This window comes from Trichosurus vulpecula, chromosome 5 (assembly GCF_011100635.1).
Source record: "Trichosurus vulpecula isolate mTriVul1 chromosome 5, mTriVul1.pri, whole genome shotgun sequence".
NCBI classification, from domain to species: domain Eukaryota; kingdom Metazoa; phylum Chordata; class Mammalia; order Diprotodontia; family Phalangeridae; genus Trichosurus; species Trichosurus vulpecula.
In genome coordinates, this window is record NC_050577.1 from 2682160 (window position 1) to 2754248 (window position 72089).

Sequence of the window (72089 nt, forward strand, 5' to 3'; positions counted from 1 at the left end):
TCACCTACAAGTACATGCCCCGAATCTCTAAAAGCATCATTCTTCGTTGTTTAGCTTTGCAGTGAAAAAAGAAAGTCGAAGGCTTTAATGATTATTAGATGATTTTGGATGCCTTCCCACTAACATATTCATGATACTTATGGTTCAATTGACTCCATGTTTGATTTTGCTTATTTCCCTTGTTTTGTTGAATATTCAGAGACTGCCTTCCCTTCTTGTTTATGATCCTTGTCCATGTCCTCCCAAAAGTCTATCACAGGGGTCCACCCCACATGAAGGTGCATCTCTATGTTTTCCCTTGGATATTGTCCTGAGTAATACCTCAGGACATTGCTAAACAGATAAACTCTGTGTAAATAGAAGATGGGAGATTTGACTGGATGTGAGTTTATGTGAAAAAGTCTTGGAGTTTTTTATGGACCTCAAATTTAATATGAGTCAGTGGTATGACTTGGCCGCCAGCCAAGCTCATGTGATCATAGGTACCACATTTTAAGAAGGACATTGACAGACTGGAGCACCTTTGGAGGAGGGAGATGAGGGTACTGAGAGGTTTTGGGAGTGGGACCATTGTGCTGAGTGTTTGAGTGGGAGACCAAATTGCAAGCTTCACCACAATATTTATAAATTTTGTGACTCATGTCTTTTCTTTATTAGCTTGGGACATACTCATCTATATAGTTGCTTGCAAAACTTAAAGTGTTACATTAATGTTAATTATTATTCCTTGAAAAGATGGACCTTTGTTTCAGGGGAAAATTTAGGCAATATCCCCAAGGTTCCCAAGGTCACACACCCCTGGCTATTCATTTGTTGCCTCTCCAAGGCTTTAAGTGGTGACAGATAAGCACCGTGTGTCATCCATCCAACTGGGCTCCCCATAGACTAAGAGAAAGCCCTTGAGGGCAGGGTCTATTTCCTTTTGTCCTTTGTATTTCCAGCACCTAGAACAGTGCCTGAGCCTAGCAGACACTGAATCAATGCTGATGGATCACTATTAATGATCAGAAGATCATTGCTCAGAATAATTTCTGTGGCTTTAACTTTCAAGGACTCTCACATGATTTTGACCCTTTGGCAGCCACTTGTACAATGACATTTTGATCTCTTGATTCAGGTGCTTTACCAGCAACAAACAACAAGTCCCATAGTCCTTTGCATTCTTCACCTCTTTTGGACAAATATTTGACTATCCAATGTGGTCTCACAAAACAATGTTTGTGAATCGCTGCCTGTTCCTTTCTCTTGCCCTCATCCAGGATATTCTTGTTGTGGGTCTAAGTTACTCTAAAGGTGACAGTATAGAGAGCACACTGGCCAACAAAGCACTTGTCCTTGGTCCTGACCTACTTCACACCACAGGTAGCCACATTCTAGCGCCCAGAAAAGCTCAGGTCTCTGGAGCTTCATTATCTCACTCATAGTTTTCTTCCTATTTGTTTTTCCTTTTCTTCTTCCTATTGTCTTTCAACTAGTTTAGAAAAGATAGTATAAACATTATAGAATAAAGCTTTTTTTCCTTTTTAAGTAACTCTTGCAACCTGGTTGTGATGGAGGGCACACTCCTGTACAGTATTCACATGTCTGTACTTCTATGATTATGCATATTTCAGATTAGATTAGTTTAAAACTGAATATATTACTGCAAAAGACTCATCCTACATTTTCAATCACCACATTGCTGAAGGGAGAGGAGTAGTTGATTCTATGAAAAATCCAAATGATGTCTCAGCATTAAATAAACTACCAGAATGCTGGAGACTGAGTCTATTAGAGCTGTTTGTCTTGTTCTTTAGCATGATGAGCCTGTAAGTGACTCTTGGAGGGATCTTTGGGGCAAAGATTCTTTTATACAATAGCATCTGGTTCCTCAGCAAGAGAAAAAAACTCATTCTATTAACTGGGAACTTTCAGGAAACTCTTGAATTTTGTGAGCTTTGGAAAGTTAATAGCTTCATAAGAAAGGAGCTTAGAGATCTCTTTTCTAATAATCTCATTTCACAAGTGGGGAAATGGAGGCCCAGAGAGCTCAAGGGATTTACCCAAGGCCATAAGAGCTATCAGTGGCAGCTTTGAGACTGGCTGTTCATGGTAGAAACCATCCTGTCTTCTTTGTTTTATGTATTAGGTGGTTGTTGTTACGTTATTTTTGTTTGTTTGTTTTAGCAATGCCATAGTCTTGATGGTGCAAGGTAAGTCTAGGTGGTATCTGGACAAAGGACCTTAAACTTCCAGGGGAAAGCCCTAGATGAAGCTCACTTCAAAAGCTCCATGTGCAGACTTTTGGCTTACACGGTGATGTTGCTGTCATGGCAACAATGACAGTAGCAATGACCTTTGTCATTTATGCAATACCTTAAGGCTTTCTGAGTTCTGGTAGCACATATTCGTTTGAGCAGAAATGAAGCTTGAATATGGTTGCAGGCTGCTCCCTTAGTTGGAGTGGTGGAGGCGAGATGCTAGATATGAGATTAGGGACCTATTCAGTGTCAGCGCAGGCAGCAGACTGGGCATACATTAAGTCCAATGTGGCCCTGGACAAGGCTTGGGAGTAATGACCACATAGGACACAGCATAAGGGTGAAGCATTGCTGGGCTAAAGATAAGTCATGAGAAGTCAAAGTCCATGACATCTGAGGGGACCCCTTCTGGGAAGGCTGAAGGGTCCTCTGGCTGAAGGGAGGGGGCTCATGGTAAGTTGGCACTGATGGCCCCAATAGTTTTATTTTGAGAACTTTTGCTGCATAAATTTATGCCTTTGTATATGGCAAGCATGCACAGTACAACTGAGTGTAATTGGAACTTCAACTAAAGGGAGTTCCCAGCTAACCAGAATTTTTTTCCTATTCATTTTTGAGGAGGAAAAGGCAAATAACCAACCCATAACTAGGATTCAGTTTAAATACAGCAATAACAAAATTCCAGGCCAGTCTTTCAAGCACATTGTGAGCCTCAGCACAAACTAATGCTCAGAAAAAATGAGCAAGAGCCATCAGACAAAGCCTTTTCTCCAAGAAACATGGCAGGCTAAGAGAGGAAATTGATTAGAGATAGAAGACAGACCACCAGATTTGGATTCAGGAAGACCTACGTTCAAATTGGCCTCTGTTATTTATCAGCTCTGTGAACAAACCAATTCACTCTGCTGAGGTTCAGCTTTCTTATCTGTTAAATGGACACAATAATACCTGCACTATCCATCTCACAGGGCATTGCAATGCTCCAACAGAACAAGACATTCCAAACTCTTTGCCAACATTGAAGCACAATCATAGCAAAAGCATCATTATTATCCAGGACACTCCATGTACCACTTACTGTGTCAGGCAAGCAGAATAGAGAGAGTGCTGACTGGGAAGGTAAGAAATCCTGGGTTCCAGTCACATCTCTTTCACATTCTGACTGTGTGACCCTGGACAAGTCACCAAATTGTCAGGGCTCCAGTCCATTTGTTCTCTCTAGATACAGAGAAGTGGATGCCCTGCTTTAGTAGAGGGAACTCCCTTGCAAGTCTGGTCCCTTTGGCCATTTCAACAATGAATGGGAAGGACACAGGACCAGATTTTGACTTACCTGGAACCCCTAGAACTGAAAAGCCAAGCAAGATGTACCTTTGACACATGCTCAGGAAAACAATGGCTTGGATTTGCCCCAATGGCAGCAGTCCTGGGTAGGAGTCTTGTGCATCCTTCTGTTGGCCAGTCATTTTAAAACATGAAGGATATAAAAAACAAAACAACAAATGACATTGGCTTCTGCCATGCCCCTGCCCCCAGTGGAGGGTCCTTATTCTGAGAACACAAAAATAATTTTGGTTAGAACCTCTGTGGATGAAACAAGGAAGCAGCACACTCAGGGGTAAATGTCAGGTACACACATGGGGACACACATGCACACACAAATGAACATGTGAAGCACACACACACATAGACAAGTCAAAAAATTGAATGTATTGCCTCAGGAGACTTTTGAAGCCAATATCGAGGCTGGATAATTTTATGATCAGCAATAAAATTTTCATGTGCCTGTTCTAAGAGGGATGAATCAAATCTCAGTCTTTGAGGCACAAAGTCATCTCCACAGGGGTCATCCCAGGAGCTCATTGTCTCATGAACAACAGACTCAAATGAGGAGGCCTCTGCTTCCTTGATGTGTCTCCTTTCTTGGAAGCTCCAACACTGACTCCCAAAACAATCTTGAGCCTCCACGGGTGTTCTCACTTTGAGCTGCAGAGCAGGGCTGTCAATGGAGCCTTTAGCCCAGTGTCATAGACAGTTCAGGGGCTTTGTGATATCACAAAGTTCAATGTGATTTCCCCTGATCTGGCATTAACTAACAGGTGTGATAATGTGCATCTTTGCCTCTCTGGAGGTCCTTGGGCAGGTGGGTTTCCATCATTTCACCAAAGTTCCCTTTTATTTTTTATTTCTTTTATTCTGAACTTAATAAATGAAACAAGCATTTCTGTAGCACAGTAGCATAGAAAATAAAACATTACACACGAAAGTGCAAATCTATTATGTACTTTGTCCTCTCTCAAGTTTGTACCAACAGTTTAATGCCTAAGTGTTTTTAACCATTGTGGCTGGAGGCTTGAAGCTGGGGTTCATTACTCAGTAAACTAGTCCAGGGTAGCTTGCTTAATAACATGGTAGTTGAGGCCTTGTGGAATTAGTTACCAGCTTCATGAATTATCTTGGATTTGTCTTCATAGCTCTAGAGCTGATGGCATCCGGAAATGGATCTGGGAAAGGGTAAAACTATGATGAGGCATGGGTGGTGGACTCAGGCCCCAGAAGATGGATTCCATTTATTGAGATAAATTAAAATATCATTCAAGTCATTTCCCAGAGTTATTCAGATGAGAGCTGGGAAATCAAAGTGGAATTTTCTGAGAATGTTTTTGGTGAGTTCCTGGGATATTTTTCTGCTCCTGGAAGAAAGTGACACTATTTGCCAAGGTATCCATTAAGGGAAGCACAGGCCTTTCTAAGTCTTTTGCCATTGGATGTATTATTCTATTTCTGTCCTCAACAAAATAACACAGCGAGACTAGTAGAACATGGGTAGAGACGCCATAGAGAATTGATAGGAGGACATGAACAAGACTAAGAATGGATCCTAAGGTGCCTCCTCAGAAGGGGCACTCACATTGATGAGATGACATATTTACCTATATCTTTCAACAGTCTGGCTGGCAGCTGCTGTGGGTGTGAAAGACCAACACAAGCCCAACAGCAAGAATGCTGCCAAAGCCCACGTTCTTTTGATCTGCTTTACTAAGGAAAGCAACGTTAAGGGGTTGACAAGTTTACTTTAATCCGGCATACAAATGCCATTCACTTAGTTCAGGGGAAAAAGACAGCAACCTGAACTTTGGAGCAAGATACAAACAAATTATAAACATTGACAGACAGACCAAATACTATTCATAGTTACCAACATCTAGGTTCAGCCTGGGAGCTCATAACAAGGGCTGGCCCAGAGTCATGTGCGCCACCATGGCTGAGGTTAAGAGCTCCGAAAAATGGAAAGCCAACCCCTGGTTTTATATCTTTTTTAGGATCAAGGGTGAGTTACAATGTGACTCACCCACGTGACATAAAATTGTCACAAAGAGGTGACTTAAACCCACGTGGTCTAAAAGCCTCTGATGTCCCAAACATGTCACTCAAACTCATGTGTAAACTAGGCCCTCCCCTGAGGCAAAGAGGTCACCAAGGGCTCCCAAATCTAACCAAGGAAATAAAGGCCAAACTCTTCATGTGCACTTGGTTGAACTGAGCGCTAAGAGCCCGTTTTGTTTGCCAATACACTATACAAGTATTAAATGGAGATCTATAAGAATAGATGAGTAAAGAGGGTACCATGTGGACATTTGAGCTGTTGAGACAGGGCAGGGTAAGTGTAGAATGCCAGTAAAATCAACTTGAGATGAAATACTACTCATCAAATAAAAAAAAATTTGAGAAGAGACAGACAATTCTAGGAGGACCAGAGAGAAAACTTTCTGAGAAACTAAAGTCCTGAACTAGTCAAAGATCCCTATAGTTCACTGTGTTCCAGGATTTGAACTCAGATTTTCCTAACTCCAGGTCCCATGCCCTATCCATCTCACCACCCAGACGCTTAAAGATCAGAAGAATAGAAAGACCAAACAGCTGCCTAAAGAGAGAAGCTTATGGTGGAGTCTGTATTTGAAAGAAGCAGAGAGGGGAAGAATGAGAAGATAGCAGCTGTGTTAGACTGAAATGGTTGAGAAAGGTGCCTGAAGTCAGGAGCATTCTTTAGCTACTATTATCATCAGCTCTATAATTGCTGGAAGTTCACTGAGGGAAAGTAAGACCTTTATGCCACATCAAGAGCTATTTGGACTATTCTCTCTCGCACAACCTATAGTACTAAATAAAAGGAAACCCAAGGTTTTGACTGCATTATCCATGGCTCCTCTCTCTGGCTTGAAAGGGAGAAGATCTAAGGATCTGTGCAGTCTTCCAGCCAAGGACGTAATTCGAATTAGCTTAACATTGTTTTAGCACCCAGGTAAGGATGGCTGTGTGCTAAAAGACCTTAACAGTACTTCGGTGGTCTAGGAGTAGCAGAGGAGGAGCTTTAATCAGCAGGAGAGCTACGAGGACCAGACAGAGATTAGATGGCAAATAACTGATTTAACTCATCGTGTGACTTGTGCCACAGAGACCAAGGACCTCAAGACCTTCAGTCTAGAGTTGTGAGTTGGTCCAGATATGGGTTTTCCTATTTGTTTGACTCCTTGCTATATAGCTCTAAGTGTGTGTTCCCCATGAAAGTTGCTCTCATTGATAGGAGGTGTGACTCAAATTTACTGGGGGGTTATTTTGATATTTTGATTATTTCTGTTTTTGCCTTCTATTAGGTAAACATTACGCTATTGCTTCTCGTTTAGTAAATACTGCATGTTTAAAAATTAGTGTTGTCATCATGTCAGGTTTTGTGTAAATGAGAAACACCCCAGTGGGGGCTTAGAATCTATAGCAGGGGCTAGTGAGAGTGTATATCTCCTACTCTAGCCCAGGATTAGGTTTAGGAACCTGACGTATGAATAATAGTTTCATGGCTGCCCTTGTAGGAAATCACACTGAATTGCCAAAGTGGGTACAAGTAAGGTAATGAGCTTTCCCCAGCCCAGGAGGGAAGAAAGTCTGGAGAAAGCTCACATCATCGCTATGCTTGATGTACAGAAATGTTTTTCGTACAACAACTTAGTGTACAAAGCTCTGCTTGGCTTAGTGGGCAGTTTCAAGATGGACACTACTGGTCTGTCTGTACTTGGGTAGCTTACAATCTCTTTGGGGAAACCAAGAAAGACACACATTAAAAGTTAAGAGCAGGACAACGCCTGCAAAGAGAAGTTAGATGGTCACTCGTTTTGTGATGTAGAGTTTCTTTATTTAGAGAGAGGTTGGACTAGGTTGTCTCTGAGACTGATTCTAGGGTTTGGTGAAAAGGATTGAAAATAAAATGAAGTTAATGCTAAATGTAAGATACTGCTGAGCTGGAGGGTCACAAGCACAAGATAGGGCAGAAAGAGTTAGAACAACAGAGTGAAGAAGATTCACATGTTTAGGGCACAGAAAAGTAAAATTGTGTCAAATATGATATAGTTTCTGAAAACGAAAATATCTTCCTAGGCTGTGTTGAAGTGTCTAGTTCCCAGGAATAAAGAAGTAATGTGTCTAATTATAATTTTGTATCATTCCATCTTTACTAATACCTTCTAACCCCTAACACTGTTCTTCATCTTCACCATGACCTCCATTCCCTCCACCTCTCAGTTGTTTCCCAAACCATGATTTCAGCCCTGGCTATACTTTGTCACCTTCCCTATCTTGACTCCTTGGTGAACCAACTCAACTCTACGCTTTCCTCTGGCCCTCCCTCACTTAAATACAATGCGCTTGCACGTCATGGCATCACCTCCATGATGTCATGCTCCTCTTAAAGAATGAAGGACAAACAACAACTCTCTTCTTGCTCACATGCCTTTACCATCTTGTCGTAATACTGATTACACCCTACCAAGTTCACTCTCACTCATGTCTTACGTGCAGTCTGTTGCCAAGTCCTATCAATTCTACTTCTGTAGTATCTCTTGTATGAGGTTCCTTCTCTCGATGCACACAAACACCACCCTGGTACAGGACCTTATCACCTCACATCTGGCCTCCTGTAATAGTCTTTGAGTTTGCCTTCCTGCCTCATGTCTCCTCTTAACTCCATTCTATCCTCCTTTCTTCTGCCAAAGTTTTCTTCCTACATCATTGGGGTGATCATGTTCCCCCTCCCCTCACTTTCACTCAATAAACTCCCTATTATATCCAAGATTAAATATAAAATCCTTCATTTGGCTTTAAACCCTTCAGGGAAGACAGGCACCTCTGGCATGAGGCCTTGCCAAGCCTTTTCCAGGGTTGCTCATCCACCTTTGGTGTCTACCTCTCATCCAACTATAACCTGTAGCTTGTGTGGAGGCCACACCCCAGTAAAATTATCTCAGCAGATGGGCTAAACCAGATTGAGGGTAACTGATAGGCCTTGGGCTCATCAATGAGGTAGTGAGATGTCTGCCCCAAACTATATATAAAGACTTCCTTTGGTGGAATGGCCAGATGAGAACAGTTTGTTCCAATGACCATGAAGTTGGCTGAAGCAGGTGCCTTGGAACACTTGGAGCTTGGTTCAACATTGAAGACACCAAGACCATCTGCTGCATCACAGGCCATTGCCAGTTGTCTTGACTTTTGTCCTGTCACTGGACTTCGATGACCGTGGAAGAGAGGGAGGCTAACGACTTTGTGCAGCTCTGCCTCACATCAATCCAATTCATGCACGAGTCAAGACATCACCAAGGTGTATTTGGTCCTTTTCAAAAATGAAGGATAAGCCATAACCTTTCCAGTTTCTTTACACTTTACTCTCTACCATATATCCTATAATGTGGCAATATTGACTTCCTGGCTGTTTTTCCAGCATGTGACTTGAGGCACAGACAGTTCTCTAGAGAGGCACTCCATCTCTTGACTCTTTCCCCTTTGTCTGGAGCATTTCCCCTTTTCATGGCCCCCTCCTGAAATTTGTAATTCCCTTCAGGTCTCGGCTGAGGTTCTTCTTTCTCTAGGACCACTTTCCCAGGACCCCTCACCACTTGTGTCTTTCCTGGAGATTATTTCCCACTAAACTTGGATATATCTTGTATATGCACAGTTGCTTGTAGGTTCTCCCATTTCAATATGAACAGCTTGAGGGAAGGCACTGTTTTTTGCCTGTCTATCCTCATCTCTTAGTAGGGATCTTAGCCTCTCACCCTGCCATCTAGTGAACAGTTAATCAATGCCTGTTGCCTTACCAAGGCCTAATGTAGGATTAATCTCATTCTCTGCCCCTTTTGCTCCTTCACATGCTGCTGAAAGGACATGGCTGACATAATAAAACCATGCTTACTGGACCCATTACAAATTTATTACCTTTTTTCAACTGAGCCTTTGATACAGCAAGGCAAATATTCTATTGCTCCCCAACAACTCACAATCTCAATGCTCACACTAACCATTCTAAACCTTCCGATTTTTCCTTAGTCCTCTCATGGTATCTTCTACCTTCACCCACTCATCCAAGGACTTCACTGAGAAAACAGGGGCCATTCCTGGTGTTGTCTCTTCTTTCATCAAAGGTGATCATTCTTGACTTCTCTGAAGCACAGGACACTGGTGCTCACCTTCTCCTGGATGCACTCTCCTCTTTGTGAGTCTAAGAGACTAGTCTGCTCTGGTTCTCTTATATGTTCTCGAGTCCTCTCTCCATCTTTTTTGCTAATTCTCCATCCACGTTATACTCCATGACAAGGGATATTCCTTAAGTCTGTGTTCTGGACTTTCTTGTCTTTTTATTCTATGTTATCTCACTTGGCAAGCTCACCAGTGGCCATGGGTTCAATTATCATCTCTATGCAGAGGACTGTTAGATCTGTCTATCTATCTATCTCACTTCTCTCTGTACTTTTATTTATGTAGATCACCTCCATCATGCATACATACAAACATACATGTATGCATATATATGTGTATGTCCAACTCTAAAGCTTCTCCTGCATCACATCCACACTTGCCTCTTGGACATTTGGAATTGAATGTCCTGTAGACATCTCAAAATCAATATGTCCCAAACACAACTCATTATCTTTGGTCCCAAACCATCCTTGCCCCGCAATATCTTTATTCTCATCAAGGGCACTACCCTCTTCCCAGTTATCTGGCCTCAACACCTTGGTGCCAGCCTCAACTCAACCTTTTCATTTCCCCCCTCCTCAGTTATCCAGTCCATTGCAAAATCTCATCCTTCTTGCCTTACTTTGTCTCTCATGTGCATGTCCTCTCCACTCCCACAGTTAGAAGACTAGTTTAGACTGTCACCATTATGACCCTTGACTGTTGCGATCCTTTCTTGGCCTGTCTCTGTGTTTCAAGTTCCTCCACATAGCTGTCCAGATAACTTCCCAAAGAGGTATGTTTTATCATGTCACTCCACCACTGCTTCATCAGCACTAGTGACTCCCTGTTACTGCCAGGATCAAATATTTGGGATTTAGAGCTCTTCATACCTGGCCTTTTCTGCCTTTATCATCTTCTTGCTCCACTGCTTCCTCATACTCAAAAATCTAGCTCCACTGGCCTACCTGCCTTCCACAGTCAGGCCATATCTAGAGTACTGTGGGAAGTTCTGGGTACCACATTTTAGGAAGGGCCTTGGTTGGCTGGAGAGCATCCAGAGGAGGGCAATCATAACAATGAGTGGTCTCAAGATCAGAGCAGATGAAGGCTGCCCTGAAGGTGTTCAGTGTGGATAGGAGAACCTCTAGGAAGAAAGGAATAGGTGTCTGTAGGTACTTGAGGGGCTGTCTGAAGAAGAATTCCACTTGTTTTGTTTGAATCCAGAAGGCAGAAGAGAATAAGGCTCAGTGAATGGCCATTGCAAGGAGGCAGAGCTGAGCTGGTGTAAGGGGAGGAATAAAGCAATAACAAACTTTTCCTCAATGAGAGTTGTCTAAAGTGGAATGCACAGGCTCCAGAGCTAGAGTTCCCTGCCATTAGAGGTCTTGTAGGGGAGGCTCAGTGACCACCTGACTGGACAGTAGTGGGAATACCTTTTGGAGCATTGGTTAGAGTCAGTGAGCAACTGTGAAATTCTGGAATTCCAATGGGAGGATCTTAAAAGCCCATCTCTCCCCTACCCCAAAGTGTGCAGAGGCAGCAAATAATTACCTCTCTAGAGAAGTGGTGGTTCTCCCCCCGCCCCCCATCCTTGGAGCTCTTCTCAGAGGCTCAGTGACCACTTGTGGGGTGTATTACAGTGGAAATTCTTTTTGTGTTTGGATTGGGTGAGGTTCTATGAGTCTGTGAAATAAACAAAAATACCCAGAAATACACAGGTCCCAGGCAAATACCAACACTATTCCTGAATATAATTGAGCAATGATGAGGTAAACACATTTGTCGTTCCCATCAGCTTTGCCCAATATCTGGGTGACCTTGAGTTGAGAGGTCAGCAATGGCAGGCCTCAAGAAAGTCCACGCCAGGCAGAGCTGGATGGCATTCCTTTAGACAGGCAGAGACTGCATGGTGGAGTGACAAGAACAGTGGTCTCTAAGTCCAAAGATCTTGATTCATATCCTAGCTCAGGCACTGGCCAATTGTGAGAGCTTGGGAAAGTCAATTGTCTTATTTGGGCCTTAGTTTCCTCATCAATAGGTGAAGGACAATAATACCCAAAAGCACTTGCCTCATCAGGCTTGTCCAGAAGTTCCAAGGCGTTAATGAGTCCCAAGTGCTTTGTCAAGCATGACAAGCTCTCAGCATCAGCAGCAATACTGAAGGCAGAGAGAGGGCATGGGGGAGTGCAAGGAGGGCTAGATTTAGAGTCAGTGGATTCTGGTTCAAATCCCAACTCTGCTACTTACTAGCCATGGGACCCCTGGCCTCCTCCTCCTCCTTTCTGGGCCTTGATTCCCCCTCACTCACATACCATCATTGGGCGAGATGATGCCAAAGCTCTTTCTATCTCTAGTCCCTGGGAAACTCCCACCATTCTTATAGAAATCCCAAAGGGGAATATGAGTAGCTAGGATTGATTTGAAGGTTTCTGGCCTAGCTGTTTCTTGTCTCTTTGGTCTAACATGCTTTTATTGATTTATTTTTAATGGCCAGCACCTGTCAGTGAGATGTGCTGGTCCATCTGGGCAGCTGTCTGATGGGGGTGGGGAGGTGGCTTTGATAATGCAGGGTCAACGTTCCCAGAAGCCTCTGGCTGGGGGGAAATGGCTCTTCTCTGCTTTCCCTCGTTGAGGTCATTTGCTCCATCCCTAATCTTTTCCTTTTTGTCTCTTTCTCATCTCAGTCCCAGGAAGGGGGTTTGTTGGCAGGACCTTTGTTATGTACTTCTCTTTCTTTGAGCTTTGAGTTTCTCCATGTGCCCCACTAACTATTCAGTCAGTAGAGGAATCAGATGATGGGGCTCCCCAAAAGGAAAGTTTCGAAAGGCTCCCTGCCCCTCTGTGATATGCAACTGGCTTCACATGGACACCTCTGAGCAGAGAGAAAGGAGTGTTTCTGTATATTCCCCACACAGACCAGGATTCTAGATGAAATTGAATGAGGAATGAGCTAAGTAATGGAGCTTCAGCAAGTAGGTTTATGTGATGAAAAAAAGTGAAGATGTAGTTGACTTAGCACATTTGTACAAGAATCATAGTGGAGAAGCACTTTGCCAATGGCCATTCTGCTTGTGGAGGGTGCCATTGGCCTCTTGCCAGGCTTTTGACCATCACAGGCTCTGCTTCATCTTTAGCCACTTCCTGTCACACAACCTCCATAGTCAATCAGTGGCTAAGCCTTGTCAATTCAATCCCCTTCACTTCTATGGCTCTAACTCCAGCTGAGGCCTTCCCTCCACCCCTTCCCTGGGTTACCAGCAGCAGCCTCATTCTAACTGGGCTTCTGGCTCGCTGCCTGTCCTCCGTCTTTTCTGTCCTCCACATACTTGTAAGTGACCAGGTCATGGTGCCACTTCTATGACAAAAACCAGCTTCTCAGTCTGGCACAGAAAAGCCCCAGTGATCCAGCTCTCACCAGATACCCTTTCCAGACTTATTCCACACTACTCATCATTTGCACACTCTACATTTCAGGCAGATTGGACTACTTGCTGTTTCTTTGATATGTGGTACTCCATTTACCACCTTTGTGCTTTTGCTTAGGTTATTCCCTATCGCTAGAAAGCACTCTCTCTTTACCCCTGCCTCTTAGAGTACAGAGCTTCCTTCCAACCTTAGTGCATGCGCCATCTTTTGAAGGAAGCCTTTCCTGATTCTGTTAGTGGTTGGCCATTTTGTTCTCTCCTGAAATGATCACATATAGACTTCTATATATACCCATGTAATGTTATCCCCCTAGATAGAATGCATGTGCCTTGAGGGCAGGTGCTGGTTTTTGTTTTGTTCCAGTGCCCAGGATACTTCTTTGCAGCTACTCAAATATGTCAATGGATCTAAGATCTCAGCAGTTTGGAAACTGCCTTCAGAGATGCAGATTGCAGCCCCTTTAGGCCCACCCAATCCCATATCCTCTCATAGCTTTGGAGATGCTTGTTGGATGGTATCAGGTTCATGGGCAAGGCCGTGATTTCAGCTCTTGCCTTGGATCAAAGTGTGGTTTTGAGGTTAGTTTCAGGCTGCCCGGTGATCAAAGGTGAACTTCACCTTTAGCTGAGCCCTGATCCAGCCTTGTCAGGAGGTATTCGAGCAGTCCCTGAGCCATACGTGGCTCATAAAGCCCTCACCCCAATCTCCTGCTCTAAGGCAGGTAGATGTGGAAGTGTTGGGCACCTTGTAGGAGCAGGACTGCAGCAGGATTGAGTGGAGGGCAAACAGTGCCTCTGTTTCCCAGTCTCCAGCTCAGAAATCTTTTTGAGCTTTTCCTTATAAATATTAAAATATGAGATCATGTAATATTGTGTAGTTAAGCAGGGATCTCAAAGTTCAGAGTTTGAAAATTCATCAATCCCCATTAATAATTGAGAAAATGTTAATGTGTTCTGGAGAGTTTCTTTGGGTATTTCTAACATTCTTTTGCATGTTGCTTTATTTCCACTGTGGAGTAAAAAGTGCCTTGAAATTTCTCCTTAAAATTCTTCTGCCCTTTTCCCCAAGATTGCAGGTCCACACTCATGATTAATATGAGAAAGGGATCTCTCTGAACCCGTCTCATATGTAAAGCAGGCTTGAGTTCAGATTTTGATTAAAATGGAGCTGCATGGCCTTCCAGCTCAGCTCTAATTTTATTTAAAATTCTTTTCTGCCCCTGTGCTGAAAATAGCAAGCTGATATTAATAAACCAGGGCTTAGAGCAAGACATTGCCAGAGAGAGAAGCTCTTGATGGTAGCTATTTACCTAACTAGAGTTTGATTGCGAACTTAACGGGACTCTGGATGACTGGAATGGAGCAAGCATCTTCAAACTCCTCTCGGTTTTTAACCCAATTGAATTTGTCCCCTGCAAGTTTAATCTCCCATGGCATAGAGCTGGCATGAGGCTCCCAAAGCTTCAAGTTCTTCAAGTGAGAGCTCTTTAATGACATCACAGGCACTGAACTCGGAGAGTTGGGTTAAATGTCTTTCTCCAAATGCAAAACAGGGGCCAAGAGTTAATAAGTTCTTTCATGGAGTTCTATTTCTGTCCTGTTTTAACTCTTTCTAATGTCACTAACAACTCAGCCAGCAAAGAGGTTTTGAATTAGCTTCTTAGACTTCTTCAGAAGAACTTCAGTGTTGAGAGATGAAAGCAGCCCCCACCCCCTTATGAGTGTCCCCATTCTAATGAGCCAAACTACCTCATAGTGTTTGATATGACACATTTGGTGCCTGGAATGACCCACTAAGGCAGGCCTTTGCATGCGCCTACCTCAGCCCCCATATCACACTACCCAGGCCTGTGGAATGTGCGGACCTGGCCCTGGATGGTATGGTGGAGGACAAAAGTCCATTTGTCTGCTACTAAAATGCATCCCAATCCTGACTACCAGGGGGATAACGTAGGAGGAGAGAAAATAACATTTGAATTGACTTTATTTTGGGCAGAGGAGGAAGTATTTCAAACCCCTTTATAGTTCCCCTAAAAACTTCATTACACATTTGGCAGATAGGCTCCTATAGCTCTACTGGCTGGTCGTAAAATGCAGGAAGAATAAATTTGGCCCCTAGTCATTGCACCTGCTTTACGGCCTGTCAGGTGGTGGCCCATTTGGCTCCTCTTAGAGACTTTGCTCCATGGTTCAGTGATTTGATGGCTGCCCCAAGGACTTGGGTCAGTGACACTGTCATGGACATAACGCAGACTAAAGGTTTCTCTGGAGCTCTTATGGGAACCCATTGGTCACGGAGTTGGAGAACAGAATACGTTACAGATTGCCAGTCTGGTAGGGAACAAGGGTGAGCTTTGTAGTCACTGAACCCAATGCTTTGGACAAGTTTTCATCGCCTTAGTTGGGGTTTCAAATTCTGAAAATCATATTACTAGTGAAAAGGTATTAAGTTAGGTGAATTATTGCCTTAATTATATATCCATTTTCTGGCTGCCAGGAGCATCTCCAGGGGTCATCCACTGGGTGATTCCTGTTTGCCCTAGGATGATGGTGTAGGGAATCCAGGAAAGAGATTATTTAAAACATCAGCCTTAGAAAGAAGCTTGCAAAATGGCAAAGACCACAAGACGCCAAATAGTAATGAGCTTATTTTCAATAATAGGAAAACAATTTGTACATAATGCAGATTAATTGTCTGTAAAATTATATCAACTCTTCTAAATAAGTTCTGTGTTATGAGGATACTATACCGTGACAACACCAATAGTGATAGTGCCATTTTACTTTTCCAAGGGTCATAGAATATTAGATATCCTGTACCCTTCTCTCCCCCACAACCCCTGGCCTTCTAATTTGGCTCTGATGAAGTACTGGCACATCAGTTCAAGGTGGTTGGCAGAGCAGCCTTAGCAGGAGACAGGTCCGACTCTGATTCCCATCCATCTGGTGGGAGAATGAAGCACCAAATGGATGTTGGTATAAGGCTGCTACAACCATCAAGTATTCATGCTGGAATGCCCTTGTGTTGGTAAGCAAAATGGGCTCCTTAGCACTTAGTTCAACCAAGAGCCCTTGAATAGTTTGGCTTTTGTTCCCTTTGAGTAATTTAGTGTATTTCATTGAGCCTTTCTAGGTCCTAAGCCCCAGGCCCAAACCTGTATTAGGTGTAAAACCTTAGTGGGTGTGGATTGGCAACTAAGGTGGGGCCCAAGGTGGGGCTAACTCCAGGGAGGGCCTAGTTTACATGTCTGGGAGAGCAGAGACTCTTAGACCAAAAGAACCTGTGCTGTTGGCAGCTTTCTGGGTGCTGGCTATGGGTGGATCTTATACCCCCACAGAAGCTGGTAGCTGGATTGTTGAAACAGCCCCCCAAAGAGTCAGTCAGTCAGTTAATAGTCAACAAGCATTTAAGAAGAAACCCCTATGTGCCAGGGACTTTATGAGGTTCTTGGGATACAAAAAAAAGGCAAAACAATCCCTAATCTCAAGGAGCTCACAATCTAAAGGAGGAAGCAATATGCAAACATGTGCAAAAAGAATACATATGCATGCACATGTGTATGCTTGTGTGTGTGTGTGTGTGTGTGTGTGTGTGTGTGTGTGTGTGTGTGTATTCTCAGAGGGAAGACATTAAGTTTAAGGAGGACTGGGAAAGGTTTCTTGTAAAAAGTGTGGGACTTCACTTGAAGGAAACCACGGCAGCTAGGAGACAGAGAAGAGGAGAAAGGGCATTTCAGGCATGGGGGACAGTCAGAAGAAATATCCAAAGCCCATTGCCTAAAAGAATGTTATCATGAGACTCCAGTTTGTTCAGGATGAAAGGATCCATTGTGGATGCCATCCAGGATGGAACTGAATCCCCCAAAGATGTTTCATATTGTCAATACTAGGGGCTTTTCCATCAGTTTCCAAAGGCAGCATTATAAGGAGGTCCCTATGTCTTTAATCACTCATTCCTCCTCAGTGAATATAGATGATATTTGTGGGAACTATTGGTAGGCATTGTATTCAGTTGGAGATGGGCAATGTGGGCATGGGAATTAAAGGAGAAGGGACTAAAATAGCCTTTTGTCTCTCTCCCTGTCTTCCCTCCAGCCCCTCAGTGCTGGCCAAGTTATAGTTGGCACTCAATATGACTTTGTCAAATGTCAAATGGTAACTGTTATTGATGAAGGCTAATAATTTAAGGCTAGAAATCTTTGGTGGATCTTTTGCGCCTCAGCCAACCATGCTCAGGTATGAGCTGATGTTAGGCTTGTAGCCAATTTAGATTCCCTGAAGCTTCCAAACAAGATGAGACAGATTTTACCATGACTAAATGTATGGAGTTTGTTTTGTCCTTCCCTCCTCATCCCTCCATCCTTGATTCTCAGACTGAAAGCTAGGTAGTACAATGGATAGAATGTTGGGCTTGCAGTCAGGATCACCTGAGTTCAAATTCAACCTCAGATCCTTACCAGCTTTGTGACTCCAGACAAATCACTTAACTTCTATCTGCCTCAGTTTCTTCATTCCTATAAAACGGGGAAATGATAGACCCATCTCTAAGAGTTTTATGAGGATACAATGAAATAATATTTGTCAATGGTTTGCAAACTTCAAAATAGTACATAAATGATCAATATTTATCTAGGACACTTCTGAGGCAACCTCTTAGGACTGGGCTTATCTGACATGGAAGGATGACTGCTCAGGGTACAAGGTGCTGGAAAGAGTCAGACTGTGCCACAAATTTTAGCCATGGCAGCCTCTTGTCTTCTTATGGCATCCTTACTTCCTTCTCCAATAATATGGGGATTGGACTGGCTAATCTTCAGTCTTTTCCCAGTATACCAGCCAGGTGGCAGAAGCCAGCACACTGACTGCATAGCCTTGCATTCTCAGCATCTCAATAGTGGGGTTGTAGGGTCATCTGACATGGAAGGATGACTATTTTGACCCCATGGTACTGGATAGAGTCAAACTTTGCCACTTTGCACAGCCATACTTCTTCACAGCTTCAGAAGACCATAGTTAGGAAGAGACAGTAAGAGACGTTGTTGTTCAGTTCTTCAGTTGTATCTGACTCTTTGTAACATGGTGGACCATAACTGTCTGTGGGGTTTTCTTGTCAAAGACACAGGAATGGTTTGTAATTTCCTTCTCCCGTGGATTAAGGCAAAGAGAGGTTGAGTAACTTACCCAGTGTCACATAGTAAGTGTCTGAGGCTGGAGTGGAACTCAGATCTTCCTGACTCCAGGCTCAGTGGTCTATCTACTGTGCCACCTAGCTGCCTCATAGTAAGAAATGCTTCACTTAAAATAACTGGAGATGATATAAAATACCTGGGAGTATACCTGCCAAGACAAACCTAGGAATTATATGAACATAGCTATAAAACATTTTTGTACAAATAAAGTCAGATTTAAATAATTGGAGAAATAATAATTGTTCATGGATGGGCCAAGTGATTATAATAAAAATGACAATTCTAACTCACCTAACTACTTATTCAGTGTCATCCCAATTAAACTCCCAAAATTTTATTTTGTTGAGCTAGAAAAATAATAGCAAAATTCATTTGGAAGAACAAAAGGTCAAGAATATAGAAAAAGGAATTAATGAAGAAAAAGTAAAGGAAGAAGGTCTAGCAGTACCAGAGCTTAAACTGTGCTATAAGGTGCTAATTATTACAGCTATTTGGTATTGCTTAAGGAATGGAGTATAGACCAATGGAATAGAGTAGTTATAGAATACACAATAACAAATGATTATAGTAACTTTGTGTTTGATAGACATAAAGATCTGAGCTTTTGGGATAAGAACACACTATCTGGTAAAAATTGCTAGGAAAATTGGAAAGTAGTCTGGCAGAAACTAGGTATAGATCAATATCTTACATCATTTATCAAGAGGAGGACAAAATGGATACATAATCTGGACATAATGGGAGATTGATAATTATATTAAAGGAGTTTGTAATATATTATCCCTAAGATTTATGGGCAAAGGAAGAATTTATGAATAAATAAGAGATAGACAGCATCATCAGATATAAAATGGATAATTTTGATTATGTTAAATTAAATAGTTTTTGTACAAACAAAAAATGTAGCTAAGATTAAAAGGAAAATAGAAAATTTGGAAACACTTTTTAGCCAGTTTCTTGGATAAAGGTCTCATATCTCAAATACAGGGTGTTCCTAAAGTCTGGACACATAGGCAAAAAATGCATATTTTCAAGAAATGAAATGAATGAAATTTTCAACAACATTTTAATTAATTCCAATATTAACAAATAATATCTTCAACATGATTTCCATCATTTGTGGTGCAAAGGTTGATGTGCTTTGCAAGATTCATGAGAACTTGATGAAATAACTCCACATTACCGTCAATTTTAGCACATTCACTCTTTATGCGTTCAATCAAGTGTGTTGCATCTATGATTTTCATTGACTATACCTTCTCCTCTAGCATAACGCAGAAAAAGAAGCCAAGGAGGATAAGGTCTGTTAATATTCCAAATATTTCAAAATATGTATTTTTGCCTATGTGCCCAGACTTTAGGGACACCCTGTATCTAAAGAATTGAATCAAATATATAAGAATATAAGTCATTCCCAATTAATAAATCATCAAAAAATATGAGCAGGCAGTTTTTCATTGAAGAAATCAAAGCAAAAAATGGTAATATGAAAAATGCTCTAAGCAATTTTTGATTAGAGAGATTCAAATTAGAACAACTCTGAGGTACCACCTCACATTTATCCAATTGGCTAAAATATTAGAAAGAGTAAATGACAAATGCTGAAGGAGATATGGAAAAAAAAATCATGGAGGCTAATATACTATTGATGGAATTATGAACTGGTCTGACCATTTTGGAGAACAATTTGGATCTATTTTAGATCTATTTCCTAAAGTGATCAAGGAAAAAGGAAAATAGGCTTTATGTTCTAAAATATTTGTAGCAGCTCTCTTTGCAGTGACAAAGAACTGGAAATTGCAGGGATGCCCATCAATTGGTGAGTGGCTGAACAAGTTGTGGCATGTGATTGTGTTGGAATACTACTGCACTATAAGAAATGACCAGCAAATTGATTTCAGAAAAAACAAACTTGGAAAAATTTGAATGAAATAATAAAGAGCGAAATGAGCAGAACCAGGAGAATGTTTATATAGTAAGAACAATATTGTTTGAAGAGTAACTGTGAACGACTAAGCCATTCTCAGTAATATGACCATTCAAATCAAGTATGAAAGACTTATGAGGAAGATGCTCTCCTTGTCCAGAAAAAGGAATGATATATGAAAGTATGTTTTGTGTGGTTCCGCATGCGTATCTTCATATCTGTATCTGGTTTTCTATGGCAAATGTTGGCCTTCTATAATTTGGAGTTGGGAAGGTGGAAGGGAGACAATTTAGGATGCAAAATGTAACAAAAATTGCAAAACAACAACAACAAAACAAAGCATAAAATGAAATGGAGGCCAGACTATACAAAGGTACGGAGGTGGCAGATGAAATTTCCTTCATCGAGAAATCAAGGAGGCCAATGTGGCTTAAATGCAAAGTGTGAGAGAGGGAATAAAGGATCATCACCTGGAAGAGCCAATGCTGCCATATCGGGAAAGGCTTTCACTGCCTAAAAGTGGAGCATGTATTTTATCCTAGAAATGATAGAGAGTCATTGAATTTTTCCAAACCAGGAAATTACATGGTCAGATATGTGTTTAAGAATATCAGTTGTATACCACTTCTAGTCTGTATCCCAGATAGATCATAAAAAGGGAAAAAGGGCCCACTTGTACAAAATATTTGTAGCAGCTCTTTTTGTGCTAGCAAAGAATTGGAAATTGAGGAGATGTCCATCAATCGGGGAATGGCTAAAGTCGTGGCATATGAATGTAATGGAATACTATTGTGCTATTAGGAATGATGCAAAGCAGATTTCAGAAAAATCTGGAAAGACTGGCATGAACTGAATGCTGAGTGAAGTGAACAGAACCAGGAGAACATTGTACACAGTAACAGAAACATTGTCTGATGATCAACTTTGATACACTTAGCTCTTCTCAGCAATACAATAATCCAAGACAATTCCAAAAGACTCATGATGAAAAATGCTATCCACATCCAGAGAAAGAGCTATGGAGTCTGAATAGAGATTGAAGCAGACTATTTTCACTTTTTTGCTTTTTCTTTCTCATGGTTTTTCTCTTTTGTTCTAATTCTTCTTTTATAACATGACTAATGTGGAAATGATTAATATGATTGTACATGTATAACCCATATCAGATTGCTTGCTGTCTTGGGGAGGGGGAAGGGAAGGGAGGGAGAAAAATTTGGAATTCAAAATCTTATAAAAGTGAATGTTGATACCTATCTTTACATGTAATTGGGAAAAATAAAATTCCAGCAAGTGGAACAAAAATATCATTTGTAAAGGATGTTTTGTAAAGGGCAAGACTGAATTCAGGGAGTCCCATGAGGAGGTTTTTGCAAGAGTCCAGGTGAAAGACAATGAGGGACTGAACATGAGTGGTGGCTGTGTGGCTAAAGGAGATGATGAGAATGGAGGAGATGGGGTTAAGCTGATATTAAAAGATTTGGCATCAAGGAGTTTAAGGAGAGGGAGTGTGAAGAATCAGCCCAAGGCTGTGAACCTGGGTGTGTATAGTTTCTCTAGCTATGGGGGATTTTGAAATATGTCCTACTCTGCCCAGTCAGTTCAAATGTAATTTTCTTTCCTCCTATGTTATTCCCCTGGTAGTCCAGACTGGAATGGATTGATGCAAGTCAGGATCCCTTGCCATCTTCCTTTCCTCACACATTAGTGGGGCATTTCACTAGCAAGTTTGCTCTCAGTTATACTTTGTTCCCTTTGGTTAGAGGCAGAGAGAATTTCTTAACGCACAGTACTTTTTTTCCCTGGCAAAGGATGTAGAGTAAGGAGGAGGAGAATAGAATAAGCTCTGCCTAACTCTCACACTCTTGACTTCTGGATAGTTGGCTTAACATTCCATGGACTGTGGGTGCTGTTCAAGGTTCTGATATAGTAGTGGTGAAAGGAGTCCAAATGACAAAAGGGAAAGGAAACCTGCTTCCCAGAGATTCTGAGGTGACTGATGTCTGCAACATTGCCTGTGCAGTTCTGTAATCATTTATTGTTTTTGTTGTTGTTGTTTGGGTCTGCCTATGTTGCTCAGGCTGAAAATGCAGTAGGCACTCATGGGCTATGATGAACTGCCACAGAAGCTTTGGCATGTTCCATTTCTTGCCTCTCCTTAAGCCTGTTCCTGGGGCCTGGCTTAATGCACGCTCAGAACTCCCTATCTCAAGAGTCCATCAGCCTTAGCATCTCTGGTAGCAGGGATTACAGATGTTTCCTACTATACCCAGCCCAAAGATTTATTTTTTAAATTAAATTTTAATTATCTTTTGTTCTCTCATCTCTTACAGTGTCTCATCCTCCACTCTTTCCCAGAAAACAAAACATAATGCAACTTTTTTGAAGTAAAAACAAAACAAAACTTGATCAAACTACAAAATATTGCATATGCCTGATGTCAAAGGCTGTGCCTACACCTGTGATTCCTAATCTCTGCAAATAAACTAAGGAAACCTTTTCTCATAATTCTTCATTGACATTAAATTTTGTCAGTATGGTTTTCTAGGATTCAGTTTAAGTCATTTTGTTATTCTTTGCACTTACACTATGATTTTCTTCTTATATTTGCTTCCCTTTGCATCTAGGTCAGAAGATAATCCACCCAAATCCCAACTGAGGCCAATCCACTGATTCTAGCTCTGGGTTAGCATGCCATGAGAAATTTATTTATTGTAAAATGCAATGAAACACCTTTACCAATAAATTAAAAGGATATAATTCCTGATTAAATTCAAGTCAAACCATTCTCCCCCCTGCAGCCACATTCATCATGGTAATCCATAGTATTTGGTCAGAAAAATATCCTGCCTAGAAATAGGAGTTCTGTGAAAACATCCGGCAGCATCTTGGAGTGGGTTGGGCTTTCAATGCCTCAGGCAGTGAGAAAATCATCCAGCTTCTCCACCTCCTTAAAGGACCAGCTCAACTTCCATTACACATGCAACCTCAGGGGATGAATCAGGTACCTTCCCAATTCTTTTCCCAAGTGGCTGTCCTGATTCCCAGCTCTGCCAAGAGAGCAGTGTGCCCGAGTGTGTTGAGCCATCCAGCACTGACTGTGCCTGCCTTTGGTCCTCTTTGCCATTTTGCTGAGTGTGATGCAAAGCTTCAGACATGTTGTAGTTTGTATTTTTTATTATTGGTGATTATAGAGCACTCCTTCATATGATTGTTGCACATTTACAATTTTTCTTTTCACAAATGTTTGCCCCAACCTGCTTTTAATGTTTATTCTTTTCCCTAAGTAACCCATTAAACTCTATATAGAGCCTCTATGTTGGGGAACCCCCCATGAGTACAATAATTGCCAATCTAAAATTATCATGCTGTCTGTCCTCCCCCCATTTGAGTGCAGGACTTGTGTTTTAACTCCAGGGACTTCTGTACCAAGCTGAGATTCTTTCTTTTCCTTGAGGATTGCCAATGGAATCAGAGGCAAAATCAGTTGCCTGTGGTGGTGCCAAAAGCCTTTTTTATTTGATTTACAAATATTACCACCATAATAACATTGTTCAGGCAAGGTAAAATGGGAAAATGCATAATGCAAGAATGATGTTGAAGAAGATTCTGTCTTTAGGTGGGAACTAGTCTCTTAACATGTTATTTTAATATGTTGCTCGTTATTGGACATATATGCCCAGGGGTCTTCACACAAGATATTCCTTATACATTTTAAAAGGAAATAACATAAAATATTAACTTTTTTACTGAGTTTCCTTTCTTTTGTATTAATGGCATTTCATATATTTATTAATATAAGAATCAACCTCTTGTAATGCAAAAAATGTGAGAAACCTGCAATTATATTTGGGGAGAATGGACCAAGTGATGAGAATAGGGCATTGGGAATAATGCTTCTCAATCACTCATTAATATTCATGTGCAAGTGAGTCAAAAGTGATGTGTGTGTGTGCTTCTAAGATCAGCAACTGAGAGGGAGGGTTATTTTCCCAGCATGAAAAAAGTTTGATTTCTCCACAGCAAGAATAGTTTTTTTTTCCACATGGCTGTCACAATCCATGATATTTCAAATGTGAAGAGCCACAAACAACTGTGAAGTAGTTTTCTTATCAGTAGCTACAGTAAGAGGAATTAAAGAATTTGATGAATCCAGGCTAACATGTTTTAGAAGGATTTGATAACTCATAGAATTTTAGAAGAATTTCCTTTTTAGGTATGGGTAGGTTGAATTAGATGCCTCTGAGGTCCCTCCCAAATCAGAAATTCTGTGACTGAGTTTGTGATTCTGGGATCATTCAACAGCACAAAGCTTGAGCAGCTATTGCAAACCTTCAGCTAGAGATTCTTCATGCAGGGAGTTGGGGGTACCCTTAGTAAACAAGATGTGACATTCGTAGTCCTTTGAGGGAGAATGTTTTAATCTAATGGAGTCATGGAATGATGACAATATGATTGTCCTTCTTGGGCAATGATTCTGGCTTTCTAGACAAGTTAGCATGATCCTCAGTTCATTCCTGAGGTGCTTCCATGGCCTGAAGTGCTTTGCATTTGTGATACAAAACAACAGCAACAAGAAGCCTCAATGTTGCCTCATTAGGGTATGGAGTTGGCCCTGGGTTCTCCAAAGTCCTGGTAGCAAAAGACATGCCCTCTCAAGCTGAAAAGTTCCCTGGAGTCTTGCAAGAATGGCTAATTTGTCTTCTGAGGAGAAGCCTAGCTAAGTTTGGAAAGGCTCAGCACCCATTGTATTTTTCAAAAACTAGTCACTCTAGAAGACAGGTTGTAAAGGGGTGGGGAGTAGTCTTGATCTGCGTCAATAACACATACTGACATGACTGAAATGACAGATGTTTTTAAGTAGGGATGGGTATCCCAACAAGGTCTTGTTGATCAATAGCAGCCTTTAGAATAGTTAAGACCCAAATCTCCTTCCAGAAACAACTCTGTATTTTAGCTTTTCTTTCTGGTCTCTGAAAGAAGTCAAAAGCAACTGGGGAAGATGTATAGTATTTCTCATGCTCATAGAAGATCGTCTTTTTGGTATAGAACCACTTAGGTGTAAATAAAACATCTGAACACCTTTGTCTCTTACTATTACATTGTGAGTGCCCCATAGGCAGGAACTGTGTCTCATTTCACCCTTATGTTTATTAAAGACCTCCTCAGCACGAGCACAGTGCCTTCCAAGTTTCCAGCATGTTGATCGACTATTTCCCTAACTGGCTAAATGATCATGGCCAACCCTTCTGTCCTGTCTCTGCTTTTCCCAAATGGGTTATTGCAGTGACTCTCTGCTAGGGGTGAGGTTATATACAGCATCCAGAAGTGACCAATTTTGGTTTTTCAAAAGGCAAAGTCATTTCCTTTGGCTGCTCAAGGTGACTAATGCAAAGTAAGCCATTACTGTCAGTGAAAGTAAGGCCTCAATCTTGTGTGAGAGAGAAATCTAGATTAGAGCAGGGAGCCTTGAGCTGTACTTGATGGATCAAGGAAACTGGGCAAATGCCATAGAAGTGGGGAAGAGTTCAGACTTTGTGGTCTCAGGACACCTCTTCCCCAGCATGCCATCTATACCTAATGGGTAAAGTCAGTTTGGGAATGGTGGATGGAAGGCAGATGGAATGGTGGATGGAAAGGTCACTGACTGGAAAGATGATCCCTATGTGCAATAATGGACTAGCTGGAAAAGCAGAGGGAAGAATGCACTGCAAGGGGGTTTCTTAGAGATAATTACTGCTCTACTAGAGTCTTTATGAAATATGTTCCCTCTTAACCACCCTCTCTCAACCCCAAACTGCCGTGGAGAACAAAGTATATCTCTTCCTGATGAATCTTGGTTTACATTTCCTTTTTATTTTATGTCTCTCTATTATTCATCAAATGATCGTAAGCGGCAATTCAATTTAACACCTTCTATGTGGGTAGTAGGGAAGGGTAGGCAGGTTAGGTAGATACAAAAGGCTACTACTATCTGACCTACATCCTCAAGGAGCTTACAATTTTCTGGGGGAGGGAAAACTACCTAGAAAAGAACCAGGAATATTGCCAATGTTTAGGACTTCATCTCTAAACAGTGCGTCATCCCCCAAGGCAATGTAGGCTGGCCCAAATGTAACTTGAGCCTATATTCCTGCTTGTGTCAACCTCGTTCTTTCTGTCTTTACTATTCACCCAGAGTGAGATTTCTTATCCTTACACATAATGCTATTTACATATCTATCTGCTCTCAAGTATTCATGCCTTTGAATCAAGAAATATATCATTTCCAAAGCAACACTATAATTATCTGTAATGAGCAGTAACAGAGCTACGGTAAAAAAAAATAATGGTTGGAAGAAATTAATAGGCATCCTTTTATCTTTAAAAGAGGTAAAAATATACACCTCACATAGGCCAGTCAATCAATCAACCAACAGGCATTTATCAAATGCTTGCTATAAGCCAGGCATTGGGGATACAAAAACAGCCAGTCAATAAACATTTGCTAAGCACCTACTATGTGCCAGGCACCGTGCAAAAGGATAGGGATATAAAAAGAAGCAAAAGACAGTCCCTGCCCTCAAGGAGCTCATGTTCTAATGGGAAGCAGGGAGGGAATCAATTACAAATAAACAAGCTATATACCGGATAAATAAGAAATAATTACGAGAAGCACAGCATGAGAATTGAGAGAGGTTGGGAAAGACTTCCTACAAAAGATGGGATTTTAGCTGAAACTCAGTGGAGCCTATGGAAGCCAGTAGCTGGAGTTGAGGAGGGAGAGCATTCTAGGCATGGCACACAGCCAGAGAAAATGCCTGGAGTGAAGAGATAGTATGTTTTGTTCATGGAACAGTCAGGAGGCTGGGGGTACTGCATCAGAACATGTGATGAGGAAGTAAGGTATAAGAAGACAGGAAGGATTGGACAGGGCTAGGTTATGAATGACTTTCGATTTTGCATTTGACCCTGTGGGTGATAGGAAGCCACTAGTGTTTATTGAGACAGGAAGTGACAGAGTTGGGCCTGTGCTTTAGGAAAATTATTTTGTTGGCTGAATGGAGGATGGAGTGGAGTGAGGAGAGAGGAGGCAAACAGCCCCACTAAAAAGCTATTGGAATAGTCAAAGTATGAGGTGTTGAGGGGCTACATGAGGGGCGTGGCAGTGTCAGAGGAGAGAAGGGGGTATATTCAAGATATGTTGCAAAGTTAAAATTTTCAGGCCTTGGCAACAGATTGGATATGGAAGGGGGTGAGAGATAGTGAAGAGTCAGGGATGGCATCTAGGGACCCAGAGCCTGAGGGACCCAAAGGATGGTTTTGCGCCCTGTAGTAATAGGGTAGGTAGAGGGTAGATTTAGGGGGAAAGAATGAGTTTAGTTTGGGATATGTTGAGTGTGAGAAGTCTACTGGACACCCAATTTGAGATATCTGCCAGACAGTTGGAGATACGAGATTGGAGGGCAGCAGGGGCCTCCAAGGTAGATTTGAGAATCATCAGCATAGAAATGACAATTAAGTCCTTGGAAGCTGGAGATCAGTTGCCAAGTGAAGTAGTTTAGAGGGAGAAAAGAAAAGGACCCAGGAAAAAACCCTGGTGGACACCCATGATTAGAGGGGATGATCTGGAGGAGGATTCAGCAAAAGAGACAGAGGAGTGGCCAGACAGGTAGGAGGAGAACTGGGAGAGAGTAGTGTCCCGAAATCTTTGAAAGGAGAGAGTATTGTTGTGATGAATATCCCTTTGCAGATTCATACCACATCTGAATATCCAGCCCAACATCAGCATAAACTCATGTGAATTTAGTGGTTGGGTGGTCAATTGGGTTGGCTTGTCAGGCTATAAGTCATAGCTGTGTCAAAGGAGAGACACTGGGACCCTTTCCTCTGATCTTGTGTGCATGAAGTGGTGGCAAGGTGTGCTGCAAACATGAGCATCCTGGAGCCATAACCTCAGTCTGTGAGATTCCCTTCACCTCATGTCTATTGCTGTACTGCCCAACAAATGGTGAGCTCCTGGAGGTCAGGAGCTCTCTCATACTTTTCTTTGTATCTTTGGTGCTTAACACCATGACTGGCACATAGCAATCACTTAAGAAATGTCACTTGACCAACTGACTGATTGACAAGGATGTTATAGAGAAAGAAGACCCTGAGAAATAACACCTGTGAGCACCACCACCACCACTACCACCATCTCATAGCATTAAGACAGCAGGCATTAGAAGGATGGGGTAGTCCCAGAGTTGTCCATACCCAACATTTGGTGCCATTGGAGGCTGGGGACCTCAAGCCAAACTGCCTGTTTCCCAGCTTAGCCTCAGGTCAGCCATGACCACGTCCAAACTCTCCCTTGTTCCCCTTTGACTTCCCCAAAGGGAACAGATTTCTGGGGCATCAGAGGTTGAGTTTGGGATCTATTAGGACGGTGTGTAATGACAGGGATGAAGTATAGATCCAAGAGCCTGGGAGCAACAGCAAAGCTTAAAAGCAAAGTGTTTCAGCAATCTGGCTAGCAGCTGTCGTGGGGGTGTAAGATCCACCCATAGCCAGTACTCAGAAAGCTGCCAACAGCACAGGTTCTTCTGATCTGCTTAACTAAGGAAAGCAAGGTGAAGGGGTTGACAAGGTTACTTTAATTCAGCACACAAACTTAGTTCAGGTGAAAAATCCAGCACACTGAACTTCAGAGTAAAATACAAACAAATTACAAACATCAACAGACAGACCCAATACAGATTCATTGTTACCAACATCTAGGTTCACCCTGGGAGCTCAGAACAAGGCCTGGCCCAGAGTCACTCGAGCCACCACTGCTGTGGGGAAGAGCTTCGAAGAAGAGACAGCCAACCCCTGGTTTTTATATCTTTTTCAGCATCAGGGGTGAGTTACACATGCGACTCACCCATGTGACCTAGAATCGTCACAAAGAGGCAGACTTAAACCCACGTGGTCTAAAAGCCTCTGCTCTCCCAGACATGTAAACTAGGCCCTCCCCTGAGTTGGCCCCACCTTGGGCCCCACCTTAGTTGCCAATCCACACCCACTAAGGTTTTACACCTAATACAGGTTTGGGCCTGGGGCTTAGCACCTAGTAAGGCTCAATAAAATACACTGAATTACTCAAAGGCAACAAAAGCCAAACTCTTCAAGGGCACTTGTTGAACTAAGTGCTAAGGAGCTCATTTTGCTTACCAACACACAGAGGCAAAATTTATAATGGAGTAGAAATGGTAAGGAGTGAGTCCAAGGAAGGACTACCTTTTATATAGCTACCCTTCCTTTTTATAGCTACCTTGATATTACTTTTCCCTTCCTTTTACGTAATTTCATTTAATAACATATTCTTCTCTGTCCCCTATTCAGCAAGACTTATCCTGTAAGGAAAAAAAAAACTAATATGAAGAAAAAAAACAAAGAAAAAGAAAAACAGCAGCTCAGCAAAACTAACCAATGTATTAACTGAGTTTGATAGTGTATACAATTTTCCACATCCATAGTCACCCCCCTCTACAAAGAATATATTTTTTCTCATCTCTTCTTCAGTCAGTATAGTTATACAGTGTTTCCTCCCTTTTTTCTTTCCTTCCTCCCTCCGTCCCTTCCTTCCTTCCTTCCTTCGTTCCTTCCTTGCTTCCTACAATACTGTTGTTATACATATTGCTTTCCTGGTTCCCTCTTCTCAGTTTACATCAATTCATATTGTTCATGTAAGTCTTCCCAAGCTTCTCTGAATGCTTCACATTCATCATTTATAATATTCCATTCTATTCACATATGATGATTTGTTTAACCATCCTCTGATTGATCGATACCTGCTTTATTTCCAGTTCTTTGCAATGTAAGGCACAAAGTACTTCCTTGACTGTTTTGGGGTACAAAGGACCTTTCTTTCTGTCTTTGACATCCTTGGCACACCTGCTTAGCACTGGAAAGAGGAAAGATTTCTCATTTGGCATTTACCCTCTGCTGACCTCTGGGTCTGGGCCAGGTTTGTGCCCATGACTGACTCTTGGACTAGAACAGAGGCCCCCAGAGGGCAGGATCTTTGTCTTAGATTCCCTTTATTCCCCACATTTGGTGTCATGTATAGTCAGGCATATATACATATTTTTTCACCGAGAGAAAAAACTAGGACCCTATCACAAAGTCACTTTGCTTAGACTGTCCATGTAGCAGGTAATCAGAAACAAGCAAAAGCAGCAAATCTTTCTCCCTCTCATAGTTGACTTTAATCATTTGAAATCACAATTAGAACTAAGGGGAACCTTGAAACTTTTTCTTTTCCTCAGAGCACAAATGGGGAAGGCCTTACTGTCCGGGCCCAAGCACTTTGTGTCCTTTTGTCTCAAGTATCTGGGTTGGTTCTGGTGCTGAGTATGAATGCTACTCGGCTTCTGTGCTTCTGTTCAGCCTTTGTGAACTTGTAACTCATCTATTCCTACTAGGTGGCAGTACATGTGTAGGAATTAGTCTCATCCTTTGATCCTGGCTTCCTGCTCCACTGTCTTTTCCCCCTTGTTCTTAATGTCATCACAATGTGATATCTATGAGAAGGGAGAAGCAGTTTTATCATCCATTTGAACAGATGCTGATGGGATGCGTGCTTAATGGCATGGCTCTATGGCTGTGTAATTTTCAGTCTATTGTAATGGAGGCCCCACCTACATGGATATTGGCTCAAAACAATACTCTTTTCATGTGGAGATAAGAATGTCATCTGTCTTCTTTTTCCCCCACTAGGTCACATGTGCCAATTTAACGAATGGCGGGAAGTCGGAGCTTCTAAAATCTGGAGGCACCAAATCCACCCTAAAGCACATCTGGACAGAAAGCAGCAAAGACTTGTCCATCAGCCGGCTTCTCTCACAGACTTTTCGTGGCAAAGACAATGGTACAGATTTGGACCTGCGCTATGACACCCCAGAACCTTACTCGGAGCAAGATCTCTGGGACTGGCTAAGGAACTCCACGGACCTTCAGGAGCCTCGGCCCAGAGCCAAGCGACGGCCCATCGTCAAGACGGGGAAGTTTAAGAAAATGTTTGGCTGGGGTGATTTTCATTCCAACATCAAAACTGTGAAGCTCAACCTGTTGATAACTGGGAAAATCGTTGACCACGGTAACGGGACCTTCAGCGTGTACTTCCGGCACAATTCCACTGGGCAAGGCAATGTCTCTGTGAGCTTGGTGCCCCCAACCAAGATTGTGGAATTCGACTTGGCCCAGCAGACGGTGATCGATGCCAAAGATTCCAAGTCCTTTAACTGCCGGATCGAGTATGAAAAGGTTGACAAGGCGACCAAGAACACTCTCTGTAACTATGACCCTTCCAAAACCTGTTACCAGGAGCAGACACAGAGCCATGTGTCCTGGCTGTGCTCTAAGCCCTTTAAGGTCATCTGTATTTACATTTCCTTTTATAGTACCGATTACAAACTAGTACAGAAGGTGTGTCCTGACTACAACTATCACAGTGACACGCCCTACTTCCCTTCAGGTTGAGGAGGAGCCAGTGTGGGTAAGACTGAAGCCTGAGGAATAAAAGAGGTCATATGACAGGGCTGTTACTACAAAGGAGAAGGTCCCATCTGGGGCCTGGATTGTGTCTACGATGCTGCTGTTGTCCACGGGCTGCCAAGATCCCAGGGGGGACAATCTGGTGTCATTTCTGCCCATTGGCTCCATCTCTCAGTGTAGTTGTGAATCACTGCAGGTTTTACATAAAATCACCCAAGGAGAAACATACATACACACAGACATACATGTACATGTACACACATATTTTGGCTTGCATCTACTGGGACCCTTGTTTAGAGGTCTTTTAATTCTCTGGGTCATAAGGTTTTAGATAGCCAGTCAAGGCAGAAGGGAATAGCTCGACAGGATTGGGCTCTGACAGGCACTGGCGTGGAGATATCCTTCCAAGTCTTGAATCCATGTAAATCCATCCTTCCCTCCCTCTCACACGTGCTCCTGCTTCAGATAGCTGCACTGGTAACCAATACCATAGGCCTAACTGCTTGTGACAATGGAACGCGTGTTTCTAGAGCTCAGTATTCCTTCCCAAATGAACCCACCCACCCAGCATCCTGTAGGCACATTCGAGGTGGCCCTAGGAGGCCTGCCCTGTAGAAAGATAAGCAAACCTTTGGAATTTACATGCTGGCACATCTTCAGATTTCAGCTTTTCCCCCAGTCATTGGCATTGGCAGAGGTCCACTTAGAAACTCCCCAGCCACTATTTCTTGAGGGGACGTGCCCAAGAGACAGGCGACATGTAAGTTGTAAGTGGCCATCTTATCTTTACTCCACACATGGTAACAAACTCAATATCCTAGTCTTCATTTGTATGAATGGTTTGTATTGTACATAGTTTATCCCGTGTTATTTCAGCAGCTTATTAATATTAACTTGTACTTGTCTCTCTGCTTGTTATTGGTTACGAAAGAAAAAAGGTGACGAGGAGGAGTCAGAGTCCACGTTAGCAGTGTAGCTGTAAATGCACAAATGAGACAGAACTCTGTGCTCGGCACTTAGCTAACGGATTGTTGGAAGCGATACATATACACCGCATTACGGTCTGTCTGTAGTTAGTTTTATTTCTGTACGAAGATGAAATGTACATAGAAATAAAATACTTAAAGTTCAGTTTCAATATGTCCTGTGTCAGCAGTGATTTCAAAGGCTCCCGGGAGAAGCTGGGATTGGATGTCACAGCTTCACACTTTCCGGCTCTGCTTGTGTCTGGAGCTGTGGGAATGACTGCTGGGCACCTGCACGGGACAGCTCAGGAAGGCCTGGGGGAATCCCCCTGGGCCACCACGAGGGTGGGGGCTGCCAAGCAACCTCTGAGGTCTGGAAGGCCAGGGGCTCTGGGAATCCTCTAGATTGACAATCAGCCAAATTCCTAATGCGATGGAAGGCCATTCTATGTCTGTGTGTGGGGTGAGTGGACAGGTGGAAGATATTTTGTTGTTAATCTTCCTTTTCAAGTGGGGAAGGGGGACAGCAGGAGTATAACAAAGCTTGGGCTTGGTCCTGCTGCAGTGACTCAGCACAACCTGGGCAAAGTCAGACAGCGGTGTTAGCAGAAAACTTGGCAGCGGGATTTAACTTCCCTCAGGTGGGGCTGATGCCTAAAAAATACTGTTTACTGCCATTCGATGTGGCACTTTTCTGTGGCACACAGAGGATCCCAAAAAATAAACAGAAGCAGAAAACAGAGGAAACTTCACTTTTGAAAATTGCAGTTTGTGGGCAGGGAAAGAGGAAAACCCCAGACATACATGAAAGTTACCTGAAAGGCTTCAAGTCCAGTGTATACTTGGCCAACACCCCCTCCACAACACCTCCCTCTGTAATAATGCCCTCCACAACACCCCCTCCACAACACCCCCTTCTACAATACCCCCATATACAATACATCCCCATACACAACCCCCCTTTACACACACCCCTCCACAGCACCCTCTCCACTACACCTCCCTCTACAATACCCCCATATACAATACATCCCCATACACAACCCCCCTTTACACACACCTCTCCATAACACCCCCTCCACAATACCCCCTTCTACACACACCCATCCACTACACCCCTCTCCACCACTCCTTCCACAACACCCCTCTAACAACACCCTCCTTTACAATATCCCCCTCCACAACACCCCCTTCTACAGCACCCACTTCTACAATACCCCCCTCTACAATACTCCCAACAAGTGGCCATCCAACTTTGCTTGATGACCTCCAATGAAGTAGAACCTATTTCCTCATGGGGTAACCATTTTGCTTTCGGGCAGTTCTAATTGTAAGCAGTCCAAGAAAAGGTTCCTCTCTATCCTTAACACAGAGCTTGAAATTAAAAAAAATCTAAAAATAACAAAATGCACCTTTTTTTTTGTGGGAAGTCTTTAAATGAAACGCCAAGGGTAGTCTATCTGTTTAATGGCCACATATGGACATTCACCAATGTACATTCACAACAGTTTTTGATAGTATTGGGGTAATTTGGCATAGACATTGGCAGGGGCAGCTCCTGAAGAATTGTTACTAGATGGTCATAACAAGGGCAGAATTCAGTTTTCAGGTACCCCAGAACAGGAGTCGCAGAGAAACACATTACAGGTGCTAGGGTATCTTTCATTGGCCAAAGAGATCACCTCAATATAGATGTATGCCCTAAATTCTGGCAGTCATTGGAGTGAGTAAAGGGGGAGAGAGAAAATCCATTTCATTTTTAGGGTTGCCCATTCTGTGAACTTTGTTTGACATTCTGTGGTCTTCTCTGATTTCTAACTTTAGAATCTTTAGTCCTTGGGTGTATTTGTTCAAAAGTGGATTTCTTGGTGAGCCTCTCCTCTTTTTCTTCCCCTCCATAAGCTAATTCTTTTTTCCCTCTTTCTACAAAAAGAAAAACCTTAATTAGCTGACACACAACTTACTCAGATTTGCTTCTGAGTTCTTCATTTAAGAGAAAGAAGTAAAGAGGAAGAAAATGAATGAACATTGGGAGCTTAATTAAGCAAAGAGGTAAATAAATGAAATGGCCTATGAGCTTAGATTTGCACCCTCTCTTCTCCCTTCTCTCTCTTCCCACCCCATCCCCAACCTCCCCTCCAATCTCCTACACTTTCAGGGGCTATAGCTACAACCCAATGAACTCATGATGGTTATTTTGGGAGCCTCAGTGAAATCACAGTACCCCAAGGAGGAATTCAGTGACACCTTGGGTTCCCTGCTTTCTAAGTCAGGACATGGATTTTTAGGAAACAAACAAACAAACATTAGGAAGGATCAAATGGGAAAAAAAAGGCTTTCTGTTTGAAAGGGTGTGCCACCCTTTGTGACCAATCTGAACCTCTATCCTATGTACACTTGGTTCAACAAAGATTTTTCTCATGCCATTATATGAAGTTTTTATTTGGGGAGAGGCTAGTGCTCAGCATTCTCAGGCTACATACTTTTCTACACACCACTGACATTTGGTATCCCTGGGCTCTAACATGGCTGCTTAGAATTATTTATTGTTCAGACTTTTCAGTCTTGTCCTACTCTATTTGGGGTTTTTATGGCAAAGATATTAGAATGGTTTGCCATTTCTTTCTCCAGCTCATTTTACAGATGAAGAAACTGAGGCAAACTGGGAGAAGTGACTTGCCCAGGGTCACTCAGCCAGGAAGTATCTGAGGCTGGATTTGAACTCAGGTCTCCCTGACTCTAGGCCCTGTACTTTATACCCAGTACCACCTAGTGTATAAGAATAATAAAGATTCTAAGATAATAAATAATAAGATGAGATACTAGTAATATGCATAGCAAGAAGAAGCCCACCCACCCCAAGCCCTCCCCAAGGAGGTGGGTAAGGCTGGAGCAGAATAGGGAGCTTCCTTCTCTAGTTCTCTTCCAGAGAGTTTTAGCAAGATAGAAAGCAAGTGTGGTAATTCCATCTTTGTGAAGAATAATGATGCCGTACATGTGTGGGGAGCATTGCCCTTTGCATCCATCAGCCCCCCTGGGAGCTGAGTAGCAGGATTATTAGCCCCATTTTCTGGAGGATGAAGTCCCAGTGCAGGGAGGCATTTGACTTCTTCAAGGCCACATAACTAGTAAGTGGTAGAGATGTGACCCAGGCCCTGATTCTGGCCCCTGAGGGCGCACCAAAGTTTGGTTGAATGAAATCAAAATGGAAGGCTCCAGATTCTAGGCCTGGGCTCCTCCTTCTTACTGCTTATTGCTCACTGACAATGGAAGGGCTTCTCTTGGGAAAAAATGTTCCAGGTCAGTTACTTTTTGAGTCTGATTTTGACGTTATTAAAGGGTTCTGGATATAATGGACTTGGAGTCAGAAGATTTGGGTTCAGATCCAGGCTATGTTAGTATATGACCTTGACAGATCATGTCTCCAGCTTGAGTCTCCTATTCCGTTATCTATCAAATGAGAGATTTAGGCAAAAATCATCTCCAAGATCTCCCAGCCCCAAAGCTCACAATCCTATGTGGTGATCTCATGTTCTTGGGTGACAGGAGGCATCCCCTTGCATCCCTGGCCTAAAATTACACTCATCCATCCTCAGAAAATGTAGTGTTCCTTGTCTTAGGAAAAAAGAAATCATTACCATGTTTTGGTGCAGAAGAGACTAAAACTGCATCAGAAACAGGAAAAAAAGTCCTTTCCTTTGGATTTCCCCCCATCTCCCCATACTCCTTTTCATTTAAAAGGAGGAAAAATCTATGCCAACTGATCTTTGGAAAAACCAGTTGGCCCTTGAGGACCACCATAAATGCCAGATATGAGCCTGGTACACATTTCAGGCCCAGGGTAGGGCTCTCGATTATGCTGAGATCAGATCTTTTGTTTTTCACATCATTCAGATAGTACTGATTCATCTCAGAGGCTCAGTAACAGAAGTAGTATTTAGCTTTTCTTTTGTGGAGTGGGCCTGGCCTGGGCCTGGGAATCATCCCTATCCAGACTGGAGAGTCATGTGGGGAGCCAGGATAGCTATCTGGCTTCCTTGGGAGCATTCCTATCCCAGGACCATTGCTAGGGCTTGGTACAGATGAAGAAGAACCATCCTGTCCTTCATATGTTCACTGAGACTCACTTCTAGCCCTCCTGGGAGCCCTTCAACAGAGCTGAGGAAGGAGGTGATGGCAAGAATGGAAAATGGCTGCTTAAAATCCCAGTCTATGTGGAATGAGCTTCCTGCCTTCTCAAGTGACTAGCCAGTATTGATTTGCCCAGGTACTTGCTATATTATCCAAGCACAAAGTTAGCTCCAGCACCTCCTACTCTGGTAGTTAATACAATGTTCAGCCCAGAGTAGGTGCCTAGGAAATGCTTGTGTGAAAAGTGCTTAGGGCCAGAAAAACCCCGGGCCTGGAGGAGCTGTGTGATCTTTGGCCAGTTGTATAAATTTCTGGGACTCTGTTTCCCCTCACAGGACTTTTATGAGAATACATTTTAGAAATGAAAATTGGATGCAAATCTTAGCTTTGATTAAGGTAGGAGGCTAGCTTTGCCACAGAAGAGGGAGCTGCACACTCTGAAGAGGAAGCAGCTTCTTCAAGCGATCAGTAAGTATTTAATGCTTGCTATGGTGCCAGATGCTGGGGGTACAAGTACAAAAAATGAAGCCATTTCTGGGCTCAAAGTGTTTATGTTAATATAATAAAGGGGGAGGGAAAGCACTACAGTGTAAACATGAAGTGACTACCTCCAATCCCAGACACACAGCTCTTCACACAATAAACACAAGACCTTTTGGGAGTGGGAATATTAGCAACTGGGGGGAGGTGTTATAAAATACTTCATGAAGAACATGGCACCTGGGCTGTCTATGAGAGGAAAAGAAGGGCTCTGAGGCCAAGGAAAGGTGGAAATGCATTCCAAGAAGGTTTGGAGATAGGGGATGGGGTGTTAGGAGGGAGGAATAGAGAGAAGGTTGTTTTGGTTGGATCATAGACTCCTGGAGAGGAAGTAATGTGCAATGAAAGCTAACCATATTTTATTCTGGAGGCAATGGGGATCCACTGGAGTTGGCTTAGTAGGGAAGTCACAGTCAAATGTGCTCTTAAGAAAAAAAAAATACTTCTTGTCTTATAAAGAAAAATGATGTAGATACAGAGATGCTGTGAGATGAAAGCCAATATGGGTCAGAGGAAGAGGAGGGAGTTACACCTGCTGAGTCCTTGTTAAGGAAAAAGGTAGAAGGCAGCTATTTTTTGAATTGATGTTAAAACAGACAGTTGTGATCTTCCCAGCATGCATCTGGGATATGATGGAGTGCTTCTCAAGACTGGTCAGACTGATCATGAAATTTCTAGTAGGGCAGTGTGGGGGCCCCAAACGATACTGACTGAAGAGCCTAAGGACATTTGGGGGATGGGGTGAAGTGGTAGCATTGCCACCTGTTGTGGTCCATGGAGTCAGATGGAAATGCAGGTTAGAGAAATAAACAACTGTTCAAGAAGGTGGTTTGGGGGAGTGGGATTTGGATTTCTTAACTGCAGTTTAAAATACAAGGAGCACATGCTGCTGGCCAGCAGAGAGGGCACATAATAAGAGTTAGTAACAATTAGTTTGTTTGTAGACTTGAAAATCTAATCAAAAGGTCTTTAAATGAAAAAGGAAGAGGAGGGAAAGGATGTACATGTTAGGTACTAGAGAGTAGCAGTTATGACAATCCAAAGTTCACTGGAGACAAAATCCAAGAAAGAAAACAACTAAACCCACAGCCTCAAATGCTTCTGCTTAAGTGCCCAAAGTTCTTACAACAAGCAAGAGAAATTGGAGGTCCCTGTACTGAGCATCACCCTATTCAAAAGAAACAGGTCATTTAGAGGGGCGATAGGTGGGTGGGCGAAGGTGTCCTACCATGCTTAAGAAAATATAGTCATGTGAAGGGATTAAGGAAACGGAGGCAGGGAGAATAACAAAGAGCATTTTGGAAGCATAGACAGGAGGGAACTTTACTTACTAGTCTGCTAGAAAACACCTGGACAGAAGGAGGAAATAGACAAGGAGTTAGGAAAAGAAAGCACACCCATGGTGCGGAGGCATGTTAGCAGTGATGTTTGTGTGTGTGTGTGTGTGGGTGGCATTTGTTTGGACCTATGAAGGAATTCATTGTCTCTCATATGCATGTACATGCACACACATATATACATATACATATAAATATACATACATACATGTATATGCCTGTGCTATCTATGAGAGGAAGAGAAGGCCTCCAAGGCAGAGGTAAGGTGGCAATGCATTCCAGGAATGTGGGATACCCAATGCAAAGGCATGAGTATATACATCATGGCCATTATGTATATATATGTATTATATATATATAATACATGCATACATATATACATATGTGTGTGTATGTACACACACACCAATACCAGAATGGGAAATTGTTTTTTAAGTTAAATGTAACTTTATCCTTGAAAAAATGGAGGAGCTAATGGGAGAATTTCTATTGTGGCTCTGATGTTCCCCAAGAGGCTCACTGCCCTAGGACAAAATGATGAGCCTTTGCAGAGAACTGACTCAGTCTTGGAATTTTTGAGATCGAAGAAGGACTTTGGGACCTGACTCATATGGCCTATGCCTGTTGCCATCCTCCCAATCCTAGAAGACTGGATTGTAAAGTATTCTCTGAATGCATCAGTAGGATTAACAGACTACAATTCAATGAGAAAATTAGCTGGGAGTATGGGTGGGAAAGAAAATCTAAAGAAATAAATCAATTTCTGATGACCCAAAGAAACAGCCTTAATGAAGAAGAAAGGAGAACACAGTAAGTGGTCAAAAATGAGTGACGAGAGGGTGTGAGGATTCTTTTAGTTCATTCAACAATCATTCATTAAGCACCTAGTAAGGGACAAAGACTGTGCCAGCCATTGGGGATGGGAAAATGATGGCGGAACATGCCATGCGCTCAGGGAGCTTGAGGGTAGGTCACAGAAGATGAAGACAAATGCACAGTCAATTTATCTAACAGTGACAGGAGTCAGGAAGCTGTGGATGAGCTTAGGTTGCTGAGCAAAACTAAGGATAACAAAAATGATTTTGAAAATCTACTTTGAGGAAAAGACAGGGATGAAAGGAGTAAGACCTCTGCCAAGGCGAGCTAACCCAATAATCAACAAGACAGAAAACAGGCTTCCTCAGATTCTGTTTTGAATAAAACAATGGGAAGGAGACAATCAGCAGAAAAACACAGCAAAGATATGCAGTGATGTTAGTAGCAACTTTTTTTTTCACTATTAAGCACAATAAAAGCACCCACTCAGACCCTTCCATCATGGTTGCAGATAGGATTATAGAGGAGGTAAAGATGATACAAAGGGGAATAAAAATGGGAAAAGCAACTGGATTAGTGCAAGGATACCTAGAAGAGACATCTCCAGGTGACACCACTGGGAAGGATAGAGAGGGTGTGTTCTCAAGGTGAAGATGCCAAAGACATGGGGAAAACAACTGGACCCTCATTATTATCCCAAAGTGCTTGCAGTCAGAACTGCACGCATGCAGAGATCATCTTCCCATGCGTGGAGGCCATCCTCCAGGAGTGCAATCATAGGGAATATGCAGCCTTTCACAAGCCACACTGCCTAGGGAACTGCTTTTTTCCCATTACATAATTGATTGAAATATATAAAAATGCAAGATTTCGCTGTCATTAATGTTTGTGGACTATAAAAAGTGTTTGATTTTGGCAGAGCAAAATGCTTTCTTAATGGATCTCTTTCATCCCAATGTCTGCCATCCAAATGTCAAAATCATTCAACACTCTTGGAAAGATATGACAATGGAGATGACCTTGTTCAGTGACCTTCTGTTTATGATCATCAGCTCAGTCATAAAACAGGGAGATATTTAGAATATTAGCTTTAGAGCAGGAGATACTTTACAGGCCATCCAACACCACCATTTTGCAGGTGTGGAAACTGAGGCATAGAGTGGTTAAGTAATTTATAGAAAGCTTGCCAAAGGTTCTCTATTGGGATGGAGGAGACCATGTCAGAATTCAAGTTGAAAAGGGATGGCAGATGCTCCAGTTCATGCTGGTTGTACAAGGCCTCAGAATCATATGGGGTAAATCCATAACCACCTAAAAGAATTTGGCCTGACCATCCATACAGAAAAGGCTCAGTGGATGAAGGATATCTATTGTCCCTATTATGACACACAGTTGGATAGATAACTCATAAATCATGTCCATCAGTATATATCTGAGACACACAATATAATTGGAGCCTAATATAATTAGGCTCAGAATTAAGTAGAAGAGGGAGATCAGGCTGGATTGCCTTCAGAGAAATACCAATGTCCTTTAATGATCTCAAACTTATTTGAGAAACAAAGGCCTATATTTTGATATGGATAATCTACCAGTGTTACTATAGGGTACCAAATTAAAGAACCTAACAGTGTCCGAAACACTGACAATGAATATCAGCAGAGAGCCATGGGGAAGTATATTCTGAGAGGGAGTAGGCAATAACATGTTGGACTGATCCCCCTCTGGGGAATTATTGGGGAACATAGAAAAGAGTCACACAGGGTGGGCAGGCACAGAGGGGTTGCAGTTTACTCTGTTGGAGGGAACATCCAAATGGTTGAGATCACAGATCCATTTGAATACTGAAGTATTTAAGGGTTCCCCACCCCCCCAGAAGGAGCAGAGTTACTTATGGACTGAAAAGGGTAGAACAAAAAAGCAACACCTCCAAAAAAAGCAACACAAAACAAAATGGGAAGCAGGGAGTTAATACCTGAGATAATTATGGGGATACTAAGAGATAAATGACCTTGCTGTAATGAATTCAAGTCAGTTGGCTCAGATGAATCATGTCCCTGAATCCTGAAAGAACTGAGCAGCGTGAATGCCGAACTATCGTCATTGAGCTTTTAAAGAGTGGAATAATGGAAGAGGTGTCACAGGATTGGAGAAGGACAGATTTCCCAGTCTGGACAAAAGGAAAAAACATGGCACCTGGTATCTGTGGGCCAGTGAGTTGGTTTTGATTTCTGGAACCTCTCTAAAATGTATTATTAGAGATTGTGAACATTCAGAAAAGGATTCAATGAACACAAAGCTTCAGCCCAAACAGCTGATACTGTCCCTTCTCCTCCTCTTCAGTTAGATGAGCGATCAGGGGAATGCTGTGGATACAATTTAACTAGATCTTAGGAAAGGAGTTGAACACATTTTCTTATGCCATGCTTGTGGGAAATGTAGAGTGAGGTGTGTCAGATGACAGTCAAATTAGGTTCATTCAGAATTGATTGAATGGCTAGACGGAAAGGATAACTGTTTACCTTGTGGTGCCAGGAGAAAGAAAGTGATGAAGGCCCCAAGCATGTTGGATGGATCCCTTGGGTTGAACTTCAGGGAAGTCATGGAGGAGAAATTCTGTCCCCAAGAGGGGCAGGCATGGCTGGGTTTCAAGTTACACTGCAGGAGGCAAGTTGATAAGTACACATAACTATTTGAATAGTAGAGAATTTAAAGGCTGGCTATCACCTTTGAAGGATACCCAGTCACATTTCCCAGGAACCTTTGTTTGACTCACTGTTATTTGACATTTTTATCAAGGAGTTGAATAAAAATATAGATGGCAGGCTTATCAAATTTGAAGATTAAAAAAGAAGGTAAAAGGGATAACTCATACACCGGCTGGGAGCAGCTAGGTGGCACAATGGCTAGAGTGCTGTGCCTGGCATCAGGAAATCTCATCTTCCTGAGTTCAAATCTGGCCTCAGACACTTACTAGCTGTGTGACCCTGGGCAAGTCACTCCATCCTGTTTACCTCAGTTTCCTCATCGGTAAAATGGTCTGGGAAGGAATAGCACACCACTCGGATATTTTTGCCAAGAAAACCCCAGATGAAGTCACAAAGAGTTGGGCATGACTGAAAATGAACAACAAGAAGAATAAACTGGATGACAGAATCAGGGTGCCCAAAGATCTTTGTAGATAAGAACATGTAGCTGAGTTGAATAAGATGAGATTCAATGTAGCTAAATGTAAAGTCACACACACACACACTGCACCACACCAACACACCTTTGGCAAGCTCGATGTAAACGTAAAATCACACTTCACAAGTGGAAGATAAGAGAGGCACGGCTGGGCACCAGGTTGCTTAAAAAGGTCAGTATTGGAACAGTTTAGTGAACCTACAGGTCAATATGAGCCAGTCATGTGACCAGCAGACAAGAAAGCTCAGAATTAGGGTTTAGAGTATTAGAAGATGCATTAAAAGACGCAGAGCTAGAAGAAGACAGGAAGTTAGAGTCCAATTGGACTCTCTCTTGTTCAGACCACATGTGGCATATGCATTTCACCTTGGGCACCATTTTTAGGTATGCTACTGACGAACTGGTAAATACCCAGAGGAGGGAAATAAGGGAGGTGAAGGACCAGCATTCAGGTGATAAAATGCTGATCAAAGAAACTTGGGTTCTTAGTTTAGGGGAGGAGAAGACTGAGAACATGTGATATCTATCTTCAATTAATTGAAGGTCTCCCTTTGGGAAGAGAGGTTAGACAGGTTTCTTTGGGTCCCTGGGGCAGAACTAAGAGAATTTTAAGTTTCAGGGAAGCTTGCTTTAAAAACATTAGGCTATCCCAAAGCAGAGTGGGCTGCCCTCCCCCTCCCATGGGCCTCCCTCCTCCTCCCAAGGGCCGCCCCTCTCCTTACTGGGGCTCTAAATGTAGGCTCAGTTATCAAGTACATTGTAGATGGAATTCTTGTTTTGGCAAAAGTTGACAAACGAACTCTGAGTTCTGAGTCTCCATATTTTGCTTAAACAAAAGGGATGCTCTGAACTCTTCAGAGTTAACTGTGGTGGCAGGTGATTGCTGCCACCTGATCTCCATTATCCCTGTCCCTCCTCTCTTCACATTCCAAACCAAGTTCAAGGACTGTCATAGATACCACTTGTTCCAGGTGAATGACTAATCCAGGACCTCTTGGACAGCCTATCCCTTTTACCAAGTGCCCAGGCTTCCTGACATGCAATGAGTTAGATTCATTACAGAACAGTGGAAAGAGCCCTGACTTTGGAGAGGAAAGCTTGGATTTGAATCCTGCCTTTTGCTGCTCCCAAGCTCTCTACTCTTTGTCAAGCCACTCTAGTCTTGCTTGGACTTAGTTTCTCATTGGAAAATGAAGGACTTAGTTTCAAGGGCCAGTAAATTTCCCTCCAAATTGAGATTCTCTGAGCCTAAGTGAGAATAGTTATGATACCAGTATTATGTCTCTGAACCTTTGGAAAACGGTCATAGCCTCAATTTGGCTGAAATCAGGAATAAAGTATAACTGGGCATGAAAATCGTAATTGGGCTATTTGTGCTCAATGGAAGTGCCACCAGCCTCCTCCAGGAAGCTAGGCGGCATGGTAGATAGAGTGCTGGGCCTAGAGTCAGGACCATCTGAATTTAGATCTGTTCTCAGACACTTACTACTCTGTGACCCTGGGCAAGTCACTGTTTGCCTCAATTTCTGGATCTATAAAGTAGGGATAATAATAGCACCTACCTTCGGGGGTTGTTGTGAGGGGTCAAATGAGATAATCATTTTAATGGGCTTAGCACAGTTCTTAGGATATAGGAAGAGCTCTTTAATGTTAGCGATTGTTATTATTATATGATTATCCTGGCAAAGTGGAGATGCTCATTCTAGCAGGACATCTGGTAGCTTCCAAATGAATTCAATTATTCTTGTTAATTAAGAACTGAGCTCCACTTTTTTTCCATACTGCTGAAGGTCTTGCAGTGCCATTGGCACCCTCTAAATTCATCACCTTCTAAATTTGGGACCATGGGCCACAGCCCTTATGATGTAACCTTAGTTCCAGCTGTCTTGTCCACAGCAATTTCTCTTAGGGTCTCCTTGGCTGCCAGTGACAGGATTCCCTAAGTCCTTCTGAAATACTTTAAAAACAATCATTGAAGTTCAGTTTCTCAGAGCGCCATTAGTGAGGCACATAAGAAAGTTAAGGATCCAAGACAGAGCATGGATTGGATGGATTTAGGACTTCTTGGGTCTCTTAATGGGAATCTTCTCTCATGGAGACTTTCTGTTTGGATTCCTCTCAGGAAGGTGCCCCTGCTTTTCCAGAAGGAAACTAGAGCCCCCTAAATGGGCACATGGTGCTCCCAGGAGGCAGCCTCTCGGCTCCTCTGGGCATTGTGTCTCTGGGCCCCAGGGCTGGCCCTCGGGTCAGAGATTTGCTTGCAGGACTGTAGCAAAGCAGCATGTGGGCATTATCCCCAGAAAAGCCTAAGCAGATCGGGGAGATTTAGGGGGATTACTGTCTCTTCAGCTGCTTTGGCTTTGCTGGCTGCCACAATCTCACTCAGAAAAATAAGCCCCTTTCCCTCTTTTACTCAGTTTTACTAGAGATGGTTTTGTTTTGCCCCCTTTGCCAACAGGCACCTTCTTTGCATCCTCTTCTATGCTCTGGGCACCCTCCTAGTCCTCTCCCTCTCTGCTCTAAAGCAGACAGAGGTGCCTACAGGACACAAAGGATTCTTTCTGGTCAGCCCCTCCTGCACCTTGTCTGTCCTGTCACAGAATCATGTGTCGGACTTGGAAGGCCATCAAATCTTCCACCTGCCCATTTTATAAATGAAGAAACAGAGATCTGAAGAGACAGAGTGACTTTTCCAAGGTCACATAGATGAGCTACTAAGTGTCAGATATAGGATTTAAACCTTGATTTCCTGATCCCTAGTCTAATGCCCCTTCCATTCTGGAATTTTTCTAACAGATTTCTTTTTCTTGAAACTAAAACATTTCCAGAAAAATAGCAATAGTGACATGGGCATCTAGCTTTCATATCGATGAAGCACATTTATAAAACTCTGGGAGACAGGGCCTTAGTGCTCCCTAAGGCATACCCCGCTACCTGTTCAAACAATATCATCCCATTCTGTCTCTGAATGCATTGGCCTTTCTGTCCTCCTCACTCTTTCTCCTGTTTTCAATCACCCCTTGTCGACTGGCTCATTCTCTTCCACAAACATGCCCATGTCTCTTCCATCCTGAAAACCCCTCATTTGATCCTCCCATCCCTGCTGTCATCTGATATCTCTTCTGCTCTTTATAGCTAAAGTCCTTGCAAAGTCCATTACAGAATATGCCTTCAGTACATCTTCTTCCACTCTCTTCCCACCCCTTTATCTGGCTTTTGCCCTTCTCATTCCACACAAACTGCTGTCTCCACGGTTACTAATGATCCCTTAGTTGCTAATCCAGTGGCCTTTCTCAATCCTCATTCTCCTTGCCCTCCTTGTGGTCTTTGACACTGTTGGTGACTCTCTCCTTCTTGATACTCTCTCCTTTCTAGGTTTTTGGGACATTGTCTCTCTCTGTTCTCCTTCAACCTTTCTGACCACTCTTTCTCAGTCTTTTTTGCTGGATCTTCCTCCAGGTCACACCTTCCATCTAACCATAGGCCCTCTTCTCCCTGTGTATTACTTCACTTAGTGATCTTATCAGCTCCCATGGATTTGATGCCCATTTCTATGCTGACAATTCTCCAGTCTACCTATCCTGCCCCAACTTGTCTCCTGACTTCCGATTTCACGTCTCCAACTGCTTTTGAGACATCTCAAACTGAATGTCCTATAGACATTTTAAATTCAATACGTCAAAAACAGAACTCATTACCTTTGCTCCTAACACTTTCCCTCCTCCAAATCCCCTACAGGGCACCACTGTCTTCTCAGTCACCCAGGCTTGAAACATAGGTGTTATCTTCAACTCCCCACTATCTCTTACCCACCCTATCCAAGGCCTGTCAACTTCACTTTCCCAATGTCTCTTGAATACACCCCCTTCTTTCTTCCAAATGGCGAAGAAGGAAAGGGACCCTCTTCAAAATTTTCCCCTTCTTTCTATTTCTCCCCACAGACAAGTCTTTAAGAAGGCATTTGTGAAACATAAACTCACAGTTTCAAACCAATAGCTATGAAAACATATCAACTAAGTTATTGATCCACAATTTCATAGTGTAGAAAAAACAGGTTGTATTCTCTTCTAATGAGTTCTTCCCTTGACAGAACAGGACAGCAGATGAAAAGGTGACAAGAAGATCTTTTCCAGTCAGTCTGGGGCTCTCAGGATCCAACTCATTCTGCCTCTAGGGCAAAGGTCTTCCTCAAACAGAGTCTAATATATCAAAAGTCATGCATAGATAAGTTGAGTTGACACTGACTGGGGGAGGGCTCAAAGGAGGATGGGTTATAGTGGGCAACTGCAAACACATATTTGTTAAAAAAATAAGACAAGTACCTACTTCAACTCATGTGCCCACAACAGGGCACCTTTAGCTGCTCTATCCAGGATAGTTAAAGTTTTCTTTTTAATATAGAAGGAAAAGGCCATTTTATTTTTTCATATAAAACATACTTTGATAGAAAGTAGGAAGAGGGTACAATCAAATAACTTTTCCCAACCTAACTTCAGTTCTTGAGCATCAAGAAGACTTTTTTCCATTATGATGTACCTCCCCACTTCAGAATTAGTCCTTCAGAACCTTGTACAGATCTCGATTGCATTGGACAGGAATCTCACTGGAGAGAGATGGCTTCTGACCTGATCTTATAGAAGTATCAACAGGTGGGCCTACCTACCCATGAGTTACTCAAGCTCTGAAAAATCCGGTTCCATGACTTCCATAGGCTACAACTGAATGATTAGCAATCTGCACATTATATTTCTGTTTCAGCATCTATTCCTGTAGCTAATGCTTTAAGTATTTTTAGCTTGATTATAGTTCTTCATAAATGGGAAATGTGTTTCCATTTGAGGAGTAAATCTGAATGTCTCAACAAGAGCCAGATGCAATAAGTGCATTCATAGGTTGACATCCCCCCTCAACGCAGAAGGTCTTAATTAAATGGCTGCTCTTGTTCATAGGAGTATAAAACGAAGTGCAGAACAACCAACCTTCCTTTCCCCTCTCTCTGCATATCTGAAATGCCTGGGTCGGCATTGCCCTTTTGTACGTTTTGCTCTCTTTACTGACCAATGTGCATAACAGCATTATTGACTCAGCTGTAACACTTGGTATCCATCATAAATGCAAAATTTGCTGAGATTTCACCATCTTGACAATTTCCTATGCCTTACGCAGGCTACTCCCTTAAGGACCCTGGAGGAAATCAACAGACTATCTGTCATATCCTTAGCTGACTTGGGTGCCATTTCTGCTGCCAATGAGCCTTCTCATTTATATCAGGGAAAGTTGGCTTTTGCAATGGATCAGAATGAGCTGGGGTTGCAAACGGCACAAAAGTTCATGGTGGAACAGTCTGTTAATTGAATCCGATCCTTCTGCAGAATTGCAGCATCAATATAAAGTACTGCCTGGGGGAGGCAAAGGAAGGAGGCAAAGCTGCAGTGCTTTCCCAGTGCCCAGATGGTGAAGTTGCTTGTCAATTCTCTAGGGAAGCCCTCAGAGGCGATGGAAACCTGTTTTCTCCCCATCTCCTCTGCAAGTATGAGAGTGTTGACAGCCTATGAAATTGATTGTTTTTCCCAGATTCTCATTCTGCACAGTTTGTACCATAGAGGTGACATGCACAGTGACATGGCCTTTTTGGTTTTTAGTTAAGATTGAATCCGTGCTAGAACTCTGATTTAGTGAACCCACCTAAAATATGAATCTCGAAGCACATTAGTGATTCTTATGAGCCCCACAAGGGTAGAGACTGTGTCAATTCTAAACTTTATGTCTCCTGCATTTTCTGTACATATGGGTGCTCAAAGATGCTTGGATAATTGAATGAAGAGTGACTGAATGGTTCCAACCATTTGCTATCCCTTGCTCTGCATAAGGAGCCATATTTCTGCTTCCTCATACATCAGGGTCTCTCTCCTAAGCTCCTCACAAGTGTTGAGACCTCATTGTGGCCTGAAGGGGACTCTAAGTTGTCTAAGGGTAGGCTAGGGGAGTCCAAGGTTTGGCAGTTTCTTCTAAGCTGGAAAGGCTTCTGGAATAAGCATGCCAAGAGCTTTGGTCTGTTGTTCAAAGAACATTCTAGTGAAGTTCATAGATGGTCACAGAACCAGACTAACCGAATGGGATGATGAGTTCTTTGAGCACAGTAACTCATGAAATAAGTAACAATACACCATAGCCCTCAATGCTCTACTGTTCTCTCTTGCTCCTGGTGTATTGGCAACCAAAAATGGGCTCCTTAGCACTTAGTCAACAAGTGCCCTTGACTAGTTTGGCTTTTTCCCCTGAACTGAATGCTGTTTGTATGTTGGACTGGAGTAAGCTTGTCGGCCCCTTCACCTTGCTTCCCTTGCTTAAGCTGATGGAAAGAACCTGTGCTTTCCCGGTCAACCCCTTCACCTTGCTTAAGCAGATTGAAAGAACCTGTGCTTTCCCCGGCGTACCTTACACCCCCGCAGAAGCTGGATGGTTAAAAGCAGCTCCCATTGGAGCCAGAGGCTGCTACAGCTACAGCCGCAGTCACAGCCACAGCCACAGCCACAGCTGAAGCAGGAGCTGCCAGTAGCAGAGCTGACCTACGGGAGGAAGCTGAACAAAGACTTCAGGCCAGTGGGTAATCTTTTTACCATAGAGGGGGAAGCATGATTTTGCTTTATGCAATCATGCTTCTCTGTAGCCTCCTGGTTACTCTTGTAAGGCGTACTTATTGGGCCTGGAAACTTTTCATTAATATGTCAAAATGGGGATGCTGGTTCATGGGTTGGTTACTGTGGAGCCTAAATATATGTTTTGATTCTTCTGCCTTCTACTTTGAGAGTTTCTTATATCCGGCGGTTCCGAACCTTTCAGACATGTTTATGATCCTCTTTGAGATTATAAACTCTGCCCTCCTAATACACCTGGAGAGCTAGTGATTGAGGGACTAGAAGGGAATAGTAGGTGTTAAGAATCAGGTGTTTTTCCTATGTAGTTGAATAGTTGCTATTATCAGAGTGTGATCTCTGTCCGATGACCAAAATGTCTGTACACAATTTCACGAAGTAAACTATACCCACATTACTAAATAAACTTTCTTGTTCCAAATATCAGTGGAATCCATAAAGAAAAAAGATAGTATGAAGAGGGGGGAGAGAACATTTACAGTCTTCAAATTATATGCTAAGGCAGTAATCATAAAATCTTTTTGGTATTGGTTAAAAAATAGAAAAGTAGGTCAGTGGAACAGTCTAGATAAGGAGTTATCAGAAGCAAATGAAGTCAATAACCTTATCTTGGATAGATCAGAGAAAATACATTACTTGAGAAAGAACTCCCATTTGTCAAGAATTTCTGGGAAAAATGGAGAGCAGTTTGTCAATAACTAGTTTTAGAGTGATGTCTTATGCCATATGCTGCACAAGCTCAGTATGAACACACTGCAGTATTGGGTCTCACCATTTCAAACAAAAGTCAGCCATATCAAGTATTATTCATAACTAAGGCTAAGTTGAGACAGCACTAATTATTAACTAAACAAGAGCTAGAAGTATGCCTAAAAGGTAAAATAGACAATCTCAATTACATGAAATTCAAGAGACTGTATACCAAGGGAAAGAATCAATTGGGAGAAAAAAGTCCTTGTAACCAATACCTCTGATAAGAGTCTGAGCAGATGCTCTCCTGGTGTCTTCTTGCAGTTGGCAGGAAGTGAGGAAGGTCCCCAGCATGGTGGTGGATCTCCCGTAGTGAACTTAAGGAGGGCATGCATGGTGAAGAGTTTCACAGCTGTGCAGGAATGAACGGATCATGATGGGCATCACACATGAAGGGAATATCCATTCAGATTACAGAGTCACAAGGGTATTGCATATTAAGGGTCTGATACTCAAGATGTGAATTTCCAGAAATATATATGACCAAGAGCTATTTTGCAATAGAAAAATCATTAAAGAGTCTGAAGTCTTCAAAAGAAGAATCACAAACTATTAACAATCATATGAGCTTGTTCACCAAAAATAAGAGAAATTAAAATTAAAACAACTTAGAAGTTTCACCCCATCCACAGAAAATTGCCAAAAATCACAAAAGAGGAGAACTGTCCATGTTGGAGGAGCTATGGACAGACAAGCACACTAATACATTGTTAGTGGAGCTGTGGACTTCTTTGAAACTAAGTGATGTGTATTTTTAGTTATACCTCCTTCTTTTTAGTGCAGAGGCAGGAGGATTGTGGATACATAATGTTGCATATACTCTCACGTTTGACTGAACTGGTTTTCCCTTTATTTTTCTTAAAATCTTTTCTGCAAAGGAGGTTTAATTTGGTAGAAGAATATTCACTAATATATGTATTGTAAAAACAAAAGGAACCAATAAAAAGAAGATAAAATTAAAAAAAAAAGAAATCCAGGCCCTTTGAAACTGATGAAGGACTCAGCCATCTGTATGGCCCTGGTATTTGGTGAGAATTAGGGTCATTGCATTTCAGAGCTGAACAGGAGCTTAGTGAGTAGATGGTTTCATTCCCTCTATCTACAGCTGAGGGGATTATTGTCCAGGGAATGGAAGGAACACAGGCCACTGAGAATCACTAGACACATCCCCTATGGGGAAGACCTTTGACATTCTGAACTTTAGTGTCTCCAGATCTTTAGTGTAATTGCTACCTAAGTCACCTTTTGGGAAACGAATGGGCTGAGATATGAAACAGAGCTTTCATTTCTGTGTGTTTGGTAAGCTCGAAAGCACTAGAAAATCCCATCTACTTCATGAGAAGGTCTCTGTTTCTTTTGGTCTCAATTTTGGAGCTTGGGCAGAAAAAGTAGCTTTTCCTTTCCAGCTCCATGGGGAATTTTGAATCAGCTAAGGAGGATGGCTTGTTTGCGCACTTCCAGAAGTATTCCCATAAAACAAGTGCAAAGCAATAACCATACATTTTTGTTATGACTGGAAGAGGCAGGGAAAAGGGAGGTCCTTAAACAACGTTCATTCAACACAGTGAATGGGGAAATACACTCTCAGGCTTCCACAAAATTACACACACACACACAGTCCTGACCAAGTGGCAGGGCCAAGTTTCATGTTTTGTTATAATTTCCCAGTATATTCAGCTCCACCATAGTGGCAAAAGGGATTCTGGGATACAAGGTGAGAATTCTGGGTTTGGCAAAGAAACCAAAGCAAAATGAAGGAAGAGAAGTGTCAAAAACAATCTCAGCATAGCATTATAAATAATTGACATATACACAGTACTATAAGGCTTGCAAAGTGTTTTTTAAAACATCTCATTTGAGCTTTGCCACATTCCTATGAAGTTAGCACAGCCAGTATGATTATTTTTCAGTTGAGGAAACTGAGGCCCAGAAGGTGTGTGTGTGTGTGTGTGTGTGTGTGTGTGTGTGTGTGTGTGTGTATTTGAACTCATGTCTTCTATTGACAGTCTTTCTTATGCTGCTTCTGGGTAAAAGGACTATCTTTTGGAAAAATCCCCCCTTTTTGAGTATTTGAAGGATGATGAAGCCCATGGCTACCGACTATACATAATTCTTGCAGTGGGACCAGCCCTATTGCTATCTGGCTCTCCAAACTTGAGGGAGAGATGGAAGAGATTCTGAAGACTCAAGCCCAAATCACATTGAAGGAAGAGGTGCTTCTGGTCAAGACTCTTGTCTCTAAAGGCCTGCATCCTTGGGGGCAGTGCATTTATGGTGTTTAGGCAGACACACACAATAAAGCTGAAATCTGATCAGTTTGCTTATTGCTAGAAAATTCTAGGTTTTTCTCAGAGTAGATTTCAGAACAGAATACTTTCTAAACATGTGGGAAATTCCATAGGTAAATCACAAGTTTTTCATACGGATTCATACTCCAATTAATCATCTCCTCTTGCTGCCATGCTATGGAAATGAATAATGCCAATAATTTTCAGAGGAATATCTCAAGGTTTTCAGCAATGCTGGATTTTGCTAACCAAATAATGAATACACATGGCCTCCGGAGCAATGAATCGACATTTCACATTTTAAAACTTTGGGTCAATTTCCCAGAACTACAGCACGAGTCTTTCCCCTGTCATGAGATTTTTAGGGTGGGGTGCTACATTAATAATTCCTTCATCTGAAACTCTCATTTTAGGGATGAAATGGTATACCAGAAGTTATGTGACTTAACCAAGGTCACCGCGCTGCTTAATGAGAAAATTGGACTAGAACCAACAACTAGAACTGAAGATCAGTTTGCTGCCTTATAAAAAGTGGCTAGTAGAGACAACAGGATCAAAAGAATGGGATCCCAAGTTTTAGTGAATGCTGCTAATTTCCAGACACATCAAAGGAAGAGAAGGAAGAGGGAGATGGGAGGGACTCTGCTATGCCTGCTCTCTACAAGGCTTCCTCCTGAGCAGGGTGGAGAGCGTGAGTAAATTCAGGGACAAAGGGAAGCTGTTTTACAGTATCTTTCTCCCTCATCCTCTTCCCCACAGCCTGCATCTTAAGTGTATATCTTGGTCTTGGCTTCTCTTGGATGCTCATCCATGGACACAGCTTGTTAGGAGATATGGAATTTGCTAAATACATGAGGAACTCCTCTTTGACAAATTGTTTGGGGAAGTAATGGCCCCAGATATCTGAAAGTAAATGGTCACGGGTGATTAGTTGTTAGAGTTGGAAATCAATAAATTATACTTCACATTAAAATGCTACTTGATTACTTAATTACCCATTGAGATGGCTAGTCCCTCAAGTTCTGCAGATCATGGCTTAAACAGGATATTGAATATTTTTCTTCTAAAATGTTTTTATTGATGTCTTTTGTTTTTCATATCATCATAATTTTCATAGTTATCCATCATCTTTCCCCTCCAATAGAGCCATCCCATATAACTAATAATATTTTGAAAGACAAAAAAAGAAAAAAGGGAAAATCAGTAAAATTAATAAATACATTGAATACAATAAATACATTTTCAGTGTGTACCAGCTCTGGGCCTCTGACCTCCACAAAGAGGTGGGTTGGGAGAGTCATATCATACCTCTTCTTTAGAGCCATGCTTGTTCTTTATGAGACTGCAACATTCACTTTGAAGTTTTACATGTCTGTATGGTTGTTCTTTCCATTTGCATTGGTGTAATCACTCTGTATGTTCTTTTTGTCTTGCTTCTCATCATTTTACTCTGCATCAGTTCATGTAGAAATTTTCATGCTTCTCTACATTCATCACATTTAACCTTTCTTACAGCATAGGAATATTCCATTATACATGCGCTATAATTTCTTTAGCCATTCCTCAATCAATGGACATCTATTTTGTTTCCAGTTATTGCTATCACAAAAGTGCAACTAAAAATATTGTGGTACCTTCTAACCTTTTTAAATTCTTCTCCATGTCCTCCCATAAAACTTTCATAGATGATCCATTCAACCCACTGGAAATGCTCCTCTGTGATTTTTGTATTCTGTCTATCTGTTATCCTTTGATCGTGGTGTCTGACAGCCTCTCCTCCTTTTCCAATCATGCATTTTTGAAGGAGATAGTTGATGACACTCTGTTTGCTCCCATTATGTCTCTCTCTGTTGCTTTGTGTCACTTGCATTTTCAAAAATTCTTTTAAGATAGTGGCTCATGATTCAGAACCATAGAGAATAACTGGGAGAATATTTTGTTAAAAGATTGCTTTTTGTGTTGAGGGCAGTCAGGGATCATTGTCAGATTCTTTGGCCATGGCAAATCATAAAACAAACAGAAAAAAAACAAATAAGAAAGGCCTTCAATTCTGCAGGGTAGTCTCCCATGCACCACATACTCACACCACTTCTCCAGTAACAGAGGCAGAGTAATGGAAGACTTAGCAGAAGTTAAGAATCATGAATAGCCTAAATTATCTCTAAACATTAAAGTAGCTGGTGGTCCTTTCAATGTGAGGTCCTTGTAAAGTGACCCATGGGTTGACATAGTATTGAAGTTATATATAGATATTGACATTTTTTATCATAATGGAACTAGAAGTCAAAAGGACTTTGTGATTAATAGAATAAAGGCTCACAGGTTCTTCTTGGAAAGGTAAAGAAAATAACTTGAAGTGATTTTGATCATGGGTCCAGAAGTGCAGCAACAAGTATGCATTTAACCATTTTTGTGAAACACATCAGCTCATTTTGCAACATTCATAATAAGCATTGCAATGACTATAAACCAACAGTGTTTGCAGAATGTGAAGAAGTAAAGCAATTCTATGAAGAAATTAATTCTTTGAAGAATGTCAGAAGATCCTCTAGAATTAATTAGCATATACTTCAAGGCAGGAATTGAGACGTATGGAGAAAATATGTTGGAAAATAATGAATAGAAATTTTCATAGAGCCTTCATGTCTTTGACAGTTGACATAGACAAACTCATTTGAAACTCTCAACAGCCTTTGCTAAAGTTATGGGGTTGGTCCTATGTGTCCTTATTTTACAGGTGAGGAAAACAGGCTCAGAGAAGGTCAATGAATTGCCCATAATCACATAACTAGGAAGTAGAAATTGAGTCTTCCTGACTCTCACCCCAACACGTGATAAACTCAGAAGGAGCTAAGGGGTTTAGTGGATGTCACAAGGCTTGGAGGAAGGAAGAGCTGAATTCAAATTCTGCCTCAGGCACTTTAAATCTCTGCGGCTTTGTTCAAGTCATGACCTCTCAGTTCCAATTTCCTCACCTGTAAAATGGGAATAATATTAGCTCCTCCATCTTTCAGGTGTTTTGTAAGGGTAAAGGGAGGTACTACATTATGATGCTTTGAAATACTTAAAGTACTACACAGATGTTAGAAGTTACATTGTTATTAACATCACTATTACTCTTAAAACCACGTTCAGCCATAATGAGTCGGAAGTTTCTAGGTATTATGTGACCCTAACGTCTATATATAAGGAGTACATTCCTTTATATAATTCTCTTGAAAAGTAGTAGAAATAGAAGGAACCACCTAACACCACAAAAATGAAATGGATTATATTTTAATAGACAGAAAATTACTGGCTGTGCATATCGGAGTAATTTCTGAATCAACTGTCTATGTGCATTGACACCATTGACTCATTAGAGCAAGAAGGCAAAATCAGCACCAAAATGGAAGAAAGAATAAAACTGAAAAGATATATGTGATTTACTCATTCAATCTGCTCTATTTAAATTAACCATTAGTGGTTGTTAGCCTTTATTCTCAAAGAGGACCAAAATGACATTACTATGCTAGAGTCAAGTTTCAATGTGTCCGACTGTGGCTGATCAGACCAACATGAACTTGGAATGCTCTACCACAGGTCAGGCACAATTAGTCCTTGTGAACATTTGGGGTAGATATTCTAAATTTGTGCATCCTGCGTTTCCTTTGAGCTGTTTCAATTCTGCTTTGCTCCTAGAGCACAGCACCTTCTCTGATGTGGGAATGCCATCCCGAACAGTCCTGTGCCAGTGTCTCCCATCTCACACAATCAGTTCCAAAGTTCTTGAGAGAAACCTTGAGAGTGTCCTTGTATCACTTCTGACCACCATGTGAATGCTTGCCCTGCATGAGTTCTCCATAAAATAGTCTTTTTGGCAAGCATACATTTTGCATTTGAAAAACATGGCCAGCCTATCAGAGTTGTGCTCTCTGAAGCAGAGTTTGAATGCTTAGCAGTTTAGTTCAAGTAAGGACCTCAGTATCTGGTACCTTATGCTGCCAGGTGATCTTCAGAATCTTCCTAAGACAATTCAAATGGAAGTGATTCAGTTTCCTGATATGTCACTGGTAGATTGTCCAGGTTTCACACAGGTATACAACAATGAGGTCAGCACAACGGCTGTGTAGACCTTCAGTTTGGTATAGAAAAGGGAAATGGCTAAAAGAGCAGACACTGGATAAAATGGACAAAAACACAGTCACTTCTTGAAGAACTTGCAATAGTCACTTCCAAGAGTAAGTTTAGCCCATGGAAATCAAGTGCTGCATTGAAGAAGTTGAAAGAACCTGGAAACTCCATCAACCAGTACATAATTGGTGTGACATATATGGAATTTTATTCCAAGGGTCTGTGTTTGTTCCCAGAGTGAAGTAAACCCAATTTCATAGGATCATATATTTAGCATGGAATGGGACCTTAGAGATCATCTAACTCCAAGTGCAACCCTTTCGTTTCATAGAATGAGTTGAAGAAAAATGGAGTGACTTGACCAAATCAATAGGTTGTAGAGTTGGGATTTGCACCCATATCTTCTCATTCCAAACCCATCACTCTTCCTCTGTGTCACATTGTCTCAGAACCAGAACAACGACATGATTCCCAAAGTAATTTAAAGGAAAGCAACATTAAAAGCATTCAGCATTCTGATTAGTGAAGTGTGACTTCGGAGGACAAATGATGATTCATGCTTCTCAACAAAAAAGGTGGTAACTATAGTTATGAAATGGGGAACACAGTTTTGGATATTATCTTTGGGTTACCTCACTTCACTCCACTCTTTGTTACAAGGGATGGCTTTTTTGGTGGTGTCTTTGGGGAAGGCAGTGGGAAGTGCCAAAATGCATTGTGTTAAAGAGCTTCAGAATTAAGACAGTGATACACAATGCGAGAGATAACACAATGAACTCTTTCATTAACACATCTATCTTGAACAAGTCCTACTACTAGACAATGATTTGGGCCCATGATTGAAGAATTAGAGTAGAGTGGGCCATATTGCCTTTTGGGATTAGCACAGTGCTTTTTAAATCTCATTCTCAAAATTGACAGAGAAAGAGAGAGAGAGTCACTGAGAGGAAGAGAGAGAGAGAGAGAGACAGAGAGAGAGAGAGAGACAGAGAGAGAGAGAGAGAGATATGTTTTGACACCAACATTCATCCAGTACTTATTTGTGTAGTTGATTCCTGTGACATAATCTCTGAAGAATTAAAATGGCTAGTCACTTACAGAGCAACTAACAACTGCATTATGGCTATGAGTAGAAATGGCAGTCAGGCAATAAGCATTTATTAAGTGCCTTCTATGTGTCATCCCTGTTCTAAGTTCTGAAGATACAAATATGAAAAAAAAACCAGCTCCTGCCCTCAAGGAGTTTACAATCTAAAAAAGGAAGCCACTACACAAAAGGAAGCTGAAAAGCAAGGGTGGGAGGGTCAAGTGGGGGTGTCAGGGAATTTGCCCAATATGGGGGCATGGTGGAAAAGTGAGAAGTCCCAAAGTAGGGCAGTCAGGTGAGAAATGAGATGTTCTGAGATGAGCTCCCTCCTTAAATGAAACTTTAGAGTTCATGGTTTCACCATCCAACCAGCGGACAGAAGGTAATGATGACATGGAACCCCAAGGTTGATGGGATATTTCAAGGTGATGACATTTTCCTAATAATGAGCTTCCCAGGGCTTGGTAGAAAAGTGAGAAGTCCCAAAGTAGGGCAGCCAAGTGAGAAATGAAGTGATGTATACATGTGGGGAAGTGAAGAACATATCAGGAAAGAGGATTTTTATCAGCAAGGCAGATGGATGTGTCACGCAGGAAGAACAAGGAATATAGCAGTCTATGAGCTGCACTGCTACTGTGAAATGTAGAAGGCCCCCACTTACAAGAATTTGTATGGCCATGGACAACAGATGCATGGGGTGAGAAGCCATCTCTGACTAGTGAGCTTTACTATTGGAGGGATTTACTATTCTACCTCAGAGATGTAGAGAAAAAAATGATGAATCTTTTTGTGCATGATCATTTTTTTTGTACTGCAGATATCCCTGGGAAACAGAGGAGAAGGAAAGAGTCAGACATGGAAATTTTGTAATATTTTATATCTTCCTACCCATATGTGTGATTAATAGGTACAGAAAACATGAGGTCCCTTACAGTCTGTCATTTGCTGGTTATAGCTCAGACCAATGAAATGCAACCTTAAGGGCTCCAACAAACTATCTTTAAAGTTCTTAGAAGATTAGTGGCTGCATGAAACCACTGAGATCAAGTTCAGTACCACCTTGTGTACAAGGAAAGCACAATGCTGGGGGACCCTCTTCCTCAGCGATCTTCCAATTTGTCTTGCTGAACTTCCCTATGGCTGGTGAAATCCTCCAGTTACTCCCGTTTGTGACTGAACATTTTGCTGATTGCTTGAAGACTCCTCACAGCTACTCAAAAGAGACTGTCCCAGCAGTTCAGGAAGGGAAAATCAAATGGATGATGGAGAACTCTTTTTGTCAAGACTATGGCATGGAGATGGATGGGCAGTCATTTGAGGTAGTCCATCAACACCTGTCTTGGACAGTGCCTATCTGTCTTCGATGGCTCCTGAAAATGTCCCAGAATCAAACATTTGACAAAAGTCAGGCTGAATAACATCTGAACAGATTCACAGTGCTTTCCATGGCCCTATGCTGCTTGGGCCACAAAGGCCTATGTTTTCCAGTTCCAATATTCTTCCAGTGATGATAGATAGTGGCAATTTATGGATCATCATGATCATGAAAGAATTAAAGTTGTGGACTCTGCCAAAGGGGATGAAAGGATATCTGTTGGATGGAGTAAGTTGTGGCACATGGATGACCAAGACTGAGGGCAAAAAGGGTTGTGATTGAAATTACTGAGCATGTGACTAATTGGAAAAGGAAGTTAGCCTAGATCGCATGATTATAGACCAACACCTGCAAAGTCACTGTGAAATCTATGACAAATGGAAAGGCTTTGTGTAGGTGCTCTAATATGTTGAAACACATCTCTTGGGAATTTTTTGTTGTAGGACATGCACAGAAACAACCCAGGAGGAGAAAGCAGGACAAAGTTTTACTCACAGTGGGGATGGGCATATTGCTAGAGATGAGATCAGGGACCGATCCAAGTCTGTGTTTATCCATGCACAGAGGCATCACATGAACTGGGATGAAGTGGCATATGAAATACTGTTTCTTGGCTCCATGTTTTCACTAGAAGTTGAATTTGGGCCAAACCACTGAACCTCTCAAATTTCAAGCTTAATTTTCTATTAAATTTGGATAATAATACTTGTCTCTTAGTTTGTGGGTGACAGGAGAATTATATTATACATGTAATATGCTATAAAACACTTCATTCAAAAAGACTCTAGATATAACACGGACCCACTGCCTCCACAGCCCCCAAATCCCTAAAAGGATCTGGGATATCAGGACGGAAATAACAGAGAAGAAGGACAACTATTTGTAAGTGCACAATGACAGAATGGGCATTAGCAGCATACAAACACATCCACACAAGCACAGAAACTTTCCCACCACTGGATTATTGTATTCTGCCTTTAATGGTCAAAGTAATTTTTTAATAATAAATTGATTTTTTATTTTTAGTTTATAACACCAGGTTCCACAAAGTTTTGGGTTCCAAATTTTCTTTCCCTCCCTCTCCTCCCTTCTCCCCCCCCAAGATGGCATGTAAGCCAGTGTAGATTCTACATATACCTTCACATTGAACTTATTTATATAATAGTCCACTTGTAAGGAAGAATTATAACCAATGGAATGAATCAGGAGAAAGGAGAAACAAAACCAAAAGAAGGAAAAAAAGAGAGCAAAAGGTTTGCCTCAGTCTGCATTCAGACTCCATAATTCTGTGTCTGGATGTGCATAGCTTTTTCCATCATGAGTCCTTTGGAGCTGTCTTTGAACCTTGCATTGATGAGAGGAGTCAAGTCTATCCAAGTTAGTCCTTACAGATACTGTGTGTTTGTAATTGTGTATAATGATCTCCTGGTTCTGCTCCCCTCACTCAACATCGGTTCATATAAGTCATTCCAGGTTGTAATGAAGTCCACCTGCTCCTCATTTCTTATAGCACAAGCATAATTTTAAAAGGATTTTTTAAAATTTATCTTTATTTTTAGTTTACAACACTCAGTTCCACAAGTATTTGGGTTCCAAATTTTCTCTCCCTCCCACTCTTCCTCCCAATGTTCTGACATGGCATGTAAACCAATGTAGGTTCTACATATACCTTCACATTGCACTTATTTACATATTAGTCCACTTATAATGAAGAATTATATCCAATGAAATGAATCATGAGAAAGGAGAAATGAAACCAAATTAAAAAAAAAGGGAAAAAAGAGAGAGAGAGCACAAAATGTTGGCCTCAATCTGCATGCGGACTCCATATTTTTTCCTCTGGATCTGCATAACTTTTTCTATCGTGAGTCTTTTGGAGCTGTCTTTGAAACTTGCATTGATGAGAGTAGTCAAGTCTATCAAAGTTAGTCCTTACAGATAGCCTGTGTCTATAATCAGGCATAATGATCTCTTGGTTCTGTTGCCTTCACTCAGCATCAGTTCATGTAAGTCATTCCACATGATAATGAAGTCCGTCTACTCCTCATTTCTTATAGCACAATAGTATTCCATTACATTCGTATACCAAAATTTGTTTAGCCATTCTCCAATTGATGGGCATTCCCTTGATTTCCAATTCATTGCCACCACAAAAAGATCAACTATAAATACTTTTGTACATACGGGTTCCTTTCCCACTTGTATTATCTCTTTGGGGTATAGCCCTAGAAGTGGTACTGCTGGGTGAAAGGGTATGCACATTTTTATAGCCCTTTGGGCAGAGTTCCAAATTGCTCTCCAGAATGACTGAATCAGTTCCACCTCCTCACAACTCCACCAACAATGTAATAATGTTCCAATTTTCCCACATCCTCTCCAGCATTTATCATTTTCCTGTTTTGTCATGTTAGCCAATCTGACAGGAGAGATGTGGTACCTCAGAGTTGTTTTCATTTGCATTTCTCTAATCAGTAGCGATTTAGAGTATTTTTTCATATACCTATAGATACCTTTAATTTCTTCCTCTGAAAACTGCCTGTTCATATCCTTTGACCATTTCTCAATTGGGGAATGACTTGGATTCCTATAAATTTGGCTCAGTTCCCTGTATATTTTAGATATGAGGCCTTTATCAGAGACACTGGTTGTAAAGATATTCTCTTTACCCTGCGTGTATCCCTGTTTCAAATGTGTTTCTTGTAAACAACACACTGTAGGGTTGTGGCTTTTAATCCATTCCACTATCACCTCCATTTTATGGGAGAGTTCATCTCATTCACATTCATATTTATGATTACTATCTGTAATATCTTTTTCTCCATCCTACCCCCCCCATTTAAGCTTTTATTTCTCCCTTCTCCCTTCCACTCCTCAAAACAGTTTTGTTTTTACCACTGTCTCCCTCAATTTTCCCTCCCTATGACATCCCTTCCTTATCTTACTCTTTTCGCGTTGCTACTTCTTCCCTCCTTTCTATCCACCCCCTTTTCTTTCCCCTTTCCCCTCCTACTGTCTGTAGGACAAGTTTGATTTCTATACTTATCAGAGTATGTTATCCCCTCCTTGAACCAAATCCAATGAGAGTAAAGCTCAAACACTGCTTTTCTCCCTCCCTTTTTTCCCCTCTATGTTTTTGTGCCCTTCATGTGAGTTAATTTACCCTTTTTTGCCTCCTCCTCACCTCTTCTCCCAGAACAATCCCTTTGCACCCCTTACTTATGATTTTTATCATCACATCAGTTACTTTATACTGACACCCTCTGTATATGTATATCCATTTCAATTGTCATAATAACTGTATCATTCTCAAAACTGACATATATATATATTACATATATAAATCAATGTAATCCTATATAAGGATGTAAACAAATTTCCCTTATTGAATAACATAGTTCCCCCCCGCCATGTACCTTTATATGTCTCTCTTGAATTTTGTATTTGAAGATCAAATTTTCCATTGAGTTATGGACTTTTCATCTGGAAGGTCTGGAATTCCTTTATTTCATTGAATATCAATTTCCTTGCCGGAAAAATTACGCTCAATTTTTCTCGGTAGTTGATCTTTGGTTGTAGTCCAAACTCCTTTGCCTTTTGGAATATCATATTCCAATTCCTCCTGTCTTTTATTGTAGAAGTTGCAAAATCCTGTGTGAGCCTGACTACAGTTCTACTATATTTGAATTTTTTCTTTCTGTCTGCTTGCAGTATTTTCTCCTTGACCTGATAATTTTGGAATTTGGATGCAATATTCCTTGGAGTTTTCAAGTTGGGATCTCTCAGGGGATGATGGGTAGATTCTTCCAATGACTATTTTACCCTCTGGTTCTAGGACTTCAAGGAAGTTTTCCTCGTTGAATTCTTGGAAGATACTGTCCAGACTCTTTTTTCTCATCATGGTTTTCCAGTAGACCGATAATTCTTAGGTTATCTCTCCTGGATCTATTTTCCAGGTCAGTTGTTTTCCCAATAAGATATTTCACTTTTTCTTCTATTTTTTCATTCTTTAGATTTTGTTTGATGGATTCTTGGTGTCTCATAGAGTCATTAGCTTCTAATTATCAAATTCTAATTTTTAATACATTATTTTCTTCATTTAGCTTCTGTATCTCCTTTTCCATTTGATTAATTTTATTTTTAAGGAGTTTTTCTCTCCCAATATATTCTTAATCATTTTGCCAATTTTTAAAGATTTGTTCTCTTCTTTTACCTCTCTAATTTGGTTTTTAAAACCTCTTTGAGCTCTTTCAGGAATGCTTTCTGGGCTGAAGACCAGCTCACATTCCCTTTTGAGGTTTCAGATGTGGGTATAGTGTTCTGAATGGGCATTTTGATCTTCCCTATCTCCAGGATAGGAATCAATACTCTGGTCATCTGGTTTGCTTTTTCATGGTGTTTGGTCACACACACCCCTACCCCACCCCCTCCCTGCACTTCTAAAGTGGATTTCTGCTTCTGGAGTTCACTGGCCTTGTGTGCTGTGGCCTCCGGTATCGTAAGGTGTTGGGGAGGGGTTGTCTGGCTGCTGGAAGTCTCCTCTTCCTCTAGGCCTGCTTTACAGTTTAGGTGGTCTCAGTAGTTGTCCGTGCTGGTGTCTGCCACTTCCCCTGGCTGTGCAAAGGCATGTCTGGGGTCCTGGTGTTGATGATTGCTGGCTTCACCCCCTTGGGGCTCAGAAGCTCCCACTGTTCTGCTGAGATGGGGCCTTCTGGGACACCTCTCTTCCTGCACTAGTCTCTTTCTGCCACCTCAAGAGGGGGTCTCCCCAGCTTCCCGAGCTACAAGGCTACTGAAGCCCCACTTCTGGCTCCTCTATTTCAGCGTTTCTCCCAAGGGAGTATTATTTGGGTGAGGAAGGAAGGGAGAGCCATTTTACCTGGTCAACATGGCTCCTGGAAATTCAAGAAGGCAAGTTTCAGACCTTTAGACTGTGTGTGGGCTGGACAGCTCAGGGGTAGCTGCTCTTTTGTCTGAAGGCTCTGTGCTGGTGTCTTCAGTAGCTCAAAAAGACTCCTGTCCTGGACTGAGAGGTCTGGGGATCAATTGCCGCTATAGCCAGTACTTCTGTCATTGGCCTGCTCCTGCTCCCATGTTTCTCACTCCCAGTGCTCTCCCAGACCCCAGTGCTGGCTAGGTTCCTCTGATGCTCCCCTTCTGGTGTGTTCTGCTACCATTTACCCCCTGGTGCTCCTGCCCCACTCAGTCTATTAGTGGCTTCTAATTCTCTCAAATCCGCTCAGATTCACTTTTTTATAAGTATCTGATAGAATTTGTAAGAGAGCTCCAGAAAGATGCTGTTTTCACACAGCCGTCTTGGCTCCACCCGCTGTAATTTTAAAGTACTGAAGTGTTGTGTGGGCTACATGAAGCTAGTGGCATTTTGATGCACAGACTTCCATGGGCAAATAAGCATTTTTTTCCATCATTTGAAGCTGATGGTGCTATGAGGATAGTAGAGGTGTTCATGACTTTGTATCTGAGATACACATGAGTTGGACCATTCTTGGAGTTCCATTTGCTTTGCTTTCTATCTCAAGCTTGTAGTGTCATTTGGAGACTCAAAATCTTTCAGGAAGCTTCTGAGTAAGGATGCCCCCTGCCCTCTTGCTCACAAGAACCTGCTTCTCTGCTCCTTCTAGGATGTGATGAAGTCTACATCTTCATGCCTCTCAAGGAAGAGTATTCCTTGAAGGTACATCTTGCCCAGAATTATGTTGTGCTCTCTCTCTCTCATTCTCTCTCTCTCTCTCTCTCTCTCTCTCTCTCTCTCTCTCTCTCTCTCTCTCTCTCTCTCTCCCTTGCCTTCCACAATGAATTTGTCCACCCAGGAGTCTTCCTTATGAGAGTACTTCTGATTAAAGATGAGCAACAGCATTTTCTGAGACTAAGAAAACTTTGTAATGGTTTGGGTTCCCAGCACCTGCCAGGATGTGCTAATAAATACAAGATTGTCTCTCCAAAAGGGTAACAGCATCCTTTGGGCAAAATAAAACCTTTTCATGGTGTTCTACTTTTGCCGCTAATTAACTAAAATGTTATCATTCCCAAACTAATGAACAGAGAACTTGTTCCTCATAGAAAGACTTTTTTTCTCCCACTCATTAAAATATTATTAACATTTCTCTTAAACTGTTTATTTCATTTGTGCAGTGAGACCACTCCTTGACGAGGGTTCAGATAGATGGCTGTGGTGAGAATGAAGTCATGCTCAAGCCTAAGCCTTTGGTGCCTTGGAGAATAAGCTCAGCACCCCACCCCACCACCCAACAAAGCCAAATACCACTGGTGCCTTCCTAGTTTGCTCAAACCCTAGTCCTGTGTAACCAAAAAATCCTAAGTTATTGTTATGATTACTGTTCCTTCTACTAATACCATGCTGATGTTCCATCAGTACAGAGAGGCCCCAGAGGTTCTTTTGGAATTGGGGTTTGATTTGCTTTCCTTGAAGTATACAGTGTCTCTCCTTTGATGATGTCAACAATCTAAATGCTTCTGTTTCTAAGGTTTGGAGTGGAGAGATTAGAGAATCTCCAGCTTGGTATCCATGTTTTGCACATTAGAAACACAGGGCATTGGTAGATGGAAATCTATATGGGGGCTCCCAAGGCATACTTCTATATTTTTGCCACAAGGGCAGATGGGACAGGAGCTGATATAGTCAACTTGGAAGACTCCTGAGTCAGGTATCGGTTCTTTGCCGGGCTGCCCAGGTTCAGGCTGGGTTGCAGGGGTTGGAGGGGTTGCATGGGAGTGGAGCTCCACCAGGCCCTTTGTTCAGGGGGGATGTGGCAGGTGAGAGATCCAGGGATCTGAGGCATTGCAGACCTTGGCTATGTTCTTCTTAGAAGAAGAGACTTGTGAATCAGGGATTGTATGCCAAATGCTCTTGAACTGAGGTGACAAAACCAAAATGACTGGCCCCAGCCCTCTTCCATTCACTACAGCCGCTAATATTTCCAACCAGTGGCCTGGGATGTAAGGATGTTCTAAGGCTGCTCTATGTTTTTAGCTGGGAGGTCTATCAGAATAAAGCATGTTGGGGTGTATACAACCCTGAAATTTGGTCTAAGCTTCAGGTTGAGGATATCTCTCTCCCTCTATACTTTTTCTTTTTCATCTCCTTCTCCCTACTGTTCCCTGGGACCTTCCACACTACTCCTCTCTCCAAGTTTGCCATTGAGCCATTAATCACAACTTTCATTCAGATCATTCACACCATAGTTCTTTAATAAATGATTATTGATTAAATGATTGATTGACCCAAGAAGTTCTATCCACCTGTTTCCATTATGTAATCACCCAGCCCACATCTCTCCAGCTCTCCCCCAGTAGGAGGGACTTTATAAAGCATGTTGCTGAAATCTGAATAAGCCACATACCTACAAAATGCCCCTAATTTACCAGTCTAGTCACCTGTCACAAAAAGAAATGGCTTATGTTAGAATGATCTACTCTTGAAGCCTTGCTGGCTCTTAATGATCTTCTCCAAGTGTGCAGAAACCATCACTTTAATAGTGCATTTTAGAATTTCTCCAAAAGTCAAAGTAAAACTAATTGGCCTATAACCTTCATCACCTTCTTTTTCTTTCTTTGAAAATCATGACAACATTTGGGCTTTTTGAGTTCTATGCCACTGTTCCCCTTCTTTATGATCTTCCAGTGATATCAGGCAGTGAGTCGGTAATCATGACTGGTTGAGGTTTTACTACCTGAATATGTAATTCAACTGGTCCTGGTGCTTTGAGCTCATTAGAGTGCAGTGTCCTTACCCTGGGACTATTTCTCCAACTCCCACTTACAATCCCAGTGGTCATCTGACTATACTCTCAAGGCCCTAGGGATTATCTTGGGAGACTCAGTTTCAAGAATGTTCCTCATGAGACCCCCTGGTGTGCTTCACATTGATAATCAGTTGGATGTCATTATATTTGTAACAAAGTTATTTGTTGTGGTGGCATAAGAAGAATGAAAGTTAGAAAACCATTCTCCTCAAAGGTTGGGGCATACTGTCCCACAGGTACACATGGATCCATGGGCGATTAGGCACCAATCATAGAGAGTGCTTGTGGCCAAAGGTTAACACATAACTGCTGGTTCCCGGGATTCCTTTCCTGAGTCCATAGCCCACATTCTTCTCTATTTAAGAGGTCACACTCCTGAAGGTTACACTCCTTTAGACCTTGGCTGTATCCTCTTCTGTCTCTATCTCTGTCTGTATTCGACCTTAGTGTGTTCTCTTGATACACTCTCTTCTATTGGTCCAGTTTCTCAGATAATATGGTCAATGGAGTGGGCAGTGTGGAGAGAGAAAAGCTCTCCTCTTCCAAAGAGTGATTTCCTGTCAGGGACATTTCTGGAGCCCTATGTCATGCAGTTCTCCCACAACTGGACTGGCTTACCACTTACTGAGCTTCCCTTTGGGCTTCTCATTTCATACATAGGCTCATAGGCAAGTCAGGTTGGTTCAGTACATGTACATGTACATGGCCATTTTTCAACCTTGAGTTGTTCAACGAGCTTCCTGTGAGGCCACATCCATCTCTTTAGACAAGTCTCCTTTTTTTCTTATTATATATTTTTGTGTTTGTATCTTCAAGTCTTCATTCTTAGAGCACATTAAAAACAAAATGTTTTCCTGTGTGATGTCATCTGTCTTTATGCAATTATCAAAGGATTCTAATCCTTTTGTACTAAGTATTTATTCACAACTAGTTTATACTTCAGTTCTATTTGTTGACCCAATCAAGGTCTTCTGTGACTAAATGAGGTGAAGATGGAACCTAAGAGTTATCAAGGGAAATCAGGTATTATCGTACTCTCATTTATTTGGAGTTTTCAATCCATTGACTACTTTTTGTAATTGTCGTTCTGTCCTTTATAATCTGAAGATCATTCTCCTCTAGAGGAAGTAGAAGCAAAAATAAAATTGAGCAAATCTGTCTTCTCTCTGTTGCCTGTTGTCATCACCACATTGAACCAGAGCAGGGATCAATCCTAAACCTCTTGTGGTCCTTCTCTTTTCTACAGTATAGGAGAACAAGGGCCATTCGGTGCTTAGCTTCTTCACCATACTTGGCTTAGATTGTTTTTTCCTATTCCCAATACTATTAGTACCAGAGAATTATGCCCCAAATTTGTAAATCATTCTTTTCTTCTTGTCCTTGATTTCATCTTTTGTACATGGACATTTTTCAACCTCGAGTTGTTCAATGAGCTTCCTGTGAGGCCACATCCATCTCTTTAGACAAGTCTCCTTTTTTCCTTATTAGATATTTTTCTGTTTGTGTCTTCAGGTCTTCATTCTTTAGAGCACATTAAATACTTGTCGAATATTACTTGAGTGTATACACAGATATATGGATATATATATGTGTGTATATATACATATATATGTGTATATATATATGTATATATACATATTTATGTGTGTATGTATACATATATATGTATACACACACACATATATATATACACATACATATATATTGTATATATATATATATATATATATATATATATGCATTTTCAATTGTTTTTCAGGCATCTGACTCTTCATGACCCCATTTCAAGTTTTCTTGGCAAAGATATTGGAGTAGTTTGTTATTTCCTTCTTCAGCTCGTTTTATAGATGAGGAACTGAGGCAAACAGGTTTAAGTGACTTGCCCAGGGTCACAAACCTAGTAAGTATCTGAGGCCATATTTGAACTCATGAAGATGAGTTTTCCTGATTCCAGACTTAGCACTGTATGTATGTATGAATATCTATCTGTGTGTGTGCATGTATACATATGCATATATATTATACCAGACACACATACATACTACACCACCCAGCTGCCTACTAAACACCTCCTGTGTGTATCCCTGTTTAGACCATTTATTAAAGGGGTCTACATCTTTAACAATGATGATGATGACAATAACACCAGTAATGGCCAATAGTTATATAGCTCTTTAAAGTTTTTAACATATACTTTTTAACATACTATCTCACTATTTTATTCTCACAACCAATTTTCAAGGTAAGTGTTATCATAATATTTATTTTGGAGTTGGGAACATTGAATCTGACAAGGTTTGAATGACTCATCTGGGGCCACACAGCTTGCAGATATCTGAGGCAGGATGTGAACTCAACTTTTGCTGATTCTAAGGCTGTAAATATGTCCTGTCCACCACCCAGCTGGCTCTTACACACCTATTAAATAACCCTGGGCTAGACCCTAGGGGAGAGTCAAGGTTTAGAGGAGATATGATCCTTGTCATAGACCTTACTGTTACTCCTATTATGTCTCAGACTCCTTCCTGATCCCTCTCTCCAACACTGCTTGGGCTCTTCATTCAAACATGCCACCACCCCTTCCTCCCTCCCCTTTCCCCTTTCTCTTGTGAGTGTTACATGAATTCCAGTGTGACTCCAGCTCCACCATCTTCAGAGCATGTCACAGTAAGTCAAGAAATGACAAAGTATGGCCACAAATAAAGGAAGGGTAAAGCAAAGGTCTTGTGGGCTCATCAACAGACTCACTAATTAGCTCCTTAATCATCAAGAAGTATATATTTTGCGGATAATATGTGCAAATCGGATAGAACAATACACTAAGGATCACAAGATTCCAAATTGCTGCCTAGTCTAATCCTCCCATTCTACTGATGAGAAAACTGAGTCCTGAAAATGGGGAGTGACTTGCTTAAGTTCACTCAGGCTTTTTCTTTTCTCCCCAGTACTATTCTCTCCAATCCTTTCTAGGTATAAATTAAAAGTGCTAAGTAGCAGAATCTGGATTTGAATCCAGGACTTCTGATTGTATATTCAGTGGGATTCCCCCTACAAACTGCTGCTTTGTGTATCACAGAGTGCTTATCATCAGAACAATCTGGCATGGCTAAAAAAAGAGTGGTGGGTGCGTGGAATGGATTAGGTCACAACACACAGTAGTAGACGACCATAGTAACCCAGTGCATCATAAACCCGAAGATCTACTCTTTTGGGGCAAGAACTCACTATCTGAGAAAAACTGCTGGAAACCCGGAAAGCAGCTTCGCAAGAAGTCAGTACAGAGCAACGCGTCATGCCATACACTAACATAAGGTCAAAATAAGTCCATGGTTTAGACATAAAGGGCGATGCTGTAAGCAAGTTAGGGGAACACGGAGTAGTTTACCTCTTAGATCTGCGGAGAAGGGCAGAATTTATGAACAAACAACAGACGGAGAGCGTCGTGTGGCAGAGAGTGAGCAATTTCAGTTACAGTAAAGTGGAAAGGTTTTTGTACAAACAAAAGCAAAGCAGCCAAATTTAGAAGAAAAGCAGAAAACTGGAGGGGGGGAGGGGGTTTACAGCAAGTTTCTGTGATAAAGACTTTATTTCTCAGATAGACAGAGAACTGAGCCAGATTTATAAAAATGCACTTCATTCCCCAACTAACAAACGGTCAAAGGATGTGAACAGGCAGGTTTCAGAAGGAATCAAAGTCATCTATAGTCACATCAAAAATGCTCTAGATCACTATTGAGCAGAGATGTACAAATCAAACCCACTCTGAGTTTTTCTCTCACACCCATCAGATTGGCTAAATGACAGAAAAGGGAAATGACAAGTGTTGGAGGGAATATGAGAAAATTGGGGCACTCATGTACTGTTGGTGGAGTTGTGAGCTGATCCAACCATTATGAAGAGCAATTTAGAACTATGCCCAAAGGACTATACAAACTGTGCATGCCCTTTGATCCAGTAATACCACCGCTAGGTCTGTATCCCAAAGAGATGAAAAAGGAAAAGGATCTACTTTTACAAAAATATTTATAGTAGCTCTTTTTGTGGTGGAAAAGAATTGGAAATTAAGAGGACATCCATCAATTGGGGAAAGGCTGAATAAGTTGTGGTATATGAATGTAATAGAATACTGTTGTGCTATAAGAAATGACAAGCAGGATGCTTTAAAAAACTTGGAAAAATTTATATGAATTGATACAAAGTGAAGAGAGTAGAACCAGGAGAACATTGCACATAGCAACAGCAATATGGTAAGATGGCCACCTGTGAATTACCAAGCTATTCTCAGCAATACAGAGATCCAGGACAATTCGGAAGGATTTGGAGTGAAAATGCTATCCACCTCCAGGGAAATAACTGATAGTCTGAATGCACATTGAAGTGCACTTAAAAATACTTCCTTCATTTTTCTCGGTTTTCTTGTCTGTGTTTTCTTTCACAACATGATTAAAATGGAAGGGTTTTGCGTGTCTGCACATGTGTAACCAATTTCAAATTCTTTGCCTTCTCAGTGAGGGGGAAGAAGAGGGAACAAACTTGGAACTCAAAACTTTTTAAAAAAGAATTTTAAAATTTGCTTTTTACAGGTAATTGAAAAAAAATGTTAAGAAAGCAAAATCAAAACCAAATGCTGCTGTGTGACTGTCTGTCTCCCTTCCCCCATGTAGACTACTGATGTGACCATGGGCAGGAGCTTTTTTCTGCCCATGTAGCAGATGTGGAACCACTTGTGTGAATCTTTTCTGGAAACTACCTGGTACTTAACCTCTCTTCACCCCCTGCTTCCTACTCAGAAGCAGACATTTTTCTCCAGCTGGACCTCCAGGATTCATTTATGCACATTCACATCTTCCTCTTACCTGTATCCACAGTTTATTACTTTGCCTCTTTAATAACAAAAACATAAATGTCTGTAAAAAAGCAAACTAGATAAAAAGGCCTATTGGAATGAAGGAAATCCCTAGGATCATGGGATTTTAGAGTTAGACAGGCCCTTAGAGAAATTGCCCCTCAGTTTGGAGATGCCAAAGCTGACACCCAGAGCAGAGTCACAAGTACACTTTTTGTGACTGGTACATGCAGCACAAAATGTGTCTTCAGATGAGCAGGGAGCAGGGCACAGCTTACCACAGGATCCCAGAGGCTGCCTCCCATTCTATTAAAATACTTGCTCATTAAGTTCTAAGCATTATTACTTCTATGCTATGGAAAGATTGCAAGTGCTGTTAGTGTCTACTAAGTATGGCTCCCTCTTAATTATGTGGCATGGGACAACAAAGGT

At 41.7% G+C, this 72089-nt stretch overlaps 1 protein-coding gene across 1 annotated transcript; it reads left to right on the plus strand.

The window, feature by feature from the left end:
* Positions 1 to 5868: 5868 nt before the first annotated feature.
* On the plus strand, positions 5869 to 32030 carry NXPH1 (neurexophilin 1). Its single transcript, XM_036759346.1, has 2 exons — positions 5869 to 5901; positions 31010 to 32030. The coding sequence occupies exons 1-2, from the start codon at positions 5869 to 5871 to the stop codon at positions 31769 to 31771; spliced, it is 795 nt and encodes a 264-aa protein (XP_036615241.1). The 3' UTR covers positions 31772 to 32030.
* The last annotated feature ends 40059 nt before the right edge of the window (positions 32031 to 72089 follow it).

Coding starts and splice junctions, on each gene's coding strand:
- NXPH1 (XM_036759346.1), top strand. CDS start 5,869: ATGTGGACATTTGAGCTGTTGAGACAGGGCAGG. Junction 5,902..31,009: donor AGCTGTTGAGACAGGGCAGG/GTAAGTGTAGAA, acceptor TTCCCCCACTAG/GTCACATGTGCCAATTTAAC.